Source organism: Anopheles cruzii, chromosome 3, assembly GCF_943734635.1.
Source record: "Anopheles cruzii chromosome 3, idAnoCruzAS_RS32_06, whole genome shotgun sequence".
Classification (NCBI taxonomy): Eukaryota; Metazoa; Arthropoda; class Insecta; order Diptera; family Culicidae; genus Anopheles; species Anopheles cruzii.
Window position 1 is genome coordinate 9,008,048 of NC_069145.1, and position 69,769 is coordinate 9,077,816.

General features: G+C 51.2%; 4 protein-coding genes across 4 annotated transcripts in view; 3 read left to right on the forward strand and 1 right to left on the reverse strand.

Moving 5' to 3' along the window:
* The first annotated feature begins 16,419 nt into the window (after nt 1–16,419).
* Nucleotides 16,420–28,552, forward strand: LOC128269773 (uncharacterized). Its single transcript, XM_053007177.1, has 8 exons — nt 16,420–18,454; nt 18,536–20,117; nt 20,166–20,919; nt 21,188–21,275; nt 24,140–24,364; nt 24,493–25,037; nt 25,450–25,619; nt 25,945–28,552. The coding sequence occupies exons 1-8, from the start codon at nt 16,420–16,422 to the stop codon at nt 28,544–28,546; spliced, it is 8,001 nt and encodes a 2,666-aa protein (XP_052863137.1). The 3' UTR covers nt 28,547–28,552.
* Nucleotides 28,553–31,925: 3,373 nt separating this feature from the next.
* Nucleotides 31,926–34,718, forward strand: LOC128271450 (ATP-binding cassette sub-family B member 10, mitochondrial). The gene is made up of 8 exons (XM_053008986.1): nt 31,926–32,362; nt 32,469–32,675; nt 32,749–33,233; nt 33,308–33,539; nt 33,610–33,796; nt 33,861–33,960; nt 34,029–34,253; nt 34,326–34,718. The coding sequence occupies exons 1-8, from the start codon at nt 31,993–31,995 to the stop codon at nt 34,599–34,601; spliced, it is 2,082 nt and encodes a 693-aa protein (XP_052864946.1). The 5' UTR covers nt 31,926–31,992; the 3' UTR covers nt 34,602–34,718.
* Nucleotides 34,719–35,450: 732 nt separating this feature from the next.
* LOC128272414 (uncharacterized) lies at nt 35,451–38,987 on the reverse strand. Its single transcript, XM_053010217.1, has 5 exons — nt 38,718–38,987; nt 37,688–37,898; nt 37,121–37,309; nt 36,684–37,052; nt 35,451–36,615 (listed from the first exon to the last, which is right to left on the reverse strand). The coding sequence occupies exons 1-5, from the start codon at nt 38,985–38,987 to the stop codon at nt 35,858–35,860; spliced, it is 1,797 nt and encodes a 598-aa protein (XP_052866177.1). The 3' UTR covers nt 35,451–35,857.
* A 21,569-nt stretch (nt 38,988–60,556) lies between these two features.
* Nucleotides 60,557–69,769, forward strand: part of LOC128275581 (potassium voltage-gated channel protein eag) — an 18,649-nt gene continuing 9,436 nt past the window's right edge. Inside the window, exons 1-6 of the mRNA XM_053014133.1 lie at nt 60,557–60,635; nt 63,098–63,218; nt 63,485–63,597; nt 64,032–64,163; nt 64,656–64,661; nt 69,224–69,330. Coding sequence (XP_052870093.1) covers nt 60,557–60,635; nt 63,098–63,218; nt 63,485–63,597; nt 64,032–64,163; nt 64,656–64,661; nt 69,224–69,330 — 558 coding nt within the window. The remainder of the gene's footprint in view (nt 60,636–63,097; nt 63,219–63,484; nt 63,598–64,031; nt 64,164–64,655; nt 64,662–69,223; nt 69,331–69,769) is intronic.

Genomic DNA, 69,769 nt, shown 5'->3' on the forward strand with positions numbered 1-69,769 from the left:
ATGATTCGAAGTACCAGGAGAGGCCCTGATTTGCAAAGCCTATCATAATGAAGCTTTACTTTAAAACTAACGAAATGATTTAATCGCGACGAAAGAAAGTAGCGTCCCGATCGAACGTAAGTCTAGGTAGATTTTCATTACAGCTCCTTTCAGGTTGGCTAAAAGTATTTCTGTCTTTTCGCTTCGCTTTTCGCGGTTCGCTAGAAGTACAGCACCAGAATCCCAACATTCGCCGGTTGTGTGTACGGCTTATGTACTGACGACGCCGTTTTGCGGTGGGAGAATCTTGCCCCCAAAATGGGGTAGAGGAGACCCAATCCTTCTAAAGCACCGTGTGTTTACGACCCACCAAGGGCGCGCTGATGGGAACCCATTTTATTGAGGAAGGAAACACCGCAACCGTGTCGTCGTAGTCTACCGTCACCAGGAGACGTCGTTTTGCGGCAACGCGAAACACGCGAAGAGTGTCGGGACGGTCGTGTATTTATTTGTTTTAAGTGAATTCCTCGCGGGGTTGCGCCTTCTGTCTTCGACAGACGAGAAGATTCCTTCAGACGAAGTAAATTTCATTTCGGGAAGCGATGGCAAGGTCTAACGACCAACAAGACAGGATTACGTACTCCTCTCCCAGCTCGGGACTCACTCCTTCCAAACCGGAAAACAATAGGAGCAGACAGAACTGGCTGGCTGGCAGGATTAAGCCGTAACCGATGATAGTACATAAATTTTAAATTATCGACACCTGTTGGCAGTTTTCAACGGGGGACGGTGAATGAAATGAAGCGTGGATTTTCTTCGGAATGTTTCTCGAAAGCGGAAGTCCACATTCTCCATCGAACACATGCGACGACGACGACACGGGTTAGTGGAATGGCAAACGATTAGTCTCGTCGGCTCGTGCAAATGAGGTTTTAAGCAGCTTCGGCCGCAGATTGCGTGCGTGAGGGCGGTTTTGTTTGAGGCGGCAGATTCTTGCGCGAATGTGATTTTACTCCTGATTGAGGCTGAAGCGGCGATGCTAATTGGAAATGATGCTAAGCTTTCAATTAACAGCCGTGCCAACGATAAAAATGATGCGGAGGTGTCCTAAACGGCTTAACATTTACTCACTTTGGTTCGATTTTGTTCGCAGATGGTCCCTTCATTTCGTTTTATTACTGGTTCATATCATCCCTTTTGAAGTGTAATCGTTTGGCACATTGTGTAGAATCACTTAAACTTAGCAGATCCCGCAACGTTTATAAAGATGTTCGTGAAGGATTTTAAATACATTCCATTCTTTCACGAGTCATGTTCTGTGGACGAAGCAGAAGAATTCGTGAGCAACGAGCATCAGTCTTTCTCGGCCCACGGCAGCAGCAGCCGAACAGCTTAAGCACGCACAATATTTCATATTTCGCCAATCATTAATCATTCAAATCACCGGTGCCCGTGCGCGAAGCCGCTCGGACCCAAGAAAGTGAATACCGCCGGCCGGGCTGCTCCCAGGACAGTAAAGTTCCCAAGTTTCCCGTCCCATTACACGGTAATTTTTGCGTGCTGGCTTGCCCTGGCGCGAAAGCTCGCGCTCCTTTGTGGGACGTGATGATTTTCAAAAGATCTCCGATCTCCGGACCGACAAAAAGCGCTCAACAAGCGTTTGGCAGCCTCGCTGGTGGGCGCGCCATGGAAAATGGTTTTCCTTTTTCAGAAACAAGCTTCTTCTGTTCTTCGGGTTCAATACCTGTGCCGCGTCCACCCCCAGCATCAATCAGTTCACAGATGATTAATGCTTCAGTGTCTGGCCAGATTTTACACTCCAGATCGGAGAGGGAAAACGGGATGGAAAAATAAAGAAAATCCGATGGCGGTGAGGCTTTTGTGCTGCGAGGGCCCACAGTCGCTCGCAAGACACAGCAAACAAGCAAAGCTTTGGGCATGACGACGGAGCGATTTGGCTCGGACAAAAGGGTTGTTCTTCAGCGGAGTGGAAATCGTAACAGTGGAATTGTTGCCAAATGTTGCTCAAAATACAGGACAATTGTTTTCGGGACATGAATAACGTAACGGAACAAATCTGTTGAATTAGTTAAATGGATGGAAACAAACTATGTGAGAATATTGATAAATTATGCTTCATTACAGTCGATTTTTGGCCACCGATAGCACAACTCTTGTGGGAAAACTATAGTGAGCAGCTCGTGGTATGATTTATCCTCTACTAGACTATCGTGGCCTGGCCGACCAGCGAATGGGGGAACCCTCGGAGAAACCGGTGCGTTAAATAGGATTACTTTGCGCGCCGATGTTTCATCCTCTTCCGTTCCGGCTTAGAAGAATCCTGTTTGATTCTTTAAACAGTGGATCATTGGAAAGTTGGAAAGAGCTCGGCTTCATCTCATCTTCCCGGGGGCCGGCGCGGCTCGTGTAGTTTTCCTTCCAGACCAGAAAGCCGCCCTACCGTGCCGTGGCACCGTCGTCTCAGGTGGGAGGTGAAATTTTCTCCAAGAAGGAAAACCCTCTTCGAATGGAGTCGGAGAGCCCGCTACGGTGAAACGAGTCTGCCCGTTCCTCGAAGAGCCGGTTTCGTTAACGCCCCGCGACACACAGTACCGCGTGGACCGGGGCCGGTGTTTGCTCTGAAGCTTAGCTACGTGGCGTCGTGACGCTGAAGGCACGTTTTTGGCCTTCGAGAGACGGTCCTGTGTGTGTGTGTGTGTTCCGGTAATGGTTCCTTCTGCCGTACTACCAGCAGTTTGTAGTACATTTTTTTCAGCATTATGGCGGATGAAAACCGGACAGAGGAAGCTTCTCGCGGGGTGATGGTGGTCGAACCGTTTTGTTTGTACTTTTAACTACGCCGTTCAATAATCCCGGGCTGTCCTTCTTTGTTCTAAAAGTCTCACTTCGTCGAAAGTAAAATGGGAAGCTATGAACTGTCCTCGTCTCCAGGCCGTGATTGGATTGAGTATTCGAGGATTCGTTTCACAATGGCCTTCATTTATCACCAACAGACCATTACACAACATCACAGCAAAAATGATGGGCACAACCCAAGACTTCTATTGCTCTGGTATTCATGTGGTTCGTATCATTGAATACTATCTTCACCATTTGCGGATGTGCGTTTAAGAACAGAAAACAATGGATTTAATCCGTTACTAACTTGCTCTGAGTGTGACTGGAGTGACGATCGAGAATTAGAGAGTCGACTTTAGTTGCTACTATCATTTAAGAAACTTTGGCATTACACTTCTCTTTTATCTCTTATGGGAAGAACTTTCTTGTAGAAGAAGATCAACAGACCAATCTGCACCGGATGAGACACGTCTACTCCCGACCACGGTCGCTAGCAGATTTTGAGAGAGTTGACTGCGTGTGAGTCCTTATTGCAGTTGTGGCCTGTTTTTTGTATCGGAAGTTCTTGCCTCATTTTCGGTACATAAAAATTCTGATGCATCGCTTGGATCTCTGCAATTTTCAACGAAAGATGTCGTCAACGGAACGGGGAATTTGAGTCTTCTACTACTTTCCTTTTTCCGTTTTTCCGAAGTTTTCTGCATTCTTAGGATGAAAGTTAAGGTTACATTACATGCGACTATCTGTTGTAACTGTTGACCCATTTATTAGCCTCTTCAGTCTGGCGAATAGAACCAGATGTTCGGTTTTGGCCAAGCGCAATGCCGGACGGACGTTCGGTGCAAGACACTGCGGGTTTCCTGTATTTAACGATGTAAACCTAGGCCACTAACGCATTGCATATTCTTTTGTCAAGCTAACAGGCTACTAACGCACTGGGGAAGATCTTCGTTTTTGCTTTCATACGCGTAAAGGAGGACCATCTTTGGGCTGCCACCTTTTAGCATACAAGCAAAACAAAAGAAAGAAAAACAACGCAAAGAAAGCTGTCGGCCGCCGGCGGTCGGTCGGTCGGTCGGTCGGGGTCCCTAAATCGACCATGAATTACCTGTTTATTTTCCATCTTTATTAAAAAGTTTCCAGTCTTTCGCTTCCGTTGTTTGCCACCGCACTCCCCACCACCGGGCGCGTAAAGGTCGTTATCCCTGTGTCACTCAACAAGATGCTAATGGACAAGAGGTGTCCCCGCTCCAGCGGCTTCTCTCAGACTACGCCTCCCATCAGTTTGCTTGGGTCGTGTTGCTTCCGGAATTGGGAAGTTGGGCACTTTTCCGGGGTGTTTTTTTCGCTTTCGCTCCAGGACCCTCCGATACCTGTTGAATTAACAAATTGAAAAATGTTATCAAATATTTGGCCAACCGTTCGGCGCGGCGCGCGCGGTGCCGAAATCACATTAAAACCCACCGTGACGTGCCGATGGCGACGGGTGCAGGCAGCAGCAAAGCTCATCCCCGATGGAGTGTGAAAATGACTGAAAAACTCTCCACCGGCAGAGGGGCAGCAGGATGGTTCTCGGTTCACCCGAACTTTTCCGAGGCCAGCCCAGCCAGTAGCCACCACACGCCGAACAATGAACTGTTGGGCGCGCCGATCGATGGAAGAAACGATGGAAATCAATCAATTTAATGGCATTTCGAACATTATCGTGTGCGGCGACGGTGGTGGCCGGGCCCGGCCCATGAAATCCCCCCGGAGCGGGGATGACTCCGGAAGCTGTGGGTGGTGCTGCTGTGGCTCGGTGGCCGGGGCTTGTTATTCCATTGCGGGACAATTGGACTCCGTCTGCCGTGCGGGGCTCGTGTGTTTGTCTATCACTTTGTTCTTGATATATTTTTCAGCCTCTCTTGTCTTGCGCGAACGACTTTTTCGTTTTTGGCTTGGAATGTAATTCTTTTTCACCGAAGAAACAAACCAGGGCAAGGAAGTCCTTCCTTCCTTCCGGAACCGAAAAGTCAGCGGAACGGAACAGATAAAGTATCCCCCCACAATGCACAACACTGCCCAATGTGTTGCGAGACTTATCTTTGATTCCTTTGGTACGGCCGCTCACTTTCTTGATCGCACTTTTCCCCGACTGGTTCGTAGAATCCGACGGTGGAAAGCCATTTTCGTCGAGGGATGTAAATTCCGTGAGAAGAATTTCCTCCCCCTTCTCAACGACTGGCTGCGCGCCGCGAATAATTTTTTCCGGAAGGCCGGGGCCAGGACCTCCCCTGAGCCGGGTCGGATCGGTGGGCTGCTGGCTGTCTCGTTATTGACGGCGGTTCCTCGCGCTGCTGCTGCTGATTTTATTTGTTAAACAATCTATTTCAATTTATACCATTCCCCGTTGGAGTGCGCATGAGGCCAAGGGCTGGCCACGGGGCTGAGGGCTACACTTCTTCCGGAACGCGGAATGGAAATGTTGACAGGTTTACTTCTCCGATTTCGATCGGTAGGGGTCATAAATATTGCTTGCGCTCGGTATCGTGCTTTCGCAAATCGGAAACAAAAAACCGTATGCTTAAGTGATTCAAGCGAATTATAACGCGGCATCCAGCCACAGCAGTCTCGAGATCGGTGCAGGATTTGGACAGTGCACTTTGGATCTCGATTTGGGGGCAGTTTTTCGCTGCTAAGATTTGCAAATAATTTTGAAATGATTTGAAATTCGAAGACTATTTTGAGAACTTTGTACCTTTTGTCACTAGAAGCCGGGATGTCTGGAGACTTAGGCAGATTGTGCCGAGCAGACACTTCTACGAAAGCTGCTTTTTTACTGAACACGGATGTGAAATTAGTCGCATAGAAAGTTATGTTGACTAGAAAACCAATGAAACCATTAGTTACACGCTCATGGAACGCAAGGAAATCAACCCACGTTGGAAGCGACTCAGAGACGATGAGAAAATGTCTCAATATGAGGATATTCAACGCTAAGAGACCACATGATCAAACTACTTCAATGCCTGGATCGACGTTTAATGCTGGAATGGTCCAGCGGGAACTGTACTGAACGCGATCATTTGGGTGAAGCAATCAAGAAGAGACAAACAGCATTTAACTGTAAAAAAAAGCGTTGTGTTTCATCATGATAAGGCAAGATCTTACATATCTTTGAGGGCTCTTCGTAATTCAAAGAACTTGGCTGATAAGATTAACTGCATCCACCATATCCATCTGGACTGTCTAACCGGCACTAGCTAAGATTTTTAGCAAAACTTTCTTAACGGAAAAACCTAACTGACCGTACAGCTGTTACCCGTTTTAAAGCTTAAATTTTATTCACAAAACGTTCGGATACTCAATGGTACTTCGTTTTAAAATTTCTAAGCCCTCGGCCAGAATTCAATTTGGTACTTCTAATGATTATGGTGTCCATATAAATATTATTAATCGCTTGTGTCGCATCATCGCCGATGGCAAACATTAATTAATCCCTGAAACAGCCAATATAAACTTACTGTCTAGTTGACTGGAAACACGGATATTATCGGCACCCAGCGTGGCAGCGTGTCTGGCAGAACTGTAGTATCGTGAACCGGGCAAATGTATAAATCACCCTGCTCTGCCTGCCCCTTCATATCGTCTCGTAACCATTCTTGGAAAGTCGCAGGCGTAAAACACATTTTATCTCGACACAGCATCACACGGCCGGAGAAAAGTGTCTGTCAGCCGCTTCACCTTGCCGTGTGCTGGTGTTTGTCAAAGGACGAGTTAGTTAAGACGGTCGCAGACCTTTTACTCTATCGCATCCGACGAGACGCGAGGCCCACCGACTAATCGAAGACCGTCACCAACCAAAGGACCCGAAAACCGGGCCCCGAAAGTGTTACCTCCTCGTACGAGCATCATCATTCGCACTCCACAACGCTCGTTCCAACGGCGGGTGTCTGCCTCTGCGAGGACCCTCGGTCGCCACAGCTCGGTCGGGCGTTGTTCTGTTCGGGGTGCTGTGAAATTGCCTTGTCCTGGAGGCGCCTCCATTAAGAGAACCACCACCTTGCTGCACCACCCTTTTGGTTGCCGAATAATTTCAACTCAAAACCGCCACAGGCTTGGAAAGGTGTTCATTGTAACATGCGCGCCCGGGGCTACAGCTTGTGCCGGAAGTTACAGCGCATTAAAAACCTCCCAAATACCTCCTTCAACTTCTTCGAGGGAAGAAAGCGAGCGCTGGCTGCCATCGTTAATGGTAATGACCCGATAAAGACTCAGTACCACACCCCGTAAGCGACCGGAAAGCAGTTATGGTTTAGCCGCCTATTGATTGAATTCGGGAGATACTAACTTTTTCACCGAACCGGCCCCACTGGGCGGGAACATTGGAACCGCAGCAACCTCATAAGCCGCTCAAATGAGAAGAATACGGATACCAGAGGTCTTTCCAGGGGTGCTCAGGGACCCGAAAAGGATGGTCCTGGGGCCGGATTTCAACCTCCCATAGTTTGGTGAGTATTTCATGTTAAGAGCATTCCGACGCCGCTCGAAAGGACATTACGTGCGCCGCGCCATAGTTTGGGCGACGGAGTTAGAGTTTGTGAATATGATTTGGACAGGGAGCTGACCTTTACCACGCGCTGTGCAACAGCGTCATTGGGCGGAAACCGGAACAGGGGACACTTCTACAGCCAGTTCCAACTATCAAAAGCTGACGGTTGAGACCAGTGGCTGAACCGGAGGGACACATAAATCACAGCTCGGGTCGGCCCACGTTTCCGTCGACCAAGTGTGGGGTCCTTGCAGGCATAGGGTATCCACTGTGTGTGTGTGTGTGGTCATACCACCCGGGGACATGTTGCGCTCCAATCTGCCGTGCTGCACAAATTTGACCACGAATTTGCTCGAGTTGGTGAATTTCCTGCTGCCAAAAATAAAGTGCAAAAAGTGTGGTCACAACACAGTGTGTGTCCTAGGGCGGCTGCCGACCAACGCGATCCATTTAAAAGAGGGAATAGAAATAAATTTGCCAATCCCACCACCCCCATTCGAAAAAATGGTGTGCGGGTGTGGAAAAGTTTTTCCCGTGCGGTTGGAAATAATCATAAAACTAATTTCTGTCCTTTTTGTTTGAAACATAATGGAACGAAGCGTTTGGAACGGAGTTTTCGGGCCCCCGCTGCCGGTACCCTCCCCCGGAATCGAAGATCGGCACTCGAACGCTTTCATTTCTGTAAATTACGACTTTTACGAAACATTCCATCTGATAGCCCCAAACCGGTGTGTGTGGCTGGTGGTCCCGGCGAACCTCGATCCGTGCGATTTTCCGGCCCAAGTTGCGTTATGAATATATGGGTTTCGTTATTACCGCAAAGCTTCCAACGAAATGAGGATTTCTGTGGACGATAAAAAATTGAATTCATCGGGGGACGAAAGGCAGAAAAGAAGCCGGGGAAAAGAAATATGGTTTTCCACATTCAGTGACCGACAAACGATGCATCCGTATTTTGAAAAGGGTGGTCTCTTTGGGGGCGAGCACAATGTTCAAAAACTTTCCGAAGCAAAACAGAAACACTTGATGACGGTTAACAATATGGTTTTATTTTCCGACGAACTCCCTGGAACGGATTCAAGGAATGTCGCAATTCACTTATAATCTGTGCACAAGTTTAGCTTATACGCTGCACATTTTAGTTATAATATACGCAGAGGTTACTATGATTTGATGTTGTCACGCACGCACTAAGGCATGAGTTTTCAAAAACGAAAAGTCCGCCATTCCTTTTCGGCTTTTGTTTTCCAATATTGTTTATTATTTGTGATGCAGACTATTGCTATAGGAAATAGGAAAAACGTACCTTTAAAAGTATGTTATTAACTAATAGATATGGCTACATTATATATTTAAAAAAAATGAAATCTCATATTTGAAAAGAGTTTAATGTGTGTTTGCCGCGCTATGGGTTTAAAATATTTCAAACATTATAATATGAAACAGTTTAAACCTTACTGGATATTCTTATTAAAAACTACTTTAGAGTCTTATTTTTTTTTGTATTGTCAATAATGTAAACCACACTTTGTTTGGTGTCGAGTAATCACCCAAAGCCCCCCGATAAGGTTCACAACTTGTTACAATCAGCGAACCGTGGGGCGGCCGCCCTGGCGTCATCGAACGTCGCAGAAAGCCCGGGAAACCCATAAATCATATCTCTATTTGGCGTCGGGTTTTCCACGATGCGTGGGGTGATGCGGACAGGCTCTTTAGAAGACGGTGGGTGGCCATGAAATGTGCGTTCCGTAGTACCGCACGGCCATCGTCGTCGTCGTCGGCCTATTTCATCCCTCATTTGACGGGGCCATCCGGGTGAAGAGCTTGTCTGGGATGGCGCTTCAGTCCCGCACACATATTATTCGTGTTCCGGTTCCGGCAGCCTATCCGTGTGTGTGTGGTTGTGTCCGTAGCGGGTAGTTTCCAAAATCGATCGACCTTCGAGGCGAAACCAAATTCGCGACCAACCGAGCCCCGCTGCGTTGCGGTGCTGAATTCGAACTCAGAAAAGTCATTCACCGGCTGGTCGGCCGGTCGCGTCGCTGATAGAAGGGTTGTCGTTGTGCTGTCATAATCGGGGAAAATTGTGGAAAACAAGAGGGAAAGTCCTATCGACCGTAGCGCACTGACACATACGCAGCGCAGGCGGCAATAGGGGGCGGCGAGTAGACAGCGACGAGAGCGACATGATCCGAATCGCTCGTCCTCGACCTTGGGCTGGCTGGCATGCTGCTTGTCCCCCCGTCCCAGCATCCGTTCATGCGTACGAAGCGTTCACCAGCGCGCGTCTAGCCATCGGTCGGTCTGAGAGGGGGTGAATGTCCTGACAGTGAGTTGCGCCCTCGCTCGCCGCTCACAACAACGCCCCTTATCAACGTCGTCCTTCTTGGCCATCAAACGTGATGGTAGCGTAACGTAGGTTAGGTTGCGTCTCGTGATTCGGGACCGAAGCCGAGTCGGCGTGGAGCAATGGAGAACGACACACGAGGGTGAAACGTTGCCGTCCGCCGCCGTCCGCCGGGTTTAAAGGGGATTCTCCGTTCGGATTGCCGACCTTCAATTGGGGGGGCCGCAACCTTCGTTTGCAGAAGACGGCAGTGCGTCCTGCGCGCAACTGTGACAAGAGCGCACAACATCCTGCCAAAGGACGACTCCTCGGGTGTGAGCGACCATTTTGAGCTCCCTGTTTGCGTCAAACCTAATAGACTTTATTCTTTCGGCCAACGAAATGATAAACTGGTACGAGATAGCTGGGAGAGAGGTGGTACATGTCGATATCGTTTTATGGTGCAGTTCATTTATGTTACAAATTTGCTGTGAATCCACAGAAATATGCGGATGATGCGGTTGCCATGGCAACCACATCTCGCATCGCATCTCGAAGGGCCAAGTGGGCCCACCCAACAGGACCTGCTGTGATGAAAATACAATTATTCGCTCTCTGTACAATTCGCGAAACTTTCATCCGTCGCTGGGTCGTGATGAAGCTTTTCGACCTTTCCTTGTGGTTGGCATTTCCCGGAACTCGGAACAGAACAGTGCAATGCTAGATTTCAAAAGAGAATGGCTTCCTGGATTCCAGTAACTTATCCCTGACGCCGTTGTGCGTATTGTTGCGAAGTTTTACGCCAACTTCGCAACTACAACGCAACAGTAATCAGGTTCGTTCTTTGATGTGGGTCTCCGCTTGGTCAGTCCTGGCGCGACCGTAGGTCATGCGTCTGCTGCGCTGCATCTAGTAATCGGTTTCCATCGGCGAGAGAAGTTCAAATGCGGTAATGTGCATTAACTTGAGTAATAGTAATACATAAATAATAAGCACTTGGGCTACTTTATTGCTAAACCGAACATTATTGCCCATCGAAAGTGGAGAGCAATCCGTAGTAAGCGCATTTCGATCAGGTCCTGTAATATGGGCACCACTAAGGCAGCAGGAAATCTTTATTGTAATTACGGAAAAAGGGCCCCGGTTTTTGCTGGCACTCAATTGATTGTTGTCCAGCCAGAGCAAACGACCAACCGAGAATATTCTTTCGCCGCCGGGCAGAAGAAAGTCTGATCGCCGCCGCCGCCGCCACCTCCTCCTCGGCTTGCCTACTACGGCTGTCATGTACTTCCAAAGCAAACATGACCGTGGGGCCATGGTCTGACTTCACAAAGTTACGCCACGGGCGCAAAACACAGGCCAAACATTCTCTCCGAGCTCGGGCCGTCGACGACGGCGAGACCTTAAATATGTTCAAAAAAATGTAGAATAAAATAAATGAACAACCCGACCCACCCTGTGTGGTGTGTCCGTGCGTTCGTTTGGGTTCTTTACCTCCCCGGAGACCGTCATGGACCAATTTTCATCCCGTGAAAGGGAAGCACATAAAAAAAGAGTGGTAAGTCAAAGGGGTACATACGCACACACTTAAGCCATCCAAACATTCACGCCGACCCGGGCCCCCGGGGGTAAAGTAAACTTTCTGTGGCAACCTTTTCCGGAATAAAGAAGCCATCGTGTTTCTGTCGGTGCCAAATAGGAACAGGGTAGAGAAGCTGGTGAGCTGCTCACTTTTTCGTTCGTGGTGTGTCCTACTGTGAGGAGGTGATGGTGTCCTGTGCCCGGCTCCGTGGCCTTGCCCGTACGCTTTTGCTCATTAACTGTGAAACGCGTTGGGTTAATTTAATGTAATGAAATTTAAATTCAACGACCGTTCCTGGACACAAAAAAACCAAATAAATATTGTGCTTCTCTCCACTACCGCGGGGACCGTCGCGTTTCGTTGTTCGAATAAATCTTCCGTAAGGCGCGCAGTTTCTCTCTCCTTTCCGGGGCGAAAAGGTTGGTTTGGTGTGGTCACTTTGGCCAGGAAAACTAATATACCACACCCGCGGGCGCCGCACATACTCTGCTCTACCGTCGTCGTGTTGTGGCACTTGCCAGCCAGCCAGCCAGCACTGTTTGGAAAATGTCGGAAAAGTTTTCCAACCCAAGCGCGCGCACGCCGTGTGTACACTCGAGTGTCTGGTTTGGTCGGGTGGTCAGTTTGCAGTAGGGAAAATGTAAAAAAAACCGGTATACTACCGGCGGACAAGTGAGCCAAGAACTTCGATTCATTTCTTTACGCTCTCAGCCCCTGGTGAAACCCCAAACGCAAATAATCCAATATTTGCCGACATCGGCCCTTGGTTTGGCTGCTGCCTGCTGGCTTCTGTAACCACCCTTGGGTGCCTTGTCCCTTCCGGTGGGCAACAGTGTTTCCGTTGTTGCTTGATTAGCAGCGAGAACGGGAGACGATTAACCGGAAGTGGCCCTCCGCACAGCTGCTTGACTGCATTTTGTACCTCCCCGAATGTAGTGGATACCGTTCCTGGCTGCGGCCGGATGGTTTCTCGTTACACACCAAGAACAACGATGCCTTCTCCTTCTGTTCCTCAAAAACAGGATCGTCACAGTAGAGTGCTCTGGTGTCGCAAATTGGTGGAGGACTATACGATGGCTGGGAGGGAAAACTATCGGTGATCGGTTGAGGTTTGATTTTTTGTTGAGCAAACACATTCAAACACAAACATACGCGCGCTCTCTCCCAGTGCTCCCAGCTATCGAACGAAACTACGGTTTAGCAGCTTCCGGTGACACATTACGCAAACTGCTGCTGCTCCATCTCCCCCGATATGCCATGTTGATGGCCATCGATAGCGTCGTGCATCAAGTGGGAAATCTTCGATAAACTCCTTTCTGCTCCCTGTGACTCTCTTTCCCAACGGTCAGTTTTGGGCAAACAGTTCCTAAAATTGGCCATGTTTTACGCCTGTAAAGGAAACGGCACCCGGGATGGAAATTGCCACTTGCCATAAACAATGACGGTAGTGACTTTAAAGTTCTTTGTTCTTCGAAACAAACCCGAAGAGGGGCAATTGTCTGCCGGGCAAAGTAGGCGTTTGATGGAACGTAATTTGGGTACCTTTGGGGATATAGTATTGTTGCCATCACCAGACAGGTTGTTGCTTCTCATTTGTCACTCGTGGGCTCATAAGGATCAGACTACTTGGACCGTCCGTTCCAACTCGTTTCAAGAATGACATTTGGGAATATTTTGATTTTTAGACAGGATCCCCAATTAGTGCGACGCGTAAGCCTCGCGAACCGTTCTATGACGAACGCGCTTTTTGGCCATTATGCTCAAAGCGGAGCTGGCGGAGTGTGTGTACGCGTGCATGTGGTGTATGAGTAATGTTGAATGACGTAGTAAGGGCGAGTAAAGTTTGAGTGTGGTGCCGATGGTCGAGAAAAGATAGCAGCTGCGCGACCAAAGGCGGAGAGCAAGAGGAACGCTGCAAAATAGTGAGTTGGCCAGAGAAACGGACAACCAAGGCGATGCGGGATGAGATCAGCAAAGGTATGTTCACTTGGGTATCGGGTTGAAAATTCGATTTTCCTTGAAATTTCGCCCGATTGGCCGGCAATGCCCGAATCACGATTGTGATTTACACAGCCAGTGCAAATATGCTGCTTTTCCTTTTGTCCGCGGGCTGAAAGCACCAGGCGCAAAAAGCAGAGCATATAAATGCACGACGCCATTCGCGCAACGCAAGAGAGCGAGCAACGACGAGTTGAAAATAGCAGCATAAAGCATGCGGATATGCGCAGTGCGTGCCTGCCTTCGTGCGTGTGTGTGTGTATGTTCGTGAAATGGCGGAGATCGAGAACATGAGAGCGCGAGCGAGTGATAAGCGGTCCGCCGTGTGACGGACGGAATGTGAGAGAACCAACGCAGCAGAGAGCGCGCTCCGTAAGAGCCTTTGTGTGTGCGTGTGTGGTTGTGTAAGCCTGTCGCGCAGGAGGAAAATTCGGCGAAAAGATAGAACGCGGCGGAAACCGTGCCTAGCTTGGAAAAGCGCCATATCGGCTGCGCGGACGCGCAACATGAGCCAGTCAAAATGTCGGACACAAAGAGATCCACCGGGAGAGAGAGCAAAAAAGGGAGAGAGCGAAGCGAAAAAGTGTCGTAGCTGTGTCGATGAACGGGTACGAGTATTGGTGCCACAGAGAAGAGCGAAACGAAGCGAAGAGCGACACTTTTCTTCGGTTGAAATGCACCAACAATAAAACGGAAGACAGAGCCTTACAGCGCCCATTTATTGGAACATAATTATCCCTGCGCACGATTGCGCCTGCAGATTAAGGCTCCAGTTTCGTTTTCTTCCTTATTTTTAGCCACAAAACCACGAACCCTCGCACAAATCACGGGGTGGGAATAGATGTGAAAAAGCTACGAACGGCGCGAGCGAGAGAGAGAAATGTTTCTGGGCGCGCGACACGCTTTGTGTGCGTGACATTGGAAACCGTGAATCGGCGAGAGAGAGAGAGTGAAGGCAAGAAAAGCATACCAACGGTGAGAAGAGAGCAGCTCGCGTTAATGCTTTCGCTGCGTGTGCGTACCGGGAGAGCGAGAGCCGCTTAAGCTCAGTGCGCTGGTGTGCGTGAGTTGCGCGGACCGATCGCAGGTCTTGGGTTTTGTGTAGGGATAGAAGGGCAGATTCGGGGGTTCCGATTCTCTTCTCAGTTCATGCCCAGCACTCAACCGCACCACTACAAAAGTGGGCGCTGCTGTTTCTCTCTCTGCCCGCTCTCCGTTTCGTGTTCGGGATTTTCGTAGGTTGACGCGGGTGTCAGGTTCGCAGTGTCAAAGTTAGGTTCAAAAATCGGTTGGAACATTCATAAAATATTTTGACGTTTCGTGTTTAGGGGTTAACAATGAACAAAAGTTAAGATAGAATATACTTCTTTTATTAGAGAGTTAGTTTAGTATATAAAAGAGACAAATGTTAGGCTATTACAGCTCAAAGTATCTATAATTGTAAGAAAAACAAAAATGCCCAGCGCCGCGCAACATAAGTGGGGCCGTGTGTGAGTGGCTCGTTTCGCGATTTATGTTTTTATCTCATTCAGCACACCACCAGTGCTCCCAGCAACCCACCGCGGCGGCGGTGGTAGGTTGGAGGAAGTGTTGTGATCCGCTGAGCAAGAAGAGCAAGAAAACACAGCAACATCGCCGCCACGGATGAGAGCGAGTTCATCTCTCGACCGTCGCCTTCACACGACGGACGACGGTTCCGTTTTCCGTTCCATTTCGTTGTGTTTTGGGTTTGCACTGTAAGTGGCGTGTATTTTTTTTGGTTTGTTCCCCATTATCCTATTGGTTTCCTCCATCGTGCTTCGCGCGTTTGTTGTTCGATGCTTTTCGGTCGCCGTTATCAACAACAAATGCTCCTGTCAAAACCGACGTGTCGTTTCGTCGATCGACGAAGGCGCGCCCCAGGCAGGCGGTTGGATGGTGGATTACGTTATCCTTCGAGGACTTCTTTTTTGACAACCGCTCGATCTTTCGACCGTCGCTGCTCTTCGGAGCAGGCATAAGCTCGCCGCTCTCAAACTTCCGAGCGATTTTTTGCCCGTCTCCAGGGTAACACAACATCGTCGCTCCGGCTCGATCCTCTCTGGCGCTCTCTCTTGCTCACTCACTCTGTGCCGCGAGTTGGAAAAGTAGTTTTTGATGCCAAAAGCAGCAGCTTGCTTGTATTTTTGTTGTGTTTGTCAGCGAATTTAGTCTTTTCTGCGCTGTTGCTCCTTACTGCGTGTGCCAGTGCCCGAGAGTGTGTGTGTGTGTTTGAATGTGTATTTCGCGGACACAATCGAACTCGGTGGAAGTGTGTGTGTGTGCGTATACAATGAGATGTTAGTATGCACGCTGGGAGCTTATCCGCAAATTTTGCCACTTTTTGCCAATGATACACTTCGTGACGTCCGTGCTTAGGGATGTTTTCGTAATAGGGGCCCGGGTTTTTTTCCTGTTCGATGGGCGCGTTAGGATATTCCGTGCAAACCCGGGGGAGAATGATTGCAGTTTTGACGTCATCAGCGCCGACTCGTCGACGGAATGCATCGTCGCTTTTTAGGGTGCAACAGGCTCTCAGCGAATGGCAACCGAAAGAAGACGAAACGAATGAGAGCGATCGCTAGCAAAACTTCTAGCACCCCGCGGAGTGTTGGGAATATATGGAAGCATCGTTTGAGAGTGTGTGAAGGAAAGAAAAAATAATGAAATAACCGTTCCATTAACATGAAAACATATTCGCTCATCGCAGCACCACTCACTCACTGGCGGCAGTTTTCCTTCGAACCGAGCAGGGAAATGCAATGAGTGCCAACTTTTCCATCGAAGTAACCATCTTTGTTGGTGGTAAAAGCGCATAAATGTGGGTTGGTGTGCATAACTTCACCGATCGTGGGAAAAACCGTTGTTTTCAAAGTTGCCAACATCAAATATGCTCTCACATTACACGTTGCTAGGTAGCCGCGATTGACGTTAAGGTTAATTGTATTTTCCCTTTTTTTGCAGATTTAACCAATAGCTCCGTTTGGCTATCAGTACGCGGCGGAGGAGCGGCTGCCACTAGCAGCAGCACCGGGCTTTGAGGGGCGCAAAAAAGTGAGGTGGTCGTCTCTCGCTCTCACTTGGCCTCCCGCCCGCCCTTTTCATCCGCGAGCCGCCCAGCCTACGATGGCAACGAGAGAGAAGAAGGCCCGATCCGTGACAGCCGATTCTCCGACACCATCCCTCGGCAGTGCGCACGGTGGCAGCGGTAGCTATCTAAACAGTGGCGGCAGCACCACCACCCTTGTGACCGGTTCTACTACCACTGCGACGACGGGCAACGCACTGACGTTGACGACGGTCGGTGGTAGCGGTGGCGGTGGTAGCGTATCCGCTCCAACAACACCGACGTCCACCCGGAAACGACTGGCCAGCACGGGCAATGCAAGCAACAACAGCACCGGCGGCGGCGGTAACAGTGGCCTGGGCAGTAGTGCCAGTAGCGCCAGCGTTGGCAGCATATCGAGCACCCGTGGATCCTTGAGCAGGCTAAAGTCGAAGCAGCTGCTGCAAACGGCCGCCGGTGCCAGTGACGAGACGGTGCACGAGGACACACCAACGACCGGTGACGGCGGCGGTTCACTGTTGGCCGTCGTTTCCACGACACCACGGACGACGCGTGGTGGAACGTTGCGTGAGGAATCCTCGCCATCGTCCGGCGATGTGAGTTCCACGTCCGTCGGCCCGACGTCCTCGTTGGAGCGTGGCGAGGATCGAACCCAGGCCGCGGCGGCGGCGGGATCATCGTCGGCAGGCGGTGGTGGATCGTTGCTGAAGGATCAAACCAAATCTCCCGCCATCGGTGCGCGGCGTGCTGCGGCGGCGATCGCCGCCAAGAAGTTTACCGGCGGGGCATCGCCGGCCGCCGCGATCGGTGGCGCCACATCAACTACCTCCACGCGGGCCACCACCGATCGGAAGCATCGTCGGGGGCTTGCGCTGAAGCGCACCACGCTGCTGAAGCGCAAGGGAAAGAAAATCATCGTTAAGCCGGTGCTCGGCCGGAAGGGTGGTGTCGCACGCCGGGCACTGGTTGCCGCGGTGGCCACGAAAGTAACGGCGGGGCCAAGCGCTATGCGGGGCGCGACGGGGGTCAAAAAGGACCCCGCGCCATCGACGGTGCGATCAGAGGAAGCACTAACCGAGCAGCGTACGGCGACACCGAGCTTGCGGAATGGTAAACCACGCAACTCGGACAGCCCGGTGCCGAAGCGGAAAGCGGCCACTGGGGGGAAGCCGGAACCGCAGGTCCACAAATCTCCCGATAGTTCGTCCGGTGCCGTGACAGCAACACGCGCCGGCGACACGATCCGACAAGCCGAGCCGATGGCGGAGGACGGCGGCGACCATGACGGCGATGACGCAACGGCGGCATCCGCGGTGGTGGTAGCACCCAGCCTAGACATCAAGCGTGAGCTGATCGATGCGGACACGAAAACCAAGTCGTTCGTGTTGGACAAAATGTCGGAGACGTTCAACGAGCGGAAGGGCGTCGTATCGCCGGTCGTGAGCGAGAAAGGTGGGAACACGCTGCTGCGGCGCAGCATGCGCCAGCGGAAGAGTACGGCACGGGACAAGGAAGACTTTGTCAGCCCACGGCAGAAACCACCGGGGGCCGCCACGATCGTGATCAAAGTCGAACCGACCGAACGGTGCGATTCGGCGATGGGCGAACCACTGGAAGCGGTGGCGGACAGACAGTCACCGGTGGCGGTACCGGCTGTGGCACCGGCGGATCGACCACTGACGATTGATACGACCGATGAGCGGCGAGTAGTAGCACCGAAGGACGGCGCGGTCGCGGACGACTCAGTCACATCCACCCCGTGTGGTGGTGAGGATGTACCGCCGGAAGCTACAGCCACCGTGGCCAGCGGTACCACCGTGGTGGAGCTTGTGGAAGAAAAGGACACGTCGTCGCTCAGCCCGGAGCTGGTCAGTGAGGGCGTGTCGGAGCTGAGCGTGAAGGAGTGCTACGGGGAGCCTGCCTTTCTCGAGAACAATCTCGGTATCGAGAAGGACCCGAAGCTGGGCGAGATCGTGCAGGAACGCTTCTGGTACGACAAGGTTAGTGGGGACGAAGTTAGTAGTGGTGGTGCTTGCGAGGAGGGAGCCGAGGTGGAGGAGGAAGTGGACGCAAAACGAGAGCAGGAGCTACCCAGTGTTGTTGTTGCTAGTGGTGGTGGTGGTGGTGACGATGATGATGATGAAGATGATGATCTTGACACTGAACTGCCGGCAGTGGATCGTAAAGATCCGGAGAAGGAGACAGAGGAACGAGAGCAGGGCAAGGAGAAGGCACATGAGGAGCAGGAGGAGGGAAGTGAGGAGAAAGAGGACAAAATGATCGTCGATCTAGCGCCGGAAGATCTAGACGAGCACGACGATGTTGTCGAAGTGCAGGTGGCGGCCCATGATGATGATCCCATGATCATCGATGACGATCAACCGATCGCCGTAGTAGTAGTCGAGGAGCACAGCAACGGAGGTGATGATCAAGAGGTGGTGGTGACGAAAAACAGTGACGTGATGGAGCAGGATCACGATCTCGATGCTGGTGGTGTTAGTGAACCGAATGAAGATCAGCCGCAGCCCGACGAGGCAGCGATGGATCCGATCCCGAATGGCCCAGCAGTGACCGTGCAGCGCTCATCATCCCCCTCAGTGGCCGAGGAAGAGGACGTGGCCATTGTGGATGTACCGTCACCGGTGATGGTGGCGTCATCAAAGACTGAAACGGTGGAGGATGTTGCTGCTTCACCGTCGGCCCCGGCACGGGTGGCTGATACCACCACCACCACCACCCCGCCGGTGGTCGTTATTGACGACGGTGAGGACGACGACGACGATGTGACGGACAAGTCCGATCAGGAAGCTGGCGGTAGCGGCGATACGAAGACTGAAAACGTTTCAAAAACGGCAACTCAACCCGGCAGTTCCGGCGATAAACATCACCGCGGTGGTTCACAGTCCCCGAGGGCGAACGGTGACAGTAGTGGAAGCGAAAAATCGTGCTCCAGCAGCAGCGGCCATCAAACAGGAGCTGCGGCGGCAGCGTCGGCAGCCCGTACAGGCGGCGCGAAAGCAAGCGCGACCCCAGGAGCCGCCGCCCCACCGAAGGCAAAGGCCGGAGGCACCCCGCAAGGGTCGCACGGGAACGGCAAGGGCGCGAAGGGGGGTCGCACCGCCAAGGAGAAGCCGAAGGAGGACGAAAGAACGCGCGAAGAAAAGCTGCGCCAGGAGAAGCTGCGCGTCGAGGAGAAGGTGCGCGAGGAGAAGCGGCGGGCCGAGCGGTTGGAAGCGGAGAAGCGTTTGCTTCTGCACGAACGGAAACCGGTGGAAAATGGAGCGCTGGTGGTGGAAGACGGGCGAGCATCGAACGCTGGTAGCCATCCATCGAGCCCGATAAGTGGCGATGGCGAAGGCGAACGGAAACCAGAAGGCGACAGTCCGACTCCGGTGCCCGCCGCTGCTACGCTTATCTCGCTCGGGGCGCTCAATTTACCGGCCATCACGATTGTCAAGAAGGACAACAACGAAGCCACCCCGACAACCGTCAAGGACGAAGATAAGGAGCCAGCGGCGACCCAAAAGCCAAAGGCGGCCGCAAAGCTGGAAATAGTGCCGCTCAAGAAGGAGTCGTCGGCGTCGCCGTCGCCACCGCCAACCATTGGTCCGGCGGCGAAGGATGAGAAACCGACCAAGCCGGACACCACCAAGGGGTCCGGCGATTCCGTCGAGTCACCGTTGCAGATCATTTCCAAGAGTGAAGCGGCCGCCGCTGCCGTAACCGTGACGAAGACGCTCAACGGGAGCGGCAACAAGTTGTCGCTTTCGTTGTCGTCGTCGTCGAGTATAATCAAAATCGAAAGCAGCAGCGGTGGCGGCGCGTCGGATGAAGACCCGAAGGAGCTTCTGACCGGCGGCAGCAGCAGCCGCAAACGCACCCCGGAAGTGGTGGCCCAGCTGCCGGCGGAACCGGCGGCCACATCTCCGTCGGCCGCCGGACTCCTAGAGGAATCCGATGACGTGGCGAAACAGAAGGAATCCCACCTGAAGCACCTTGGCCTGCTAACGATTCGGGCGGCGTGCGAAGAAAAACAACGGCGAGCGGAACAGAAACCTGCGGCTCCGGCGCCTGTGTCCACCTCACCGTCGGCGGCCGATATGATGCGCGACGATGGCCACACGGTGGCCGGCAGGGACGGATGGCTGGCGGCGGCCATCAGCCAATCTGCGGCCGGCAGCGGCAGTGGTGGCGGCGGTCGAAGTGGCAATAAATCAACGCGCAGCTCGAAGGATGAGTACACGGTTTCGATGAAAACCGTACTGATGAAGGGCGGCTCCGGTGGGGCGCGCGGTAGCGAGAAGCGCAAACAGCAACGGATGCCCCTGAAGATGACGTTTCAGAAGGGAAAGGGCAAAGGCAGCGGAGGCGGTGGCAGCGGTGCCACCCGACGCAACTCATCCCACGGTGGCGGCAGCGGCAGCAACAGCAGCGGATTCTCCGGCACTGCGAACCACCACGTTAGCAACGGTGGTTCCGGTTCTGCCAGCGGCTACGTCACCGACGGTGGTCCGAACAACGGCGGCGGACAAGACTTCTACACGATCCACAGTAACGAGGTGAGCTTAACCGAGGACACTCTACCCGAACCGGGCTCTTGCGCGTTTTTGGGGTTTTTCACCGCACCTTCAGTTCCTTCTTTTTAAGTTTCTTATGTTTTGTGTTCCCTCCTCTCTGACCTCTCTCTCTCCTTCTTCGGCACGATCTTCGATCGATCCACTGACTTATTTGCAATTTGCGACAACCGGCCAGAGTAGCCGCGCGTGGGAACACGAACCTGTTGCTTGGGAGATTGATTCTAGCTTTTTTTTAACTTTTCCTTTGCAGGCTGACCACCACTCGTCCAATTCCTCCGATGGACACACTCACCGCGGAGAGGGTGGAAGGAAAAGTCACAGTCGATCACACACCACCGGTAAGTGGTAGACGTAAGGAAATCGTCGCTTAACATGATTCTTCGCTATCCAGAAGGACACAATCCACTTGCTCTTGAGAGAAAGAGAGTATGGTCCGAAGAAAGTGTGTTTCATTTGGCCACCAATGTTTCCGGCAAACGGAACATCCAATCCAATGTCACATGACGGCGGGGGTTTGTTATTACAATTGTAATATGTTGACCCGGTCCGACTGGTCCTACACATTCGGTACAGGAAGTCTGTGGGAGCCGAACGGAACATACAAAAACAACCCGTAGCGGCCGGTGGAAAGTGTTTGGATAGGATTGTATGAGTCCCCTCGTTCCATCGGCGTCCCCCGAATTTGGTGTGTCTAGTTCTTTCGAATTGCCCTGGGCCCCCTATGTTACATCGTTGGATTGCTCGAACGGAACAAAAGCAAGATTATGCACCTTTGTGTGTGGGGTTGTTTGATTGTTTTTCGACGACGGAATCTGCACCATCTGACGGATTATGATGCTACCTGTCGCTGGGTCTGTGTGTCGAGGGTGACACTTTTTAATTGCACACGGATCATACTTACGTTTACCCCTAATGCCGGGGTTTCTCTGGGGTAGTATTTCTCTAACGAGAAAGAAAATAGATTTGCATAAAATGGTAATCTTTTCAAAGTTCACACATGAGAAGTTGATTAGAGAGCGACTAATTTGAAGTCAATTGTTTTTTGTAACGGACTGTAGTCGTCGTGGAATGATGTCTCAACAGAAGCAATCTAGTAATCCTGTTGGTGGCTGATGAGAAATGATTTAGTTACATCGTACCTAAAATTCGGTACTGTCTTGAATTGCTGACAGTTATTCGTGAACTTCAATCGTTGTGGAGTACAGTTGTTGTACGGCTAATAATTGAGCGCTTTGAACCCTGTTCATTCCAATACATTCCAAGTTACTTATATTTCCGGGCGCAAGATTGAAAATTTGCAGCGATGGAGACGCATGGTGTTTCACTTTGCCAATCGGCTCAACTGGCTTTGTACCGTCAGGGTAACAAAAAGTTTGATTCATTCTACAGTGAAAGGAAGATTAATAAAAGGAGTGCTTCTTTACCTTACTCTAGTAATGGATTTTGTTTCCCACATTTTCAGTAGATGCATAAATCGTCAAAAACTGAATTTATCCATAAAGATATTCACGCACCACGCACAGGAGTTAATAGCCTCGATCCATGGCTTACTCGAGGTGAAGAGCGCGATTCATTCGTCACCGTCCCATAAGAACGCTCGTAAAATCCCTGCTTCGAGATACTTTATTGAACATCATCTCCCCAAGGCATGCTGCGCCGCGAGCCTCTTGCCCGAACCTCCCGAAGCATAACACGCGTAAATAGAGAGATTTAAATGTTGTCAATGATTGTCTCGCTCCAGCTCCAGAGGGTCCCTTATTATGCCATTCGCAGTAGCGATAATAATTAAAATTGTTGTCGTAAAAACGTTGCGCCCGCGAATGCTGTGTAATGTAATTAAAACATCGCTTAACGGTCCCGCCGTGACTACACCGCGCTCGCGCCCCCTGGAATGGGAAAAAATGTCCCTTCCCTTTTTGCTCTTGTGCTTATCCTTGTGCCCAAGAGAATCAGAATCCCATCAGAGGAACCGGTCGTGGTGGGCTTCTGCAGCAGCGAAAGAAGATGATGAATATTGACGCGCCGGCATCGTTTGCAGGAAGCAAGTGACACCGAACGAAGGACCATGGCGAAGGCGAATGAATAAAAGGACAGTCGCGCGCCGCCCGCGAGAAGATGCTTTGCTGCTGCACCCCCTCCAAGAAAAACAGACAGTGTCCTCGTTGTCGTCCCGTGAGCCGGGTTGATTATTTTAGCAAATGAAACTTCCAAACTGCCAACGAAGCGGAGAGGGTGGGCCGGGTCAGATTATTGGCACACGACGGGGAGAAACAATGGTCAAAAATATGCTTGTCAACATTCGATGGCGTGCTTTTATTGTCCGTTGCGCCCGTTGCCTGGGTTCCCATTTGGTCGGATTTGTAAGTTATCTTTCGTAGGGCGGCCGAAAATGAAACGAAACTCCCCTGAGAGATATTTGAACGCGTTCCGTTGGCCGGAAGACCGTAAGCTGGCTAGCCGCAGCCATTGTTTCCTATCAAAATATTGAATTTATGGCGTATTAAAAGTTGACCTTTTCTTCGATTTCTGATCACGCTTCCTGGTCCTCTGTCTCGCTGAAAATCGGTACAATTGGCTCGATTTCTGTCGATGGCAAAAGAAGGAAATCAAACCATGAGGAGAGTTTAGCTGCCAGGGGTGGCCATCGTCATCTTCATCACGCGAGGCATAATGAGTGGACCGGCCACTCGGGGGAGAGATGAAGTTAATTTCCGACGCAGGGAGGTGAATTCTAATGAGGGTATAACGTTCCTGCCTTTTTTCCTGCTCGTGGGGAGCAGCGTGGGTTGAAAGCAAATGTTGACCGACAGCGAATGGGGCCGGCCCGTTGGCCCCTTTGTGGATCGACCCTTCGGTGGGGTGCGGCCCCAACACCTCCTCATCATCCCGAGGGGGACAGAAAGAGAAGGCGCATCGAATATGGGCCCTCTCACCCGGCTCGCTGTTCTGGGTGATGATTTGTTGATTATTCCGTTACGCTGATGACACCTTTTTAACACTTACCGGAAGCGCTTGAACGGCGGACGGAAGCGCAGCGATGGAACTGCGGTAAATTGGTTGAGTAAAATTTGGAAGGAAATTAGTACCCTGCTACTTGTTACAAACCAAGCGACCGGCAGCTCCATATTGTTAGGCGTAAATTAATTTTTAATCGCTTCGAATAGTTCGATCTGATTTTTTCAATTTACGTCGTCTCTTACAGATGGTGTTGGTCCAGCGGACGCTGTTAGTGGAGAGCCCTCGTCGTCGAAGGAGGCAATACAGACGTCGTTGGTTATCCCGGAGAAGGCTTCATCGTTCAACGTGCACCCGGAACGCCTATGCCAGGATCAGTGCTTTTACTGTGGTGGCAAGTTCGGTCTGTTCGATACGCCCTGTCACATTGCTGCCCTTAAGTCGACCGAGCGACAGCAGAAGATTTTACTTGGTACGTGTGTCTTTACAGTTGCATATTACAGCTTCAACTATTGTAGGCGCAAATGTTTATTCATATTCGCTTCCACATCATTATTAATTACACTTATTGTCTGTTCTTTTCCGGTCACCTTTCCGTAGTTGAATCCAAAATCTCGCTCGACAGCTGCCTGTGCGATGCGTGCTTCCGGCACGTGGACCGCAAAGCGAATTGCCCATCGCAAAAGAAAAAGGTTACTACTGCCACCGCCGCCACCACGCCTGCGTCATCGTCCTCGACTAGTGGCGCTACTGGCCCCGCCTCTCAGACGACCGTCTCTCCGATTGTGATCAAAGTGACCACCAACAAGGACGGTTCGACGAGCATCGCCGGCCAACAGCAGCAGCAGCAGCAGCAACACCCGCCACACTCGGTGATCGATGATGGCAGCGGTGGTAAGGTGCGCGAAAACTGCGCCGTCCGGCAGTGTACCGCAAACACCGTGCAGTCCCTGCGCCGGAAGTGGGTGCTGAAGATGAAGCGCAAAATTTGCAAACACCTGGACATTAATCTCGAGCAGGCGACCAAAGCGACCGCCGAAAGTATCTTCATCTGTAACAAGCACTACGAGCAGATCGGCCACCTGATGATATGCGCCATGTGTACGAAACCGCTCCAGCGGAACCACGTGTACCATGTGTATAATGTAAGTTGTCGGCAGGAGCCAGCATCCCTTCCATACTCCCCAATCCGCCCATTCCCGGAATACGAGTGACAACCCCACATCTTGGCGCAGCACCCCAAAGACACGGCGTGTAGATGGGTTTTCCCGGGCCGGAAATAAATGACTATAAATTTTTGGCCAAGCTCCTTGGTTTGGGGAGCTCGTAGAACTTGTCGTTGGCCATTCGGTCTCCGGCAGTAAAGACATCATTCGATGTGTCGGGTTTCTTGGGACGCGATGTTACTTTCTTCCTCCGTGCTGGTGGTTGCCGGTGTCAGTGTGCGGTTTCTTCGTCAACGCTTCCCGTTTCCTACCCAAAAATCTCCAATCGCTTCTGGGGCGTTCCAACCGGTTTAACCGTTCTTTTTACCACACCTTCCTCTTTTCTCGACAGAATATTTCACAATTAGAGCGCCTGATCCAGGAGCAGGGCATACCGGGCCTGAGGCTGAGCAGTTCGGAGCTGGTCGTGTGTAAATTATGTAAATATTATGCTAATCTATTGCTTAAGCCACCGGATGCCAAATCCCAAAAGGCTCAATTTATTAAGAGCTACAATCGAAGGTAAGTGTCAGTTGAACCGGGAACAGCGACGGCGGGTGTTGGCGACGGGCCGGTCATTAGTTAGTTATTTCCGGTCGGTTCTGTGAGACTCCGGGAATAGTTTCATTCAAACCCCGTTCGAGTAATTTACAGTGCCGAATTGGGACGGGTCGGTGTTTCGTTTCGGGTAGTCTTTGGAAACAATGGCCGCAATTCTTCCACAAACTCTCCCAGAACGACGAAAGTAACTGAATGACCGGGCGTCTCCATTGCCAAATCAGTTTCTTGTTGGACCACTCCCCACTAACAGCACACACAAACACCGTTTTGGACCGTTCCTTTACAGATTGTACAATACACGGAACCGGAACAGCGAGTCACAGGAGGAGGAAGTCGAGATGGTGCAACACGTTGATCCATCGTTTGCGCTGATGAACGCGTCTGCGTGTGCCGCCGCCCGGCAACCGGCGACCGTGGACATTGTTATTTCGGACGGTGACGACGAGGAGGCGGAAGACGAAGAAGAGGACGTCCGGGAGTGCCCTTCGCAGCCGGTGGTGGACCACCAAACGTTCCAATCAGTGTCCGATCTGTTCTCAATAGGCGACAGTTCCGTGTCGTTGCAGCGGCGTGTGAACTCGAGAAAATCGCCGGATGTGAGCATCGTCGAGAACAATGGGGCAACACAAATGGGCGACCTGGGCGAGATCACCATCACACCGACGACGAAAAGTTTGTCCTCTGCCACCGGCTGCATCAACCAGCACCAGGCGCCGCCGTCGGCACCACGGGATGACGACAATATCGACATGACGAAGGTGCTGAAATCGAATCCAAACATTTCGATGCGTGAACTGTTCCCGGGCGAGGAGGAGCTGGGCATTCACGTGAACATTCCGTTCAGCTCGTCGTCGACACGCACACCGGAGGGTTGGACCAAGGCCACGGCCACCATCCAGTACGACGATAGTACGCGAGCGTTGTGGGAGGAGCTGCAGGAACCGTACGGCAATCAGTCGAGCTTCCTGCGCCATCTGATACTGCTCGAGCGCTACTTCCGCAACGGGGAGCTGGTCCTGTCGCCGCAGGCCAAAACCAGCGCCACGAGCTACGCGGAAGCGATGCAGAACCGGTTACGCTCGTACGACAACAAACCGACTCCATCGTCACCGCCGGCACTCGCTTCACTGACCCCTTCGACATCCGTCGTTCTGCCGGTTCAGCTCGACAAGGCTACCAACATTATGCAACAGTTTAGCAACGCAACCATCACCATTGTGCCGGCATCCCGTGTACGGCCGAAGGCGACAGCAACGAGTGCGGCCGGTGGCCCCAGTGTGGTGGATGGTTCGTCAACGGCGGCACCGATTAGTTTGCTGAAATCGAACAACCTTCACCTGAGCAGTGGCGGCAGCAGCAGCGACCACCATACGGCCGCAAGTAGTTTAAAGCGTAAACTTTCGAACGAAAGCAAGTCGCTTGCGCCGCCACCGTCCCTTGCAGCGGTGGTGACCCCCATGCCTGTTGCGAAGGTGGCCAAACTAGACGATCCCTCGAAGCTTTCTCCTTCGTCCATGCCACCGGAGCTGATTAGCATCAATCGCAAGCCGAACGTTACGATCACCACCATTCCGGTGGCTCGTTTTGCGCCACTTCCACCGCAACAGCAATCGCTTCTGCAACCAACATCATCGCAGTCACTGTTGCAACAGCAACCAGCACAGCCGCAGGCACTGGTGCCTGCGGTGAGCCATATCGCTTCAAAGCAATCGCCACCCGTCGCGGGCACCGCAGATGGGTCGAGTGCCGCTGCGAAGGAAATCATTCAAATGCCGGACCAGCTAACGGAAGCGGAGCGCCGCAAATCGTCACCGCCGTGGCGCCCGACGCTTCTCCCGATCGCACCGGGCGTAACGGAGAGCCTGAAAGCGGGCCCGCAGTACAAGACGGCCGACGGTCGGTTGCTCCCGAAGCTGGTGCAGGTAATGTCGGGCGGCAAGCCGTACCACATTTCGATCAACGACTACAACCGAATGTGCATCCTGCGACGGGAGAAGCTTTTTCAGCAGCAGCAAAACTTGCTACTGTCGGGCAACAAGCGCCCAGGGCTGCAGCAGCCACAGCCGCAGCCCACAACGAAACACGCTTCGTCATCCATTTCACCTTCGGCGCTTCCTAGCCTGCGTTTAAGTACGACCATTTCGGACGGGACAGCGACCACGGTTAGCCAACCGGTGGCCACGGCGAAAATGGTGCAGATTCCGAATCAAATTTTCGAGCAAAATTCACTGATCCCAATCATCGGCACGACGAGCGCCGGGGGGACCACCAAGCTCGGTACGACGGCCGGGTCACACAAAAGCAGCAGCCTTACGGTAACCATGACTACTACTACTTCAGCCAGCAACAATAACAATATTAACAGCCTTACGAAAATGAACAGCGCCGCACCGAAACCGCTGTCACTGCCCAACAGTACCACCGTGTACCCGATGACAATTACGGCCAACACGATCACGCTTCCGTCGGCCGCGTACTCGGCGGCCTCCGGTGTGGCCACCTCCTCACCCGTCTCCAATAGTTCCGTCACGTCGTCGTTAATGCTGACCTCGACACCGTCACCGTCGCTTATGAGCAGCGGCAGCAGCAACGTACAGCTCACGCTAAACTCCGGAACGGCGGCACCGGTGGCGACCAGCAATAATCCGATTGAGCAGCTACTGAAAAGTGGCAACCTGGTGTCGCAGGCTCAACTGCATGCGTTCGTGGCGGCCGCCGCAGCCGCCGGGATGGCAGGGACGACCGGGTTGGGCAGCAGCAGCACCACGATCGATAATTCGGCCGCTCAGCTGCTTTCGAAGATACCAAAATCATTAACTGTGATACCACAACAGAAACAAAGATCAATGTCCCGCGTTTCCTCGAACGAGGACCAAAACAGTGCCTAAAGAGAAAACAAGTGGCAGGGAAAAAGGCGGGCGAGTCCCGTCGGTCGGTCGGTCAGTCGGTTGGGGCGTGCACTACGAATGGGGTGTGTACAGACAGTTCTCATACGCGCGCTTCCCCCACAACGGAACTTGGTGGGGCGAAAAAATGCTGAACGACGAGAAGGAGTACTGATTGTATTATAGTAAGTTTAATTGAACATTTTTCTTTTAGAAACAAAAATAGAAAAACGAAAAGAGAAAAAGCATAACAAGGCGGCGAGTCATGTTTACCCCCCAGCGCGTGTTAGGGTCTAACAAAAGAGTTAGTTCCCTGAGCATCGTAATACACCACAACAAAACGACGGTATCTTTATACTGGCCTACCTGATAATAGGTTACGAAAAAGGAACACAAAACAGACCACGGAATGGTCAGGATGTGAAATTAGAAATCAGAAACTATTCACGGAAGTTGAAGTGCGGTTAAGGAATAATTCAATCTACATGTTCCTACTTTTGTTTAATTGCTCTTTTTCCCACTCATTTTCTTTCTTTTCTAAAATATCTTCTTAAAGTTTTCCTCTAGTCATTGCGTTTGGACGCAAGTTGCCCGCACCGTTTCTCAAATGCACACGCCAATTGATATACATCTTTCACTGGTTCACGGATAGGTTTGCTTTGGGACTATGAAGATTGATCGGATGGCCCCCTTATCTCCTTGTTTATGCCACCAGTAAACCCGGGGCGTAATGTGGCTCGCGGAATGAGCATTGTAATATATTACCGAAGAAAACGGAAGAGTGCAGTGAGCAGTGAGAGGATAGGTTGGCGCGAAAACTACACATATCGTTCAATGAGACTTCTCGAAGGCCCACTAATTCACACATTCCACTCCACGAATGGACGCCGATATCCAGCGGAATCGCGTTCGGGGTTTAAATTGGACCTCAACCAAGCCTCCTTCCGCGTCACTGCAGTAAACTGCTACTTGGTTCATAATGTGTTTATTGTGTTGACAAACATTTGACTGGTTTGGTTGAACTCTGGAATACAGTCATTGGAAGAAAGGATAAGAGTAAGGTGTTTTGTATCGCGCGCGCTATGTGTGCATGGCAGAAAGTGACAAGGCGAGTCCCACCCGCTGTAGAAGATCTTAACTGACTCACTAAATAAACCAGGCAACGCGTGTGTACAGTTCGTTCGTTACATTTAATTTATTACTATTTAGTGATCACAGCGTTAAGTTAGGTGTACAGTACAGCACATTGGTATAAAGAACCACCACATCTTTATTCAATAACAGAATAGCAATCGTAATAGATAAGCAATTCCTTTTACTACACCATCATCCACACTCGTCGAACATTCGAAGCGATAACACACGCCCTGCGTGACTGAAGTTTAGAGTTTGGGAATGGCATTAGAAATGCGTAAGAATTGTACGAGGAACGGGCACCTACAACCTCGTTGCACAGTAAGGCACCGAACCCTTTTGCGTCATATTTCAATCCGTAAACTAAGGCCTCTCCCTGCTCAACTCGCATTGAACCATCGCAGGACATGCACGTTTGCGTTTGTATAATTGTATACCAATCAACACACTTTCATCGGCTTAAGTTACAATGTTAGATCGTTAATTTTTGTCCCTATCGCTACCGATTGAGCAATAAGTTTCCGAACAATTATACGATAAGAGTAACTACAGAGTTTGCTTACTTACGAGGGGTCCACCCCACATGGTGGAATGTTGAAAGTGTTTGCGCTTCGAATCAAATCTGTAAGGACTTTTTCTCTCCAATTGCGGCAAAAGACGACCAATCGCAATCGTACCGAATAGTTTAACAGTGTTCAAATTAAACAACCAAACTTAGGCGCATCGCTAGAGGATCGACGGTCGCTAGTAATTGTTTATCTGGATTGAGTTGTGTTATGATGATAGTACTGCTGCTCTTATTCAAACCGGTCGTTGCGTTTCTCATACTCAGTAGCTAGCCACTAGCAATGGACAGTTTAGTCAGCGAACTAGAATCAGAACCAATTCCGTCGCCTACGGAACTACAGCTCTACTGCTTTGTGAGGCCATCGGTGGCGCGGGATACGAACTCTATGGCTCGGAACGGCTAAAGCTACCTAGAAAAAGAAGAAACAACAGGGGTTAAAACTAATTCATCGGCATGGAAACAAAAGAAGAAAAACATGGGAGAAAACATATTTTTACTATGACCTGTATAATCATATTATATACATATATACATATACAACGCAGAATAAGATTTATGAAGGCAAGGAACTATAAGGCGAACCACAACATGTGGGGTGTATTGTGGCAAGTGGTGCATGCCGTGATTACGATGGACAAATGTTGTAGCATCGACGAACGTAAACCCATTTGAAAGGAATAAAATTACCGTAAGAAAAGTACAAAAGTGAGTACAACACGTAAGCATATATATTTCACTTTGTTGCGACACGTGCCTGGAAGAACCTTTTATTTAAAAGCGGTCAGCTTCCGCCTAAAATTTCCGAAAACATAAGCGGCTGAAGGCGTTTCTTTAAAAGCTGTAGGCATGTTTAGCTTGTCGTTTGAAATTCTCCCAAAATCCTCCTTTGCTATGAAGACATTTTCATTCGTTGATGCAAATAAAATATGGCCGACATCATAATAACATTTTATGGCAGTTAGATTTCATTCGTAAAGTTCCCGCGAAACCTAATATCAATTTCCTCTTAACTGTCAGAGTTTGCGCCATTTATTTAAATTAACTCCCACAAAACATCCGGCGGCCGTCGTCCATCGACGGAAACATCCTTCTTGCCGGAGGTAAACATGTGCAAAAAACCGTTTCGAAGACATCGTCATCTGCTGAAAACTTTTCGCTACCACCAAGCATCGTTAGCAACATCTGGCCGTGGTCCATTCGTCGTGAAAGGCGTGTGGTTTCACAGCTAATCTTTCACCGGATCGAAGGAGGGAACTCCGATCGGATGGCTGGCGTCGGTCGTAAGTTTTGTATCGATTTAGCTAATTTGATTATGAAGCAATCTATCTCCATCCATCATGGAAATGCATGATTATAATGTATTTTGGGTGAGTTTTTCCGATTTGCAATCGAATAAATATTTTTCCATTTCAATAAAATCAGTGCATGAGCATCCCGTTTTTTATGTTCTATTTTCGCCACACTTTTGCATAAGTTTTCCCTTTTCCTTGAGCCCATCATTTGCCTTCTCTCGTTTTGCTCCTTCCGAATAGTTGGTGCTACAAAAAGAAGCTGGTGCTGTCGTGCCGTCGCATCAGCTGTTTTGACAGTTGACAGTGTTGCCAAGCAAAGTTTCGTCGATGCAATGTTTACGCTGGATTGCCATTCGACAGCAGTCAGTCGTTTGCGAAACATTCTGAAAACAGCTGATTGTGAGCGATGCTCGTGATCGTGTTGGCCGGTGGTGTGCGATAACAGTGAAAGCAAGATGTTTATAAACCTTCTCAAACGGAGTGAAATTAGAACACTATCCTATCGTTCGGTGCGTCAACTGTCTTGCCTTAGCAATGGTTTCAGGTGCTACGGAGAATGTTTGGCACCGCACGACTCACGACGATCGGCGCTTGGAGAGGAAAGATTTCGTAATCGACAGCTGATACCCAGCGATCGACCAGCACTTCGCCAGTTCTCGAGCAGCAGCAATGAAAGTAAAACTGCAGCTGAGTTGACCCGAGCACCGCCCAACACGAAGGAGGAGGAGGACAGTGTTGCGAAACAGTCCAAGAAGCTGCAGTTACGATCGTCGGACGTGAAACGTTTGCTGGGCTTTGCGAAATCGGAGCAATGGCACATCGCAGGCTAGTGAAGAAGATCGCAGACCCCCGGGAGGGTGCGATAAGAGCCTTACGGTCTGCCGAATTCCGAAACTAATGTTGTCCTATGTTTTTATTCGCTCACCCGCAGGAGGCATCGGTTGCTTGATAATTTCGTCCGCAATCACCATGTCCGTCCCGTTCGCGATGGGCAAAATTCTGGACGTGATCTTTGCCGGGTCTACCGAAACGGGCATAGCGAAGGAACAGCTCGATAAGCTGTGTCTGGTGTTGGGCGGAGTGTTTCTTCTCGGCGGACTGGCCAACTTTGCGCGCGTCTATTTGTTTAGCAATGCTTGTAGGTTTACCTTCCGCATTGGACCGTCCTCCTCGGAATGTTGGTGCTTACCTTGGTGTCCCCGTTTTTTCAGCGCTGCGAATAACGAACGCCATCCGTGCGAAGGTGTACAGCTCGATGTTGAACCAGGAGTCCGGTTGGTTCGATCGGAAAGGCACCGGGGAACTGGTCAATCGGTTATCCGCGGACACCTATATGGTGGGCAATTCGCTCAGCATGAACCTGTCCGATGGGTTGCGCTCGACCGCGATGATATTGGCCGGGTCGGGCATGATGGTCTACACGTCGCCCCATCTTGCCCTGGTTGGCACGTGCATCGTCCCGGTGGTGGCCGGCGGAGCAGTCGTTTACGGAAGGTACGTCCGTAACATAACCCGCGAGCTCACGGACAAGTACGCCGAGATTATGAAGGTTGGTGAAGAGCGGCTGGGAAACGTGAAAACGGTGAAGATGTTCTGCAAGGAGCGCTTCGAGAAGCAACTGTTTTCCGAGCAGCTGATGGACGCTCTCAACATTGGCTATCGGGAAACTCGGGCTCGGGCAACATTTTATGGAATGGTAATGTCTCAAACCGCTGTTTGTGCTAGGTCTAAATTCCACATTCCTAATGTTTACCTTCGCTTTCACCATAGACGGGTCTTTCGGGAAATATCATCATCCTTTCGGTGCTCTACTATGGCGGTACGATGGTGAACAATGCAGAAATGACAATTGGGGCCCTTACTTCGTTCATCCTGTACGCCGGCTACACTGCCATCTCGATTGGTGGTCTCAGCAATTTCTACACGGAACTCAACAAAGGCGTGGGGTCGGCGAGCCGGCTCTGGGAGATCATCGATCGTAAATACACGATCCCGATCGAGGGTAAGGAGGAGCTGTTAATTGCAAGTACCTGATTTTATCACATGGTGCTAAAACTTTGTTTCCTTTGAAGGAGGAACCAAACTACTTAACCCACCGGCCGGCGAAATACGGTTTAACGATGTCGTATTTCGGTATCCTTCCCGACCGGATGCTGCCATTTTGAGTGGAGCCAATCTGACGATTGAACCTGGCACCACGACGGCCGTTGTAGGCCGCAGTGGCTCGGGAAAGTCGACTATCGCATCTCTAGTGCTACGGTAATCAGGGAACAAAAGTAATGTTGCGAACTGTACGCTTCACGGAACACGATATCGATTGCAGGTTGTACGATCCGGTGCAGGGCTCCGTACTGCTGGATGGAACCGATTTGCGCGAACTGAATCCAACATCGCTGCGGCGGTACATTGCCGCTGTTAATCAAGTAAGCGCCATCATGCTCATTGCTATCGCACGAAAACGGTTAATTTGGATTTTTTTTTTGTGTCGTAGGAACCGATCCTATTTAGTGGCACCGTACGGGAAAACATTCTGTACGGACTAAACATGGGCGAAAAGATCTCCGAAAGTCAGTTCGAGCGTGTGGTACGTGAGGCGCACGTGGACGAATTTGTGCGTGGATTCCCGGACGGACTGAACACGCTCGTTGGACAGCGTGGTGTAATGCTTAGCGGTGGCCAGAAGCAACGGGTGGCCATCGCGCGGGCGATCATAAGAGTAAGCTAAAGCACGACCGACCTACGGCAGGTTTGGTTCGGCTCATCTATTCTGTTTCCTTCTTCCTGTTAGAATCCGAAAATTCTTATTCTCGATGAGGCCACAAGCGCATTGGATGCGGTGTCGGAAGAGCTGATACAAAATGCCCTGGAGAGGTTAACGAAGAACCGTACCGTGTTGACGATAGCGCACCGGCTAAGCACGATTCGGAATGCGACCAACATAGCGGTGCTGCAGGACGGTCGGATCGTGGAGCAGGGTAATTACGATCAGCTGATGGCCACCGAAGGTGGCGTGTTCCGGGAGTTGGTACAACGGCAAACGTTTAGCTCCACTGCCGTCAGCTGAAGCGCAATATTAGTATTTATTTAGTGCGATTGGGTTATTATGTCAAAGGATGTGTTAATATCGATTCCTATTTTGTTTCCTGCAAAGCCGAGAGAAATACAAAAGTTTTTTAGTGAATGAATGGTCCTTTTTTCTTATTATCCGGCAACTCTAACAGTTTATGTTACGTCTAAAGACACCACGAGCGATCACGAAAAACGCCTGTTTCTAAGTCACAGAACAGATGGAGCAGAAATTCCACACGTAGTAAAGCTTTCGAAAGTTGTGCGGATCTGCGTTTTCCTCCTAATCGCGGAAGCAAATTGAAGCTGTTTTTGCCTAACGATCGTAACAGGGTCGCAGACTCATGAAGATCGCATCCAAGCACTCTTCCCTATAACGATCTCGCCTGAGTGTTGTGCGTGATCAACTCTACGAGTAAAACGCTTTTGCATTACTTTGATGATCGTTATCGGAATTTGGCGGACAAGATAAATTCATTTCCGAACTAAATAGTATTAGAAATTCATTTAAATTGCATTACCGGCCATCCGGCCATCGGAAACCGTTCTGAGCCGCGTTGCGCAATCGCATCAGCGACTTCAAACTGCTCTTCACTAACGATTGTAACAGGGTCGCAGGCTAACGAAAGGGTGCAGATCCGGGGATTTGAATAGAGCAAGAATTTCTGTTCTCTTCTTTCCAACGAGCCTAAGCCTTGGGCCGAGCCGAGCCGTGCCTAAGCGTGCATTAGTAATTATAGCGCTGAGCTGTTATTGCGTTGTCATAATTAATGCTTAACGATGACGATAAATGCAAAATTCATCAAACGAAATGTACACGAAGAAAAATCTTTTATTTTATCCAGTTTTGTCTTTTGTTTCCTATCCCAAGATTCCCAGCTAACTTTTACTAAAATAAATTTTACCCTTCTCCTTGGTAAGTTGGTAAAATGATTGTGTTTAATTTGACTATACACACTGGCTAGCTAGTTGATGGACGTGGGAAAGATCAAGAGGAATCAAGATCAAGAAACAACCAAGATTGTAAAACTTAAAAAAGATAAACAAACAGTAAATGCCTTAAAAGTGTACAACACATTCGCCAGCGTACGCGCCGTTTTGTGTGCAGTCTCTATTGCAGGGCAAGAAATTATTTAGAACAAAACTCCGAACCCTTCCTAGCAATCCGTGATGAGATTTTTTTTTCGTTCCGAATCGTTCAGCAGTAATATCTTTCGCTGGCATCCATGACCCGAGGAGCGGCCGGTTCCGGTTTTATGAGCAGTACTGTTCCTTGAGCGTCCGCCGTAAGATTTTGCCCGACGCATTCTTCGGAATACTGTCCAGGAAAGTGACGCCACCCTCGAGTCGCTTGTACGAGGCCACCTTGCCCGCGATATACTGTTTGAGGTTGTCCTCGCTCACTCGGGCGTCCTTTTTAAGCACCACGAAGGCTCGTGGTACCTCACCCGAAATGGGATGCGGTGTACCGACGACGGCCGCATCGGCCACGTGATCGTGCGCCCGTAGCAGTTCCTCCAGCTCGGCCGGCGGAACCTGGAAGCCCTTCACCTTGATTAGCTCCTTCAACCGATCAGTGATATAGAACTGTAGATTGTCGTCGTAGTGAGCGATATCGCCCGTACGTAGCCAGCCTCCTTCGATGAGCATTTCCTCGGTGGCCTGGCGGTTATTGTGGTAACCCTTCATCAGATGTGGACCACGGACGAGCAGTTCACCGGACTGGTTCGGTCCGAGTGCCGTATTGGTAGCGTCGTTCAGGGCAACGATCTTGGCCTGTGTCCGCGGGCACGGTGAACCGACGGACGCGTAGTTCCGGGCGCCCAGCGCACCCATCAGTGCCACCGGAGAAGTTTCCGTGAGACCGTAGCCCTGGATGAACTCGGCCTGCGGTGCCCGAGCTGTGAAGCGTTCTGCATCCGGTGCACCCATCGGGGCCGCCCCAGAAAACACGTTCCGTATCGACTCGGTGTGCCGCGGTTTGACGCCATCGTGATGGCCCAGGAAGATAACTGGAACGAAATAACGGAATAGTATTTTTTTGCGTTCAGGCAAAAGAGACTCGCGCGGCGAGACTTACTTATCGGTGGAACCAGGTGTAGCACTGTGCCCTTGTGATCGGCCAGCGCATTGAGGAACGTGTCGGGACGGAAGTTGGGCAAAGTGACCAGCTTGCAGCCCGAGCGAAGCTTCGAGAGCATCGTCACCGTCAGTCCGTAGATGTGGAAGAACGGCAGAACGCATGGCAGCACATCCTGATACGTGTCGGTCGTGGGCAGAATGACCGTACTGGCGCCCGCCTTAACGCCGAGCATTTCACAGTTCGCCACGATGTTGACGTGCGTCAGTTCGACGCCCTTCGGCATGCCTGTGGTTCCGGACGAGTACGGCAGGAAGACGATATCCTCCGGCGTACGGTCATGCTGGCGAAGCTCGCTATAGTGGATGCCTAAAACGGTAAGAAACGAAATCCGTTAGGTTGTGAGGTCAACTTTAGTCTTTGGGCAGCGCCGTTACCATTCGGGCTGGATAGCTCGGCAAAGTCGATCGTTCCGGCGGGAAGACTCTCGTCGTTGGACGTACGGATGCAGGCGATGCGGATGTCGCGCTTCGCCAGCTGCACGGACTCTCTTAATACTGCAATGTTGGAGGCCAAACCGACCAGAAATTTTGTATCACTGTCCACCAGCTGCCGAGATATTTCCTCTGCAAAGTGACAAACCGGCAAAAGGGGTAAATCGAATTACTTCTTCGACCGAGGTTTATCTTTATCAGCCAATGACTCCAAGTTGGCCGCTGCTGATCGGTGGCGGTAGGATTTTGGTCGTGTCGCAATATCAATGAATTGGCATGAAAACAACGTGCCCGATAGCCGTTTTGTTGGGTCATTCGGTGATAATCGATCGGTCCGCTACTTCCTTAACTTCCTTCCTTGTTGACCGATACGCAGAATTAGCGATTGATAAAAGACGGCGCTCGTGACTAACCGCAGACGCCAGCATGTAATCCGGATGACCATGGTCTCACCATTCGGACCTAAGGGGGACGTACAAAGCCAATGGTATCATCGTCCTGTGCACTTACCGGCGGTGTAGATGGGATTGATTGTCGTGACCACGAGTCCGGCTTCGATGGCACCGAGCGTCACCAGCGGAAACTCTGGAATGTTGCTAAGACAAACGGCAATTGTATCGCCGGATTTGAGGTTAAGCTTTCGCTGCAGTCGTATCGCGAGTGCCGCGCAATGGTCGCGCAGCGTGCCGAAGGTGTAGCTGCGTCCGGTTAGGCCACAAACCTGATCCAAAGTACACGAAACGAACGATCATCAGAAAGATGGGTGCTAGTAACATTGACGCCGGTGACCAGTGAAGTGTGTTGTAAAGCAAAACATGTTCTCGATTACACGTTTCGTTGCTGTGGCGTGCTTGCGTGTACGTTCGTTCCGGATGACGTACTTCCCGGGGGCCCGGCGGCACGTGGATAGCACGTCCGATCTTGCACACTTGCTTGTTGTACTTTAAACTTTGTTTCCAACAAAAGGTAAGCGAAAAGTTGTTTATCAAATTGAATGCTAATTGGCCGTAAGTCGTAAGTCATCAATTTAAAGGACCCCTCCTTATTAGTGTGTGTCTCAATTGAAACCGAATCACTGATCTCGGTCGATGATGGCCAAGAAGAGTCTCGTAGCCAATCAGTTGGCCACAACTTTAACCTTCTCGAATGACTCTAACCAGCCCGAACCGCTTCAAACTTGATAACGGGGCAAAAGATACTTGGAATAAAGAACCGGGAGCAAGCTGTGGTACGAAAATGGCGCGCACTTCCATCAACCAACAGCCTCGGAGGCCTGTGCGGCAGAAGATTTCGGCGTTATCAATCACCTTCTTTGACGCGGGCCACCGGCGAGATTGCGGGGAACTGAGAGTGTCTCTTGATAAGCGGGATGGCACCGGGGTCTGGCCGTGCCGTGCGCCATATCATGGCCGTTGACCGGGAAGCGAATAATAAATAGCCCATAAAACAATTGTTTCACGCCAACAATCGCGGGATGCGATAGCGGGAAGGACTTTGAACCTGCGGCAGCCAGAGCATATCGGGCCGCCTTGATACTTACCGCGGCCGTCTTGTTGGTCCACCGGCTGAAGTTGTCCCACAGGTACTGGTCGAGCGTCTGGTGCGGAATCGGCAGGTTGTTGTCGTACAGTGAGTTCTGCTCGAACCCGTTCTCGGGCGGAAAGATGGTTTCTTCGATGAACTTGGCCTGCCGTTGGGTGCTCAGCAGACGGGCAGCCCGCAGGTTCCGCCAGTAGCGCTGAAGGCCACCACTCTGCGAACTCTTGTAGCCCTGCTGAGCCAACCGTGCCAGCGGTAGTCCTCGGATCATTTTTTCGAACCGAATTGGGAGAATACAGTGTGCGCGCAGCGAAGCGTTGAGGTGTCTTCGGTTGACTTCGGTGGTCGGTTTTGTACTGAAAGGTCCTTGAGGTCAGCTTCGGTGGGTTGCACTCCTGAGTAGATATGTGATCTGCAGAGGAAATTGGAAAACCATTGTTCGAGTGAGGCCAACACACTTGGACTGAATAATAAACAATATTGCCTGAATGTTTAATATCGAAGATGCTTTAAGCTGCCCGTTAAGAGCCATCGGATACGACGCAACAGCGCCGCTGCATCGGAGCTGGCACAAAGGCAAATAATCATATGCTTGCGTTTCCATTTTCACAATCAGCCCTCTCGTCAGTTCCCGTTTAATGGTCCCCACGTGACCGTGCGTGTTCCGTTGCAACAGATAGGTAGCTGGCAGATGCTTGGAAGCCCCCTGTCAAGGGATCAAATCACCGTCGGTTCGGTTCGGGTGCGAAAGCCTTCAGGGGGCTGGGGCTGTTCCCGAGGGGGTGCCTGCTAAATTTAGTAACACACCCGGAGCGTGTTTACGAACAAACATTTTAAATTATTCAGTCCCAGCAACGACCACAAAATCCTGAAGAGGCAGGAACAAGCAGGTAAACAATCAGGCACCGGGACCCGAGCACCCCGAAAAACCAGGTCAAGAAGTCCGGCTGCTGCTGGCCACCCGTGCCCGGGAGATAGAAAAATCGGGATCGGTTCGGAGTAGCAGCAGAAGCTGTTTGAAGTGTTTCACTTTTCGATGAGCCAAAGGATCCCCCGGCCGCCGGGAAGAAGGCTCCCGATTGCCATTCCGATGCAGCTATGCAGCGGTTTGGCATTGAACGTCGTCGGCCGGTTATTGAAAACATCGCCCCCCGCGTGCCTGCAATCTCCTGTATGAATTGTTTACAAAATACCGTTCACCTTGACCGGCCTTGCAAGGTGGCCCGGGTATATTGAAGAAGGCCGCAGTGGGGCCGAAGATCGCCACCATTTGCTACATAGTGCACGCGGAAAACGGAATTGAAATTTTGAAAAATGAAACAAAAAAGGGAGCAGGGAAAAATGGAGGCTCGTCCCGTTGATTGCGCTGGCGGGGAAATGAATGTTTGAATTTTTAAAACCAACTCTTTCCCGTTTCGGCCCCGGAGCCAGGTCCAGAGTTTTATGTTTCGCCACGCCAATCTCATTTACGCTGATGATGTTTACGCCGTTTCTGAAGCTGACGCGCGAGGTGCCAGGTGTCGGCTGGGTGTTTAAGGTAAACAATCGGTGTGGACACACAACTGCACCGGTACCACGCGGTAATGTTGTGGCGAAAAGGGCAGCATAAAAATGGACCAACGGGACGGGGGTCCTGTTTGGGCAATAAGTGTTTGTGCGCCGCGGGGCACTTTTTGGACGCACCGTGCCATCATCCGGAAACGATACTGTTAAAGAGTGCTGAAACCTTAAAGGATAAAAAAAAATGGGAACCCACTAAAAGAAGGCGCGAAAGGCTCGCAAACTAATACAAAAAGGCCATCCACGCCATCAGTGAAGCTACTGGCTGGCTGGCTGGCTGGAGGGCATGTTTAAGGGCTCATCGCCCGTCAAGAGGCCACTTTCTTCGTTCAAGGCGTTCATCGGAGAGGTCGGGGTACCCTTTCGCCCCCGTAAAGCGACGCCAAGCAACAGGCGTGCTGGGCCATAATATCCCACTTGGTGAGTGATTTTCACGGCACTTGCGCTTTGCGTACGCTTTGTGCGATATTTTCTTTTCTCACTTCCGGCCAAAGGCGAAAACGAAAACATCCCTAATTACCCTACATCCAATTACGACGTCGACGGAGGGCCCGGGTTGGGTTCTCTCGGCTCTCTTTCGCGAGGTGGTTTCGTGATCCTGGTCGTGTTGCTGTTGAGAGTAGTCCGTCCTCCGTGTTGTTTTCTTAACATAAATTTCAATAAAAAAGCCGGAACATGCTTTTCCAGTGGCGGCGGAGCGGCACGTGCTTAATCGAGTTGCTTCGACTGCCAGACGATGAGTGCCGGACGATGCGAGTCGGAAGCTTAAACGGGTGCGCGTTTCGTTGCACCTTTAGTGGCCGGGGCATTCTAGTGCCGGGCCTAGTGCCACGGCGTTTCACGAAGGCTTCTAACGAGCCGCCATTACGCGACTAATGATACCGACGACGATGACGGTAATGGTGGTGGCCCACTTACGACGACGCCGAACCGCCATGAGGGAGCAAGAAAGAATTCACACGAATTTAAAGAGACACATTACACAAACAGTAATCAGCAGTTACGCGAAACGTGACTGACGAATTTTGGTTTATGGTCAACCTGGGCCCACATTCTTTTAACGGATTTGCGAAGGAACCAGATCAACCACCAGTCATATCCTGGAGTCCCCCGACCGGGTTTGATTCATAACACTTCTTGGTTGGAAAATCATCGTAAATTCGACCATCGCACGCTTATCAACACTTATCGCGCGTGTTTCGTCTACCGATCCGCCTATAGGCTATTCGTTTCGGCCATCAAGTAAGATAAGCGCCCGGCCCAGACGGGGTTGAGCATGTGTGGGGACCGGGCAATAGCAGGTAATTGTAAGGCTTGTCGCCGCAGCGAAGAGGCGTAGTGTGTTTTTGGAAGCCAGCATCGGAGAGTTCGCAAAGCTGGTCATGCTCTTATCATGGTGCTTCTTGCCCGCCAATGCCGTAACACTCTTATCGAAGGAAAGACCAATGTCGTTGTTTTGCTTGGGCTTTTTCCATCCTAATTCCTGGTGATTTCTGATGCCCCAATGATAGCCTCGCGGCCCGTAAGTCAATTGCTAATTTACCAACAGGGATTGAAACCAGAAAACCTGGGTCAAGCACGGGGAGCACTGATAGTGGAAGCGTTAACAATCGGGTTAGCCCAGCCATCTTTTTGCTCAACTCAATCGCAATCCTCAATCCAAACACTGATACACTACTAATCTCATCATTGAGACTCATCTGAAACAAATCGCCTCCATCCGCGAACGACTAAAACATTAGGCGATCGGCGAATCGGAATCGAAGATCGCTCTAATTGATCCCATCCCAACGCAGATGTTTACAGTTGAACGTTGTGTCAATGTTGGAGCGGGATCTGGGGACGAATTGGAAGCTTTCCGCTGTTCGATATGACACAGATTCGCGTGCCGCGTGCCACGCAAACAAGCAAAGGGAGCCCTGAACGCGACAGAGAGAGGAGTCAGAGCAGGATGCAAGCGTTGGGCCGAATCTGGGGGAGAAAAAATCAAGCGTCGAAGATGTCGGACGCGTTCGCGAGAGGGACTTTCAAGTGAGCGGTACAAAGTCCAACGGCCGCCGGTTTGTTGCTGTTGCAGTTTTTGCTTTTGCTTCTTGGTCCCCACACGTTCCGTAAGTTGTGTGTCCTGTGTTTATTATTGCTCCGCATGCGATCGTCACCATCGGGTCCAACGGTTGCGGAATGTTGTGGTTCCCTTTTCTTTTTTTATGGGGTTTATTCGCGCAACCCATATCGCGTGCGCATGCCACAGCACCATTGGCCCCGTTTATCGCAATTGTTCGGCCACAACATGCAAACGGCATAAGCTCCCAGTTGCACCACTTCAATTAACAATCGTCTCGCGGTGACCTCGCAAGGAATCGTAGAACCATTCGCCAGGAGCAGCTTTCTAAAATGGTTCAATTTTGGTATTTTTTACCCGTTTACATTTACATTTACCCGTTCGTGTGCCGTTACGGCCGGTTCGGGGCCCAGATATCAAGTTTGCTTGGTTAGGAAGCGCGAAGCCCCAATGACGCGATCGTCTGCTTATGGCTTCTCCCCTTTGGTGGTCAAAATTATGGCTGAGCCTCTACCAACCGGTCACTGACCTCCGACGTGGCGTGTAGCCAGATTTCTCACTTCCGCTTTCACCGCCGATTAATCCGTTCATCATATTCACGATCGTGATCGTGTTTCTGAAACGAGAACGAGCGCCATAAATTGCCGCACAACCAACCGCGAACAATTCGGGACTGGGGAAGATAAATTTAGCACCGGATCTATCCGGTGGTGCACGGGCCGGAACGATGAAGCAAGCCGTTCCCCATCGGTCACGGTCTGTTTTTTTTGTGGCGCGCACGAGAACACGACAGTCCTATCACGAGAGTGATAGCGTGTGGATAGACACTTGAGCACACACACGCACAGGGCCAGGCAATACCAAAATTCGATGACCTTGTGCCATGGTCCTTATTTTCGTTTCGATTCGTGCTTAGTGCCAGCAGAGCGTTTAGAGAAGCGCCTATGCAGTTTGCCGTTGGTGTAGGTCATGGAGTGCGAAGATCGAGAAGATCAAAAACCGGGCAAACGATGAACGTGGTGCAAAACCAGATTAATCATACATTTGGACGCCTTTGCTTAGCGCGCATCCTTCACTTGAAACGCTTCACTTCTGTTTCACACATTCGCGATCGCGATTGCGCTTCGTGGTGTTTGTTCCTGCGGGGCTCACAAAATGGATTGGAAAACGTGCGCCAAAGGGACACACGTTAGCGGGCATTAATCATCATTAATTCCGTGGATCACCACATGAGACGATGGGAAACAAACCTTCGGAGGCACGTTTCTCGACACACAGTAGTACGGACGGACACAAACAGGGAATCACACAGCACAGCAAGGGTTAACGGGGGAGACGCGACAGCAGCACGGAACCGAGAGACCGCTTTGGAAGCGATCAGTTGAAGGGTTGTCGGCGGACTGAAGCGGTGCGTAAAAATAATGAACGACCGACCCGCTAAGTCGCTCGCGCTCACACGCGGCCGCTAAAACCAATACAGTCAAACGGGGGGCTGCTCCGGAGATGCTCCACAGCTCCACATGTATTATGATGCTCCACAGATCGCGTCATAGTCGGACGGCCGTGGCGTCAAGCAGAGCTACGGGAGCGTTTAGAAGGGTAGAAAAAAAAGGTGACAGTTTGTTGTCGATCGCTAAACCGTAGCGCCGGTTCTATTTTGCAAACCACTATGGGGAATTTGTATGGGACATTGATGGTTTTAGGGAGAATCTACACTTGGTTTGATCAAATTGAACATTTTAACTCTAACACACGTGTTCAGGAATACTATATTGGCCTTTTTAAGGTTTTTTAAAGGTACGCCCAAGTTATGCAATCTGCATGACACCTGCAATTACAACAACCTTAGTTATAACTTTTTAATGGATTGTCATCTCCCAATATCCAAATTCTGATAAAAATGTTATCACTCACGCGTGAGGGCATACAAAGGAATATAAATGAGTAGATTTCTTCACCCAAACTCACATCGATATTGTCGAGGAAGCTTTTCCTCTACGTTTTCGATATGTTCAATGTCAGAACTGTCGTCGTTTACTTTGATAAAATCACTTATGTTCAACTCGCAGTTACACAATGAGAGTCCTTTTTTTGCAACACTACCAAAGCTGATAAACAGCATTTTTTTGTAGGCGGACTACACTAATTTCCCACAGAAAAACACAAGAAATGCGAAATGCGCGTACTTTTCAAATGACACATAATACAGGTACTTTATAATAATATAGGTTATCGCTTGAAAACCATGCAAACGATCGCTTTGAAGTAGTCAATAAAAGTGGGTTTTAAAGAGTATGTTTTATTACTCTTTTGTCTTTGACAGATGAATTCTCGAAATCTACGCAACGCAGAAGGCTCAAAATTCGGACTGGTCATAGATAACTTATCTATTTTAGGAAAATATAACTAAAATCCACACTTTGTAAAGTTGGTTTATGACCGCCCTGTTTCCCATAGTGCCTCACCGGCTGACGAACGCGATGGGACGCTGCTCAGGCGTGCAATGCCCGTAGCCTACATTGAGGGGCAAACTTGTTGATAAAATTCTCCTTGACCGCGCTTTTTGGCGCGGAAAACTTAATTTATCACTCGACACAGACATTCTCCCTCTCGAATGTCCCGTGCAAATGTAGGATAACGCAATTCACTAACCTGTGCTGTGTGTTGTAGTGGCAGAGTAGGTAGATTACGATTTGATTTGTGCGGTTCCGGGTGGTCGAAACGCCCGAATTATGTTTTCACTTTCCTAATGTTTGATGACACACCCGACGACGTTTGCGAAGACACTACAAAACTGCGACGCTGGTGCTGGTGGGGTAAAAGTAGCAAAATAGTGTTTGCTTGGCAAATGATGAACACACCGTCGTTTCGTTGCTTGTTGACAAACAGAGCTGTGCTGGGCGACTCTTGCGTTGCTTTTCTTTTGCCGAGCGCAGTTACGATACCCCGAGAGCCTGAGCTGAGAGACGGCTTTCCTGTGTTTCCTGTGTGTTCTGAAATCAGACACCTCCGGGAGCACGCGGGCATGCGTACTGCACGCACCGTAGGCGCCCCTGCCCATACCCTAGTGCCCCTCCTTAGTCCAAACGCTTTACTACAGGAGATTGCGGAAGCCCCTTTTTACAACAATTGGCGGCAAGGTAGCATGAGGTGCGTCGTCAGGAGCTTCGGCGCAAGTTTACTATCGACACACACAGCGGTTTAAGGAAAAGGATCCGTGGAAACCCCGACAGAAGGTTGCAGAAAGGGTTTTAAATAATTGATCGCACCACGCGCTACGTAACGGGGGGCGATTCGCTTCGTTCAATTGATTATGGAGTAGATAATCCATCATACTGCTGCTCACAAACGTTGGCTACTGTGTGGCACTTGGATTCTTAAAATTGTTAGTGGCCAGAAATGTACACGGCTAGGCCACGGCCACCACTTTGCCGGTGGCCGTAAAGCGGAGTACGGGGAACCACCGTGTGTGTCACCCTGTGCTGGATCCTGTGCCGGGGCCTGCCATCTGCTGCGAGTTAACTGCGAGCGAGCGGAGAGTGCGACAAGTTCTCCTTCAAACGGGACCGAAACCGAAGGCTGCGAGTGCGCCTGCCCAGTGATACGAAGGCGATCCACGACACGGCGGTAGAAAGCTTTAGCCTTTCCTTACACCGTACGCACACCTGACCACCCGCCTTCCCTGGTGGGTGTCCTGCACGGAGCGGAAGGGTGCCGGTTCGTGCTTCGGTCGTGGCGCCCGAGACCGTTACAAACGGAAGTCAGTCTACGTTGAGGGCGCAGCAAAGCAGGCTGCGAAAGCTAGGTTCGACCGCACTGGTCGCGCACTGGTCAAAGTCGAGCGAGGTCGTAAAAATGTGGTTTTTGATGTGTCCTCGTGTGTCCCCGCTGCCACAGTGCAGTGGCTAGTTTTCCCTACCGTGTGCTCAACCGTGCAGTGTCCCAGGACGAACGGTCCAGGCAGTCGTCGGACTCTGGTATCGAATCACAATCGCTAGGTGAATAGCCATTCTTCTCGCATTCCCGTAGCTGTTGCGGGTGTACTGTTGCTCCTTGGTGCGCCATCCTCCTGCTGGCCACTCCGGTCGGCCATTGAGCGTGACAAATGGCGTGTAAAGTGTTGGCTTTAACAATCCTTGCGGCAAGCGGTTCTGGCGAACGCTCAAGACTCTGGCGGCGAGTGTTACGGAACGGAACGAGAATGGCCACTCCGTGTGTAGTTGGCGAGCGGAATTCAGTGGCCTACGATGGGTGAAAAATAATTTAGCAAAATAGCTGTGGTCACATAACAAAGGCCGAATGGTAGTGGTGGTGGTGCTAATAGCTTCTGCACGACACCACGGAGTTCCCCTGGTGGGCGCAGGGAGGCAGGCTCCCGAAGCTGGCTGCGTGCGTACTGCTCCATCCGGCGGTTCCCACCTCCAGTCCAGCCGTGCGTGTGTTAGTGTTAGTGTCCTCGGTTCTCCCCGTACTACGCTGGCCGCTGGCTGGCTGGCGGCGGAAACAGCGAAAACTACACGGCAGTATCCTTCCGTTACATCGACCCGCGCACGTTAGACACCCGCGGCCTGTAACGGTCACCCGACGGTGCGGTCTTATGTGTTCTGTGAGGTAGTGTAAGCTTTATCGGGCAGCAGAGGGAACACCCGGGCTCCGAAAGCGTACGGTGGAATGGAACGCTGGCCGAGCCGAGTCTGGCCTTAAATTAGTGTGCCAATTCATCATTAAAACCATCTGCTTCTCTTTGTTCCCGCGCATGCATCTGACGTTTTGGTGCAGGAGCAGTGAGCGTGTTGCATCGGAGCAGGCCGTGGACGTGGAGTGCCGCCATTAGTGGCAGAGTGTAGTAGCGTGCTGCTCCATTATCCAAGGCGATCCCGGGCATAAGTAGACATCAAAGTGGGCAGTGGTAGTGCAGTGGAAGTTTAGCTTTGCGGCTAATTTCGTTCCGACGCTGAAGGATATGCAAAAAAAGCGAACGAAAGCAATGAAGGCGCACACGATGTTTCGTGCCGGAGTGATGGAGCCGCCGTATAAAAGTTCTGACACGTTAGCCGTCCATCCGATCCGCGGTGCCGTGCTTGTACCTGTCCTACAAGAAGCTGCTCCCAGCGAAACGCGTGGCTTCGCGCAGAACGCCTTCTCTTGGGAAGGTGGAACGCCGATAGGTTCACGCGGTGCGTGCGTGACTCGCTGGCGTGTTTTGGAGCTCCAATGGTCGTGTAGTGTGCGTGTGTGTGTGTGCACGTAAACCTGCGTCAGTGCCGGAGTGTGTGTAGCAAAAAAAGAGAAAGCCGTAATCAGATTATAAGCAGCTTGGGAACGTCTGAATTTTAATGCGGTTATAAAACGAGCCCGAGCCCGGCGAAGCGAGAGCGGCCCGTACATGTATGGGAATGCTTGGATTATGAATCCCGGGCGTAACTACCTCCCCCTTAGTGTTTTAGGAGTAGTATTTCTATAAACTTTATCCTTAAAATGTTTCAGCACATCCGTGAAGTGGCGCGCGCTAGTTTCCCGACTGACTGCAAGGAAACTAGAATCTTTAGAGTATCTAAAATACTTGGTTCGGGAACGCACAAAACCCAACGAAGATTTGCCGACCCCATGGACCTAGTTTTGAACCCTCGACCTCCATGCTGATTGATACGAAACCGAGCGTAACCGGCACTGGAGTAGCACCGTTTCCAAAAACTTAGCTTCATAATCGTCAGCATTTGTGGGGTTCCAAAGCGGGGCACACGAGGCGCATCCGTCACTGTGACAAAATAAAACTTTCATCTACCATCCTGGGGTTCTGTCTACGGGGACGGCTATCAATTATGAACTCGACCACGCGGTCACGTGGGGACCATCGCGTCAACGGAGTTGCCGAAAGGATCCTTGCTCTATGCGGGCCACCACCTCCATTTCTGGGTCAACGAATTTTTGTGTCGGCACCGTTTCGGGTCCCACCGGTGTGCTTCTGTGCACTGCGGGCGGACAGCATAAGCGCTAGCTAGTGCTAGCGGTACTGCAGATACTGAATGTTGCATTGGCCTGGAGTACAGAGCTCGGAGGTCGTTTGACACTTTCGGTCATTCCAATCGCTTGCCACGGCTATGAACGCGGGTTCTGTGATTGCTTCTCGCCGTCACGGTGTAATCCGAGACAAAAAAAACCCATGAGCAGGAGGAGTTGCCGAGACCGTCTATCCGTCCGTAGTTTGCCGAAGTTACCAGAGTAAGCTGCAACGTTATAAATACCGCAAAAAGGGATCATTTCGAAAGCTCCCGCGTAATGGACGATGTCGTTAGTTGTGCCCAACGCACGCTTCGGACTTGATTGGGGTTTTCCCCGGTAATGGTTGTAATTACCGTACCCAAAAATGGTACCCAACAACATAACGCAATATCGCCCCGCCGTGTAGCGCTCCGATAAGTGGCTCACCTCTGGCCCGGGTCGCTCTCTGTTACCCCAAGGTAGCTGCTAGTGCCAGCAGCCGATCAGGACTTATGTTGAGGAGAGCAACTTGAAAGAGGCAGGCCACAAAGATGTTCGCAGGCGTTTGCCTAACGGCACAGCCCACGCCGTGCGTCCTGGACGTATGAGATACAGGTTTGATTGCCCCGAAGGAAGCCTCGTTTCGGCCACTTTTCTGCCGCTACTCCGGTCTACTACTTTGGCCGACGTGGGCCAAAAAAGGCGATGTTGGCCCGGCTTGGGAAACGTACTTTATGGAAGCCCATCGTTTTTGTTCGTTTTCGCGCCAGACAGAAAGAAACATTAGTTCTGGGAGGGAAGGTTTTTCGATCAAGCCCCGAGACATCATTCGCCTCGAGTGGCCTGCGGGGCCATTGTCGCTCGGTTCCGAGGGTGGAGCAATGTCTGTTTCGAACAGGGTTCCATTCCATTCTTGTGAAGCATCTATCCCGCCCAGAGAGACCCTTCTTTCGGGTTAGAATTGAGGTTTTTGAAATTGATTTTCATCAGACCACTCGTGTGGTGGCGTGGCGCCGTTGAAATTAATTTGCGTTGTTCCATTAATGTCTAGAGAGCGAGAGAGAGAGAGAGAAAGAGAAAGAGATGGGAGCAGCTCGGAACCACAATGGAAACTTTCGACATTTAACCAAAGTTACAAATGAGATTCGGTCCGAGTTGCGGATTCCCTCCGCCATTACAGTGGAACTGTCTCGCGTCGAGATCGCGTTCACGAATTGTTATTACGTTTGCCAAAAACTTCACATAATCAATCCTAATATTTGGTGTCGACTCAAGAGAGGGAGTTGGGTCGTTCCCAAAGAGGGCGCTCTCAAGCGTTTGTTTATTTGCAATCCGTTACATGCTGGCCAACGCTTCAAAAAGGCCGTCCTAAGATGGTGACCAACGAAGAGTACTCTGAAGGGGGCTCCAGTATTCGGTTACGCCCGGACTGTAACGCGCTGTACTTCGCGCTGCTCGAGTGACCTCAACCTCTGCTCCGGAACCGGAAGCCAGGAAGCTATAACCGACGTGTAGGGGCGCCCAACGAGAGCGCACTCGAACTAATTTACAAGATACGAAGAAAAGTTAACTAATCTTATTTATTGCCTTCGCCCCCGGCGCAGTGGGCGGAAAGTGGGCGAGCAAACACTTGAGCTAACGGGATTCGCTTTATGGTGGCCGCTGTCTTGGCGTTTCAAGTGGCATCTCCGTGCGGTAGCGGTGGTGGTTCGCAACCTTGAAAACAGGTCGGAACAATGGCAAGACCCAACGATAATGAGAAATACGGTCACGCGGGAGCCAGCGAGCGAAAGGATTGTGGCCACAGTCACGGGCAAAGGACGAAACTCCCCCGGGGGGGTTTGCCCGGGCGGGATGAACGTCAAGATGCGATATGGTTTGGAGGGACGATTGGAGAAAATAAATCAAGCAAGTGTCACGAAAAGACCCGTCCCGAAACCGTTCGGCTTGAGCCGGAAACGGGAATCGTTAGGCGCTCGTCATCCGGTTGTTTGCACACTATTGCCGCCGATGGTTGTGGGCCCGTCTCTGTTTGCGGTTTGATTGCGATCCGAATCGGTCTCCGTTTTTCCTTTTTCTGGTGCGCGTTCCTAGATGTCACCGGAGCGCGTCAGAAATGAGGATTTCTAGCGAAGCCGCCATGGGCTCCGCGACCGTTGAAGGACATTACTAGCTTTTTTAAAGGTGCTGTTGGCCCGCCTTTATGAGCTTAAAAGATTATGAGCTACACAAGTTGGCCCGCCGGCCCGGTGCCAGGGCCTACTTTTTTCCCGCTCTTCACTTTGCGCTGTTCAGTGGCCATTCGCGTCGCCCTTCGGAGGAAGGCTTACGCAAATAGGATCTAAAAAGCCATCTTTGTAGGCTATTAATGTCTCCGTTTTTTATTTGTAGAAAGAAACAAAACCCGGCACGCGATCCCAGCTGATCGGCCTCCGACCGGACCGTGCTCCGGCCGGAACATTTTTGTCCATTTTGCCCGGGTTTTTTTTGCTGCCGTTGTTGTGCTGGTCACTGTGTGTTGCAGCGACCAACGACTTATGTTTGCCGTTGGCAGTGGGCCAGCCAGTCCGCGTCCGCGTCCGCGGTGCATATGGTTGAAAGTGATACGTGGGACACGAGCAGCACACCCGCAGCCAGAAGAGTCCTGCCTGCCCTGGGTTGGTCATTAATTCTAGAAATGTCGCACACCGCGGCGTACGGTGGCTCTGTTGGGCACTGGGGCACTGCTCTCGTCCAGCACCGTTCGCCATTCTGTGTGACAAGATGATAAATGTTGGAGTGTGATATAAGAAGCGCCCGCAACTGGTCCGGCAGCAGCGAGTCAGTTGAAAAATTGTCACAAACGTGAAAATAACACAAAGCACTAGCCGGAGCCGGTCGGAGCGCTTTATGAGAAAGCTTTCTAGGACCCATAAACTGAAGCTCCGTTCCCACAGTGGTTCCGTTCCATTTGTATGAACTGTTGTGTGCGCGTCGCCGACGTCATGCCTCCGGAATGCTCACGGGAACTTTGTTTTGTGCTCTGCCGTTTCCCACAAAAGTTTTCCCCGGAAAAAAAAGAACCCGCTATACACCGGGGACATTGGTTGATATCTTTCTTTTTCAACATTCTGTCACTCTGACTAAAGTGTGTCTAAAAGTTGGTGGCCATTATTTTACCCAAAATTGGCCGAACCGAACCCGAAGTAAGCTTGATCGAAGGCCGAGACAAACCGGCTGGCGAGCGTATTGGTTCCGTGGCCATGATTAAATGGTTCAGCTTCAGTGACGTGTGTGACGTTCGCCAACAGAAACGATGCCAATCGGTGAGCCCGGTAGAGGCCGTCCGTTCAAGACAAGAAGGACCTGCTGCCGTGCGTGCTGCCGGCATGGCCAGTTCGATCGTTCGTGGAGACACTCCACACGGGGGCGAAGAAGCGGATTGCGTGCCAATCCGAACGAATTGGTTCCGAACGTGTAGCCACACTAAGGCCACACAGCATCCGCACCCTGGATGACGGAAGGATGCCGCAGCAAACAAGAAGGAAACCTTCCTTAAGCTCTGTGGAATTTTCCGCTTTTCCTCCATTTTTTTTGCTGTTGCCGGGACTGGTCGGCAATCGATATGCGACAACAGAGTGTAGCGCCACGCGTTCCAGTTTGTTTAGTGGCGTGAAATGTGTATGGTTTGACCGTGTTTTTTTGTTCAGACTAAGGTGAGGCAACACCTGGCCACACCGAACGTTCTGACCAATCCGTAGTCCGCGGGAAGGTGGTCCCACCACTGTCCGTGCCGTTCACTCCGGTACCTGAACAACTTTTCGGGCTTTCGACCCACCCGTGGAGTGGCGACGGGTCGAAGAATTAGAAATTCCCACTGACGTCAGCCCGGCCAAAGCCAAAGCCGGCGTTGTGATGCTCGGACGATGTAACACATGTTGGAGAGGACGTGGCAAACCCATTTCTCGGACTCGAAAGTGGTATCGATACAAAAACGGGGTTGGCGCACGGTGTTTTTTGTTTCTAGAATTTTTAAAGAAAGCGCCAGGAAGTGGACCTTTGTTCCGGTAGTTTTACAAACTTTCGTGCGATTTTATTCCAGCTTCTTGATGGCTCGTCGTGGATGTAACACACCGGTCGACAAATGCCGGGACCGAACTTGTGAAATCTTGCTGGATCTATGCTTCCAAGAGACCCCCAATCCCAGAGGAGTACCTTTATCAAGGACCTGTTCCAAAGTAGCGACACCTCGGCTGTTGGATGACCACAGTATCCATTGAGGGGTCGGAGTCCCCACATTCCATTGAATATTACGGACAATATCTTCATGCTGGTCCCGGGACTTATTACACGATGTGTTACGTAACGAACGTGACCATCCGAGCACAGCGTTATTTGACCAGGACCTGGCGCGTCCTGGATTCCAGAGATCCATGCAAGCCATTCTTCATACCGTGTCTCGTCGTACGGAAGATGGAACACGGTTTTTGATTCGCGTAATGGGCATTTGGAGCATTCTTTCCCAGGCATTGTTGCTCTGTTCGGTATGCGAGTTACGGCAGTATGGGATTGCAATTTATGTCATGCCCAAGGCAGGGAAGTTGTTGTCGAATGTTTCCTCGAATCCTCTCAACTGGACGACCGGAATACAACGGGATTGCAATCATGGCGTCGGTCCGAGCCGAGAGGTCGTTGGTTTAACACGTGATGCGAGTATTCGGCCAGTCGGTGCTGTAGTGGCGTCCTTATCATTGCCGGTCCTTCATTCCCGGCACTCCGTGAGCCGACACTCCCCATCAGACCGGCGGCCGGCACGAAACCCGGCACACCGTCACCACAACTCATAATAAAATGGCTGCCGTTCGTGACAATGTCGAATAAGACACCGACACCGAGGAGCAGAGCCAGAGCCTCCACGAAACTTTTGCGGCAAAAAGAGAGAAACCGAAACCAAAATGAGTGTCATTCAAATCGCTGGAACAAACGAAAGAGGACGAAACCCCGCACACCCCGCAAAAGTGCTTCAGTTGATGAGTTCTGGTTGGCGCGGGCTGTAAATTTAAGCCGAACCGGACGGGTGCGTCCCCGGGGCCGTCGCGTGACCGCCTTTTTGCTGGCGGGCGTTATTTTTTAGTGGCTCCGTCTTCAAAGTTTATCCTGCCGTGGCACACCGAGCGGCACCAGCGGCGGGTGGCTGGTCTGGCCACAATCGAAATGTTTCCAAAATGTTGTGTCTTTGGTTGGTTGCACAAACACGGAGATACACGGAGTCGCTCTCGGTGACTGTAAAAACCCAAGTAAATACCCGACCCGAGCCGTGGAGAGCGTCCGAGCTTCCGACACGTTCGCACAGAGGGCCCTCTGTTCGGTTCGTTCAGGTTCGCTCTTTTGTAAGACACCCCACAAAACGGTATGCCGGGAGTGCCGTAAAACAACCGCCACGAAGCCTCGCTGTGCGTGAGCCAGGCAATAAAGGATACTCCGCTCGGCCATTCTCCGATAGTTATTAGTAACCGAAAATGTATGTTACCGACGCGGCGGATCCACAGGGTTTTCGGCGAACATGTCCTGGCGGTCAATAGGTAGTTGCGCTGAATGTTTTAATCTAATTTAGATTATTTTGAGTTTATTGAACCATTCGAATTCAAATAAGCATCGATGCACTGAGGGTAGAATTATGTAGATTTGGTTAAGATGTCTTCAGCTGCAAAGCCAAAGGTTGCTGGGTAATTTCGGTAAAGTATTCAAACAGAATATTCTTCCGCTGCCTAGCTTAACAGCTTAGCAAACCATTTGGTAGTCAGCAGATAAGCAGTAACCACCTTAATTCTCTACAACACTATCAGCGTTTCCGGAAGTGCCGGGTGCCGGATTCCACCGCCCGTGGCCACCTTTGAAGATACCAAAAATGACAACCAAATGCGGGGGAATATAGCCAGGCGCCGTTCGCTTAGCAGCGCAGCGGGTTTAAAGTGGGCGCGAAGTTCTAACACTAAAAGTTCTGTCCCAAGCTGCCACGATGTCGGCTCGAGAGATTGCGTTCGTTTCAGCGATGAAAAAACGACGGAAATTAACTAAAGAAAGTAGCTTCCTGTGGGGATGTACACATTTTTGGACGCCACCCGTCGCCGGCCCCCGTCAGCCACCAGGCTGCTCCATCGGCCGACCACTTTTGCGCCAGCAAAACGCCAACGGTAGACAAAGTAATGATATTTCGCGCACATGCGGACTGTTGGCTGTGGCATTCGCGTGGAGAGCGGCACGCTCAGGGGAGATATTTGCCTCATATTCCCGAGTTCCGGGGTTTTTGGCGCACGGTGGTGGCGGTGGGTGGTGTTAACATTAATTTCCTGATGCCAAAAGGCGATAAATCTTATGAGGCGATGAGACCGGGGTGTCTATAGCCGGTGGTGGCCCGAGGGCATTTCCGCGGGTCCCAAGACCAAGACGAACAATTGGCGGAACCACCATTATTTATTCATTTATTTCTTCACGAGCCAGAGAGAGAGAGAGAGAGAGAGAGAGAGAGAGAGAGAGAGAGAGAGAGCCCGCCGGCTTTGGTTTGGAGAAATAATGGGATACACCGACGGGAATATTCCGTGGGTATCGTAAAAGGATCCCAAATTGGCGGCCTGGTGCTGCTGCTGCTGCGTGTGGAGGCCACGTGGACGTGGCCTATGGAAGATGGCGGATGAACGAAATTAATTACTGTGGGTACGATGAAAAATCTCACTTCAAGTTTGCTCTTAAGGTGGAACGACAGAGAGAAAAAGAAAGAGAGCGAGAGAGAGACAGGAACGTGGTGAGGCCGAGCGAAAAGTGAAGCTTTTGCACACTTTTCATTACATAATTATGCCACTAGTGTCCGCACGAGGATATCGCTCAAATTGGATTATGGATGTTCGGTCCGGGTTCGAGCCGGGATGCCCCTGAAGGGCACCGCGGGTCGGTTGATTGACCATGGACCGCCCAAGGCTTCAGTGTGCCGTCAGCCAAAGTGCACGAAAAATGTAATCAATAACAAATTAGCTAATGCGCATTGGTGAGGTTCGTATTTTGTCATTGTCTTTGAGGAAAATGTCCTCAAACCAGTCACGATTAGTTACTAAGTTCGGGCAGTTTCTGGTCACAAATTTTCAGCGATCGTTGCACTCCAAGATACGATTCATACGCGCACCATACAAGGTACATTTGCTTCTCGAGTGTAATCAACGGATATTAAAAGCAAACAGACCACCTTCTTCTTCCTCGCCCGGTGACACGTCGCGATGGGAATGCATCCTGGCCCCGGCGCAAAAAAGGATCGGCTTATGAGGGTTTTCTGCTGCTTTCCTTCCATTTTTTTCTCGCCTGCCAATCCGCTTCGGCTCAGCATAATACATGTTAATGTTTGCCCGTTTATGCACACCAAACGAACTAAAAGGTCATTGCCTGATGTTGGGGTTTTTCCATCGGTACGGGCACGAGGGGACCTGCTTCCGGCGCTCCCTCCCGGGTGGTGCCGGGCCACCCATCTACCCTGCTCTAAATACAATCAAGATAATCTGAATATCGATTTTGAGCATCCCATCCCCCCCGGGGGGAATGGGCCGTTGGACCCCAACGTGTAGCGCCATTACGAGGCCTTTCTGGGCGGTGACGAGCGGTTTCTTCTCACCAATGGACGCTTTTCTACATATTTCCGTCGCCAACGGTCGTGGTCGTCGTTGTCGTCGGTGGTAGCTCGGTTTACGGTTTGTTTGGAAGCGGATCCGTTGCCTCGCCGTCGGGAGCTGCAGAATCCGGCACAAGCGTCAGGCAAATTGATGGAGAATGAAATCATCCCACGACGTGACGACGCGGCGAGCTGGGCTGAGAATGTATGAAATAATCATGAGCTTCGGCGACCGCTCTGTGTGTGTGTGGGAGACGAAGATCTTGCTGCTGACGCTGCTCCCTGACCCCGGGCGTCTGCTGATGGCGCCTATGACAAGTGTGGACGATCTCGCTAGGATTTAGCGTCATCACGAGCGTCGCCGTAAAGGTTGGCCCCATCATCATGGAGCAGCCCGGAGCAGTCCGGGGTCGCCCCCGCGTGTGTGTCATACGCCGCCCCTGATCGATCTAATGAATGCGCCTGAAAGTAGGCAAATAGCCATACCGGGGACACCGGAGTAGTAAAAGGGGCGCATCAATTCCTTTGTCGAGACGATCGGTGGTGTGTGTGTGTGGGGGGCTTACTAGAAGCTCTTGGACCGGCTGGCGCGACCGAAACGGCTTCCGACAGCGGCTTTGCCTTCGTTTCGGTTTTTGCAATAATTTCCATCGATCCACCGCGATCCGTACGACGATTGGGCCACGTGGAGCCAATCGCGCGGTCTTCGAATGGGGCGAAGACATAATTTTATTGCGGCGGCATTGGAACGGAATGGAGTGACTCTACCCGGAGGGTAATTAGGTCTGACGCCGGAATGGCTCACTGACAGGCCGCATTTGGATGAGCTCAGCAATGCAATCGGATAAGTGCAATGGACAATATTTCACTAAATGATTCAATTTGCAACAATGCAAGGATTCTGTTTTTCTATCCATGGCTTCTTTTTGTCGTAGCTGCAATCGAGCAGCGGTCATTGAAAGTTTACGAACATTTACTGGTTGCTTGTTGCCACTCAATTGAAGAAGGCCTTGAATGCAAATGATTTGGATTTACATGAATAAATTTCATGTTTTCTATTGTAGCTAAATTATGTTGTGTAATACAAAACGTAGAATAACCATTGGGATAGTGAGCCGGTAAATGTTTACGATATCATAAATACAAGGTACTGACCATCGTGTCGATTTTCTAGACTTCTAATAGGTCTGAGTAAGGCATCGGATAAAAAGGCTCCTGTAATGATGTCTAATAATTCTTCACTGGAAGCTGCGATGTGGATTTTCTATCTCGGACCCCGAAAGCATTCGAAAAAGGTCGATTCCCCCTTAATACAATAAGAAATGGTGTGGCCGATGGTTAAAAAGGCATCAACGGGTAATCGCCACCCGTTTCCACAACGTTAACACCGCACCGCCATTCTCGAGACCCACTAATTGAGTCGTGCGTATCGAACGAGGCCCACAACAAGGCCCACAACCGGCGCAGGTTCCGGCAGATCCCGGCGCGTAATGCAAGATGAATCATTCGCCATCTATCTTAATTTCTTTCGAGCTGCCACCGTCGTCTAATGGCCCTTAGGCGGACGTGAACGCGCGGAGGATGGGCTTTCTTTATCCCGGTTTTGGCATCGAGCACACGCCGTAAGCCGTATCAGGGTGGCCATTACGGGTCTCCGACTGCTCCGGTGCCTCCGATGCCTGCTGGCACTGGCACTGGTTGCAATACCTGTGCAACACCACTAAAACTTCAATTAAGGCGGACTGAGTCGGTGCCGTTGTTTCACTTTCCTCGCGTTCTTCGCGGCCGGACCGGGGAAAAAACACGAAACGCCCGTCGAATCGCTCATCAACCCGGCGATACCAGGAAGTCCGTGGTCCAGCGCTGACCGTGAGCGGTAGCGCATTTGCATAAATAAGCCTCAAGGAGAAATTTATGGGTGCGAGAAGGATTTATGGCCACAAGCGGGACAAGGTTCTCACAACACACACACACGGAACGGAACGGAAACCCAGTTCGCCTCAGGTGTGCTGAAGGTACATTTCGCAGGAGCAGGAGGAGGAGGTTCCTAATGCAGTTAATGGCGGCCACCGCGGGTGTGGTGGGTTTGATTTTCAAATGACCGTGGCCGTCGGCACAAAGGTCGTTCCGTGGCGCAGTTTTCCTGGCTCACCGGCGGCTCCCAAGGCCGGCAACCTACATTAGTAATGGGCCATGGGGTGGAGTCGAACATACGAAAAAGTGGGACATACCGCGGGGGTCATAGGGTGACGCGCGAATGTCAAGTGACCTCAATCAATCACACATTGAACCGAGAGGGTTTCGCGTCTCGTTCGGTGCCCTCGCTGAACGCACTCACTCACTCAACATAGCCAACTCCAGGGTCCAGGAGAACCCTTTTTGATGTTTGTTCAAACTTTGGTGAAAAGTTCGCCGGGCCCGGCGCACATGAGGGTACAAACGCGTGCGATGCTAAAGTTCGGTCGTTTGGTGGTCCGACCAACACCCACGTAAGCCTCTTATGCCGATGTGGATTGCCTTTTACAGGACCCGGCCCAGGATCCCGAAAAAGCCGGGCCGGCCGGAATTGAAATGAAAGGTTTTCTAATTAGGTTTCGCGTACCAGGCTTACCGTATACTGGTCCCGCTCGTTGCCGACCAAGTCTGGTGCCGAGGTGTGAACCACTTTTCAAACCGTTGCTTTCGGAACCGTTCCGTCAGCAAGTGTGGTGTTTTTTTTTCTAGCGTCAACCACCTTAACTGCGTGTTGAACGGTGGCCGGAGCCACGGAACCGAGCCCCGGGTATGCTGTGGTATCCTTTATGGTGTGCACAAATGGAACGCTTCCCTTACATTACGGTTGAGGTAGTTTTCGAGCCGAAGGCTAAAGGAATGCTTACGGTGGGAGTAATTTAACGTTCGTGGAAAGTGTGGAAAATGGACGGTAAAAGTTGGCACGCTCTAAAATTTAAGAAATCGATTGACCGTAGACTTCATTGGATAGGTCAGAATCTATGAAGAAGCTCCATCTTGGATCTTGAAAAATCACGTGAAAACTCAGTTTCCCACGAGAACCCCTTCTGGGAATGTCTAAAGCAACTTTATAAATTTAAGGCTGTAAATACGACCGGACTCGTTCTTGGAAGTAGATCGGACAATAAGCTCCTCAAATAATAATTTCAAACGGGGGTTTTGGTCTCCTCTGACCTGTAATAAATTGACCACGTAATTTAATATTAAATTTTCAATTCTAAATATGCATTAACCTTCATCAAAAGAGTCAATCACGCTGAGGGTTCACATCTAGATCATTCTTGCGGAAGACATCAGTTCGCATCCCGACAGTGCCAGGTCCTTCGTTAATCTCATCCTTTCAATTTATAAGAAGGTTTCGTATAAGTAAGCTTCGACTTGATTGAATCGACCGGAATAAGGCCCATTTCCAGTGAAGGTTGTTAACAGTGATGAGCGGGGCAAAATCGTGGACGCAAAAATCATTCAACGTGTTTGGAAAAGATTGTGATTTAAGGAAAATGTGCCGAATATTAATCGGGGATTTGGGAACATTGGATGTTCCTGGATGATCGGAATTGTGTTCAAAACGTTTAGTTGACTCGTGTAAATGGAAGAACTTTTCGAACGAATTCTTCATCCTACTTCACATAAAATCAAACCAAATAAGTGATGTTAAATAATACAATAAAACGGTGTGCTCTTTTTGCAGAAATATTAGCCCACTCAAAAGTCGTACAGTTGGTGAAAATTCAGCTCGCAAAGTGACGCATCGAATTCGAAGGCCATTCGTTCGCGAGGGTTGCAAGCAGAGAAAACAGGGAATAAAATCCCGTGTGCGGTGTCCGTTCGTGCTGTGGCGTTTGTTCGGTGCGCGGCATTTGTGTGTGTGTATGTGTGGTGAAAATTCGTGTGAAAAATGGCCCCGTTACGGTGGTGTTGAAATATTAATAGAGAAGAAAATTGTCCACCCCGCGGACGGGTGGGCAGGCTGGTGAACGAATGGCAGAAACGATTGCACTTCGACACTCCGGTTGCGGGCTTGCTGTGCCGTAACTCGCCGTCGTGTGCTTCGAAGCGAAACCCGCGCCGGGATATGCACGTGTACGTGAACTGCCCCACCGCCAACCGATCCGCCGTTGCCGCCGCCGTCGCCGAACCGAGCCGATCCCCGTCGAGCCATCGTCGGCCCATTAACTCCCGCGCCAACGGTGGGAAGTGATCGCGGGGCGTGCCGTGCCGGGTGCGGGGTGGCCGTGTGCGTAGCCGAGTGCACCGTGCAGTAGCTGCACACACACACAGGAGTGCTGTATTCGCTTTAAGCTAAAGTCAAAACAAAACAGGAGGCAAAAAGGAACCTCACCAACGACCCGCCGGCCCGGCCATCTTAGGGCCCGCGGAGGGGCAGTATGAAGTAGCCGGGCGGCATCACACACAGCCACGTTACGGGCTGGTGCTGTTGTCCGGTTGGTCTGGTGGTGGCTGCGTCTGACCAGAATCGATAGTGGTGGTGGTGGTGTGTAGAGCCGTGCCGGACGTCCGGCGGAGTGGGCGGCTTATCGGCATCGGCGAGGCGAGGACCTTACTGCGGCGGCGCCCGTGAAGCCTCACCATGCCCGGAGGACGGCGGGGCCTAGTGGCTCCCCAGAACACGTTTCTGGAGAACATTATCCGGCGATCGAACTCGCAGCGTAAGTATCACTGCGCCACTGATTTGATTGCCAGCTCCACTGCCCGGGGAGGCGCACCCCGGAGGCAGTCGGAGGCGGCAGCATCGGTCAATATGCTCGTCCTAAATAAATGGCCACTGTTTGCCGGGCAGACCTCGCAGGAGGTCCGCAGGAGCGTTTACTCTGCCCGCTTTCTGCGCGCGTCAGCTTTTCTTTCTGTCCAGGTCAAACAAGTTGTAAACCCGTCCCGCGTGTCCCGAGTTGACGCGTCCTTGGCTGGGAAGGCGGGATTGAAGTTGCATGTTCCACCCCAAACGCATTCGATCATTAGACCGATTGACGGAACTCGGACGGACGGCCTGACCCGGCTCGGTGGTGTGTTTGGTTTGTTTGTTTAGGTGACGGATCTCCACTGCTTGGAAGCCCGAGGGGGGCAGCCCGGCAACTGCTGAGTTTGGTCAATTTGCTCGTGGTCCTGGCGTGGCGAGGCGAGGTCCTGGTCCGTCCTTCCGGATGACTTGCTGGCAAGCGGTGGTGCATAAACCACCATTTGGGCGCGCTCGTATAATTTAGAACCACCCGGCGCAAACAGTACCGGGAGGAGCGTAACGGAGTTTTGCAAACAATGGTAATGGTTTGAAAACTTTAACGCTCACCGCCGAGGCCGTTAAAGGCCTCCGGCTTGGATGGAGCGGGTTTTGCCCATTAAAAACGCAACTTGGTACTTGGCCGGCCCGTAGCCTGGAAGTATCCCAATCATTGTTTTGACAGATGTCCCGAGCGGCATAATCGTACCTGATTTTATAGGAACAGCTTAGTAATTATGTAAAACCTGTCAAAACAGGTCTCCTCCTTCGATAGGAGTCAGCATAAACGGACGGACAAACTGCTGTCAAAGTAGCCGTTGCTCGCCGATTGCTCGGATGGGCGTGGATCGATGAAGTTCAGTTCGGTCGTTTGGTTTGAAAAAATGGGGCACTGCATTAGGTCCCCCTGGCCAAGGAATAGGTTTTTTTGCGTATTTCCATATCGCTACGGGCGGCCGTGCAGAGAGTAGGGAATCGATATAAAAGTGACAGCGGACAATTATTTTGTCATGTTTATTGCATACTTGCAGGCGTTCTGTGAAAACTCGCCAGAGCGAAAGTTGTAAACGCCAAATGTATGCAATCCGCATTCCACTCGAGTCGGAAAACCCCGTTTTCGCGAGAAAGGTCCGCTGCGTCGCGGAATGCTTGTATCCGGGTCGACGTTCTTGATATGTCCTCCTGTTACGATTTTTTTGTTTTTTTACGCACCATTTGAGACTCGTTTCGGCCTCAAAGCGTCGCGGTGAGAAGTTGAGTTCGCTGCCGAAGCTATGCCAACAATTAACCGACCGGAGAGTGTTGCCGAACAAAACACTGAACATTTAGAATTTGAAACTCGTCATGGTGGCGTGAGGGGGTGCACATTTGCCAACGCTTCAACGCGCACAGGATGGGCCTCGGAGCGAAATTCATAACGTGACCGGAGACGAATAATTTCCCTACTCTCCGTGTGATGGTCACGGCCCGTCACCAGCTCTGTATTCACAACTTCGTGAACAATGTGTTTTTACGGTGGCGAAAAAAAAAACGCGTTGGCGTTTGTTTACTTTCGCCCGCTTCTTGGAGTTTTACTTTTGCCACCACCACCCGGGGAGGAATGCGAACGAAGAGAAATGAGGCATACCCATCATCGCAGCGCAAACATCGCCACTCCGGGCACCCACGGTACATCCGGGGTGAAGGGCCCTTGGGCGGTGAATATTTTGCATAAATCAATCAACATCCCGAAGCCGAGAATGTGGGCGCTCTTGGCAGTTGATTTCCGATGGCAGCCGGTAGCGATAAGGAATTTGGCCCTACACAATCGCATCCCTCACTCGAGTGCGTTCTCCGGTGCGATGGTCGCCATTTTCGGAGTCTCTTGCCGGCCCCCCCGGAGCTGAGTTGGAGATTTGAGTGGGAGAAAACATTTTGACAATCAAATTGTGATCGCCGACTGACCTTCGCGGAAATGGAGCCAATCAACCGTCGCCAGCTTGTCGGGGCAGCCGATGTAACACACAGAGGGGGAGCTACCATCAAGAAGCACAGGCATTTGAAAACAGAAGCACTACGAGCGGCATCGATGCGTTAGTGGCCATCAAATCGTGCACAAAAAAGGAGGCTGTAAAGTTCCGAGCTTTATTAAGAAAATGCGTTTTATTAAGGTGCTAAATTGGCTTTATTCGTCAACATAATCACCGGCAAGAGCCACAATCATTTCGGGGTCGCCCTAATATGTCAATTTTGTGGAACGATTTATCTTTTGCCTCAAAATAGGCCTCAGTTTCAGTGACAACCGAGCTTCATTCGATATAAATTTCTTGCCGGTGAGCTTTTTTTGAGGTCTGTCAACAGCCATTCCGTTGAGTAATGTCCCACTAATGCCATTTTTCTCTCTCTTTCTCGTTGCAGCGGACAGTTCGTTTCTGTTGGCTAACGCTCAAATTGTTGATTTCCCGATCGTGTACTGCAATGAGGCCTTCTGTAAAATTAGTGGCTACAACCGTGCGGAAGTTATGCAAAAGTCCTGCAGGTAAGCTACCCGATGGCCGGCTAATGCCCTGATCCACCTCATTAAAAGCGCCGACAGCCGGGCTGCCACAGCCACTAATGCCAGGCCCAGGTGGACACGTGGAGACCAGTGGGGTCCTGACTTAACCTACCGCCCGGTGATACTTTGTTGATGCGTGCTGCGCGATTCAGCCGATGGTCGGTCGGTTAGCGAACGAAATCCGCTTTACTTTCGCGCGTAACCTCGACTTTCGTTTGTTCGTTGTTTTTTTTTCTTCATCCCATTAGGTGTGGCTTCATGTACGGCGAGCTGACGGAGAAGGAGACCGTGGCCCGGGTCGAGTACGCACTGGAGCACCAGCAGCACGACCAGTTCGAGGTGTTGCTCTACAAGAAGAACAGTACGTATCTCCGGCCGAGCACGGTGCCAGTTACCGTCCTGAGTGGCTCGATGGACGAGCTAACGACTTCCGTGCGAATATGCGAATGTGTGTGTGTACGCTATTACTTGGCGCGCTCCTTGGCGGTCGGTAGTTGATCCAATTAAGAAGTTTTTGATCGATACCAGGACGGGGCGCGCGCTCATTGGCAATGATTAATGAGCCACCCCCGGCCCCGGATGGTGGACGTCAAGAATTCTTGGAGCGCAGGCAGGTGTCGTGGCCAAAAGCTGCCACAACACAACCGAGTCGAGAGTGTTGTTCGTGGTCGTGTTCGACCAGCTGCGTAGAGCGAGCTCCTCCTGTCACCAGCGACCATTAACATGGCCGCACACGCTTAATGTGATCCGTTTTCCACGACCACTCACAAAAACTTTGGTCCATTCCTTTGACAGAGACACCACTATGGCTGCTGCTGCAGGTCGCACCCATCCGCAACGAGCGCGATCTGGTGGTGCTGTTTTTGCTGACGTTTCGGGACATAACCGCCCTGAAGCAGCCGATCGACAGCGAAGACACGAAAGGAGGTAAGTCCGCTGGGTGGGTCTGCGTTCGAGTGTCCCGGTCTCGGAACCGGCACGAACTCAGGGTGTAGCAACAGTTCCGACCCGACCACTCCTTCCGGTCACTATTGGCCTGCCTGGCGGTACTCCGATTCCGTCAGGTCTGGAACCGAATCCCGCACGCCGATGACGCCACCGGAAACGAAGGAACTCCACCAAATTACCGCCCGGTTCGATTGGTAGGAAAATGGATCAAAACCGAGTAGCGGGGAGACTCCCCCTTTGGGGGGGTTCGGTCGTCGGGAGTCCGTTCCGTCTAAATTGTTCTCCTCAACAACTCTCCAACTCTTTCCTGTCCCTCTAATGCTCTCATTTCGGTTCGCGTGGTTTACTACTATTTTTAACGGGGTTTTCTCTACCGATTTCCTTTTCCCCGGGGGCGCGAACCCGCGAACTTTCGTCTTCTTCGCTGCTTGGCTTCGGTTTTTCTGTCCGATTCTTTCGCTATTCAAGCAGTTCTTGGTAAGTGTTGAGTTTTTGGTTCGTCGTTTCGTTTCTTTCCTTTCCTCTGGATATCACTTTCTTTCTATCACTTTTTCACTATTTTTCTCTTTTAACCTAGCGAGTTGTTAGTTCGATTCGACACAACTGTTGTGCCTATCATTTACGCTGTCACGCGGTTGCTCTCTCGGGTTGCTCCCATTCCGCAGTCATTAGATCATTCGGTTTTCTCCCCCGTGCTTTTGTTTTCGCTTTCCGTAGAACGTAGCCGCTACCGATTGTCCTTTCCGTTCCACAACTTTGTATGTTTTCCTGTTGGATTTTAACCGGCTTAACCAGTAGGTCGTAGGTCCTGTACATTTTGTGTTGTTTACCGCCAACCGCTAATTGCGTTCGCCATATAAATTATTTAAATTAAATCAATTCCGTCCGTTGTCCATTCGCTGGGGCCACCATAAATATAGTAGTCAAACTCGTCGACCTTTGGACATCGCTAGCGACCAACTAGTGCGCACGCACCGCACGAACTGTGCGGCAGAAAGTTTCCTGCTCGCCTAGAGCACGACACCAGCCCGGGGACGGGGACCAAATTAGTTTGCGTGGAATAAATTAAATCCGCCCAAACGCGCCCAGTCGCGGTGTGTCCTTTTGCCGGTTTGAAACAAAGTTTTCTGTTCACCAGAGTACTGTTCCTTCGCCGACTGACGGCAGCTTCCCGGTTTGTCCTTTTCGCGCCCGCGCTCTCGACGAAACTTTGCTCCGCGGCCCGCTGATTTATGGCCGCGCCGCGGAGTGAAAAGCTGAAAAGTGTACCGCGGAGTCCCGAACAGGAAAAGCCGAACCGAATTTACTCGCAAACAGTCAATCAAAGTTGGCGGCCGACTTTGTAAGCGAGCGACCTTCGGGCGCGACCATCTGTATATCAATTTTTCGTCGTAAAACAATCAGGACATTAAATGTCCCCACCCCCCCGCGGTGTTTGTAAATAATGCCACCGTAATCGGATGGCCTCGGAAGAATCGAAAACGGTGACTTATGTGCGGTTCGTGCCGCGTAGGACTTACAATGTTGCCAATAAACAACTGTCGGCGCACTGTCTTAGCAACGTTCGAGGCACCAGGAGCGTACGTTTCCGGCAGTCCTGGCATTTTCACACCAAATTTACGGGCCGTGTTGTGGTGCGTGAACCATTCGGGTTCAATCATTGCTGGCCGACGTGTGACTGTAAATTTCGATGCCAGAGCAACAAGTACCTCGTCCCTCCCGGAATGGGAACTCGTCGCACGTATTGGCAATAAGTCAATGGCCGATGGGTGGCTGTAATTTCCCTTCCTTGGGTGGGGTGCAAAATGTTTTGGGAAAATTAAATTGGACTACCACGTGGCTCACACAGCGCCGGAATGGCACGCGCTATCCGGAGTCTGGCATTTAAAATGCAGTGTGTGTTTGCTGGATGGATGTCACACATTTCATTGTCCGATTGGCACGTCACCAGAAAGATACGAGACAGAGAGGAGATGGGGATGAGGATGAAGCACAAGCGGCATTTAAGCGTAGCCAGACTGTTTAAATCCGACGATGATCCAATTATTATTTTGAACAGTTAGGATGAGGACACAAAGATGAGGACTATTCGTATCATCGACGTAGGAACGTGTTTTGGGTCATAAAACTGGACCTGTGGATAAAAAATTAACTTGCTTGGCATTGCCTCATTTGAAGGAAAGGTTGTTGATGGAAGACCTGCCGTAATTCCGGCACGCCCAGTGGATTAAGTATGTTCCGTTAGTAAGGCTAAGACCCAAACAAAGATTCGTGTCTTATCGACTCACATTACCTATTTATAACGATTCGTCAAGCATCGTTTTACACACCGTGATGTTTCTAAGTTCTAAACTAGCTAGAAAACATTGGAATGCTAGTCTTTATTACAGCCACAGAGTAGCATGATAGAGTAAAGAGCAAGATTTCGTATCCAAAAACTATCATGCCCCACTGAGGATGATCCATGAAACATCAAACATCAAAGGAAGCACACGATTCCGAGATCTGACCAAAAATGGCGACTATGTGCTGAAGCATTGAAGCCGCTTGATTTAGCATCATGTGGCTTCGCTGCGTTGAAAGGACTCTTTTTCGGGAACGTTACCAAATCGTTTGAAGTATTTGAATCATCGATGAACTTACCGATCGAACCCGTAAATGGTGTCATCCCAATCCACGGAGTGCTGCAGCTCAACAAATCAACTGAACGATATCGAGCCCTAAAAGCTTAATAGCCAGTTGTGGAACTGCGGTTCGAATTGGTTTCCTTGGAGCGCAAGCCGACGACCTTTCAGCTAATCCTGCAGAACAGCAAATCAAATCAAACGTGAAGTGTAAAAAATTAAATTATTAACGCCTCCGGTTCGGAAAGCTTTCCATCCCGCGGGTGGGATGGAACCGAGGGCCCATTGAGGCTTCAAATTTTCAACCACGGGCCCGTCGAGCCAACCGCCCTTTAATGGTCCGACCATTGGGTTGCTGGGAAGCTGTTGCATTTCAAGGAGCGATCCTTTTCCCGTGCGGGATCAACCGGGGAGCCTTTTCAATGCCAATACGTCGTCGGCGAGAGCGATTCAGCTCCATCGCCCCTCCAGGGACCAGGGACCGAAAAGGGAAAAAGGAAAAAAAAATGGTTCGAACCCAGGCCACGAAGCCGCAGGCCACGAACGAAGAGTGATGGGCGCTCACATAGAAACGTAAATTCCTTAAATTCCCCCAGCGGCGCACAAAATGGCGAATGGCGTTCCGGTGGGGGGTGGCGCACCCGCACCCACTGCCGTTGCCGATTTCTTTGTTAATCAAATTTGAATAAGCAATTCTCGATTTCGAGGTTCGAGCTTGTCAATCGAGCGAGCGAACGAGCGAGCGGCGCGTCCCTCGGCTGGCAGGCTTTGGCAGGTTTGATTGCCACGATCAACAGGAAATTGTAACCTATCCCCGGTCGGCCCTGGGTCGGGGTCGGTGTCGAGTGGCAACTGAGCCGGAGTGGCGAAAACCGGAGCAGGAAATAGCAAACCAATTGTTGATGGCACATAATGGCGTCCCCCCGCCGTGCGCCGAGCATCACCCCGTGTTTTCGTATCGACCGAGGCCAAAAGGACAACGTATGGGGCCTGCCGTCTGTCCGTCGGCTGACAGCTGGTTTCGCAAACAAACGTCAACATCTTCGACCACGGGAACTCTGCGGGTTGGGCGCTAGTTGGACCGTTATGGAATTATTGAAAGGCACCCGGGAGGGAGGACCTTTGAACCCGTGAGACCCTGGTGAGGATCCTGGATTGCTCCTGCTGGCCAAAATTCTGGAACGTGGGATTGATTTGAGCGAATGCCTCGGGTTGCGTTCCACACACACACACGTCCTCTCGATGGTCGATTTCCGGAGGTAACGTTCTGGGCTTCTGGAAACTGGGTTTCCGATGAATTCCCGGCGTGCCGTGGCAAGATGAGGCGTAAATTTTTAATGGTAGCGCCCAGATGATGAGGAGCTTCCAGCGCGCGTATGACCTTTCATGAGCGGCCTCGTCCTGCGAGGCTAGCGCTCCGGCGGCCAGGCGGCCCGATTATATTTGAATACAATTACTGGATTACAAGATTACTTCTTCGAGTGTGCGAAGCGCATGCAGACCCGCGACGGTCTCACAAATCGCGACGGTTACGAATTCTATTTCAACGATGGCGCCGTGAAGTGGAACAGCGGTCTTACGGTGCCGGATGCCGGCCGGATGGTGCCAATTGAATTTTGGTCGAAAATTGGAACTTATTACACATACGCGCGCGGACGAGTGTCGAAAGGATTACACCAATTTCGCTTCGCTAATGAACTCCGCCGGAGAAGAATGGCTCCGCTCGGCTCTGAGACTTAAGCTTTCCTTCGCAGAAGCAGCAGCAGGTCGTTTGAGGGTGCATGATTTCGTGGAGCATACACGGAGGATTAGAGTTCCTGTGAAGGAGACCCCACCCTGTCGGTGTTTGATCGCTGCTTGTTCTTAGCCCTGCTCGCTTTAATGCTCGATCGCCATCGCTTCACCCATCGCAGCTCGCTGGCGAACGCCGAAACGCCGATCCACTGTTCTAGCCGGTAAACGTTGGCCCAAAACTGGCCTCAAATCCGGCCAACCAGTCGCTCGAAGCAAAACGCCCAAAAGTGGCCGGATAGAACAGAGCATCGGACATCGGAGCACTTCCAGAAAAATTGCCCCCCTGAAATTGGTCCATGGCACATCGCGACTTGTACATAGAAGCTAGCGACCCAGCGAGCGACACCTAGTCGACACCCATCATCATCAGCGCCGCTTCTTTGTATCTAGCTCGAGATTTAAATTAAATTTGGCCAACTGTTGGCGGAGCGTTGGCGGAGAGCTGCCTGACGTCGCGCAGCGTTTCAATGGCCAAGATGGCAGTGATTAATGGCGGCACTCTTTCTGCCTGTTTTCTCTCTCTGTCTCTCACTCGCTCTCGATTCCCCATTCAATCTTACGTTCCCTGATGGCCAACAAAACTCACCACGGTACGTCACGGCAACACCACCGCAACCGCAGGACTCTCGAAGTTCGCCAAGTTGGCCCGCTCCGTGACCAGAAGCCGTCAATTCAGTGCACACTTGCCTACGCTAAAGGATCCTACCAAGCAATCAAATCTAGCTCATGTAAGTACACGGTGACGTCCCGGTCCCCGGGTCCGGGTCCGGGTAGTTTATCAAGCCGCACCTCGACACCTTTGGCCCTGCGATGCGCCTGCGTCCACCTGCGGAGCCGCGCCGGAAAAGGGCCCTCGGGACCGGCCGGCCGGCCGGCTGGTCGGAATGCTGCGTCCACCGGGAGCACGCGAGCGCGAGCGCCATCACTTATTCAGATGTTTGTTATCACGGTGTTTGCTTTATAGAACAATTTTAATTTTAAATCATGCGTCTCCCGCCGCAGCAGCCCATTGCGCGTTCCGCTGCGGACGGGGACGCCTGGTTGTTGACGCCATCGGGTGGTTTGGGCGTTGTTAACGATTTTTTCGGGCAACTCCGCCCGCAACGAGCAGCGCGGAGGAGCCCTCTAGACGTGTGGTGGTGGACCAGCTTCTCATACCTTTGGCTT

What these genes read in the sequence shown, in the direction of transcription:
- LOC128269773 (XM_053007177.1), top strand. Translation starts at nt 16,420, where the DNA reads ATGGCAACGAGAGAGAAGAAGGCCCGATCCGTGACAGCCGATTCTCCG. An exon ending in ACGAGAGCAGGAGCTACCCA is followed by an intron (nt 18,455 to 18,535) that starts GTGTTGTTGTTG and finishes AACTGCCGGCAG; the next exon opens with TGGATCGTAAAGATCCGGAG. An exon ending in ACAGCAGAAGATTTTACTTG is followed by an intron (nt 24,365 to 24,492) that starts GTACGTGTGTCT and finishes ACCTTTCCGTAG; the next exon opens with TTGAATCCAAAATCTCGCTC.
- LOC128271450 (XM_053008986.1), top strand. Translation starts at nt 31,993, where the DNA reads ATGTTTATAAACCTTCTCAAACGGAGTGAAATTAGAACACTATCCTAT. An exon ending in CTATTTGTTTAGCAATGCTT is followed by an intron (nt 32,676 to 32,748) that starts GTAGGTTTACCT and finishes CCGTTTTTTCAG; the next exon opens with CGCTGCGAATAACGAACGCC. An exon ending in TCGCGCGGGCGATCATAAGA is followed by an intron (nt 34,254 to 34,325) that starts GTAAGCTAAAGC and finishes TCTTCCTGTTAG; the next exon opens with AATCCGAAAATTCTTATTCT.
- LOC128272414 (XM_053010217.1), bottom strand. Translation starts at nt 38,987, where the DNA reads ATGATCCGAGGACTACCGCTGGCACGGTTGGCTCAGCAGGGCTACAAG. An exon ending in GGACCAACAAGACGGCCGCG is followed by an intron (nt 37,899 to 38,717) that starts GTAAGTATCAAG and finishes ACTTTGGATCAG; the next exon opens with GTTTGTGGCCTAACCGGACG. An exon ending in CGAGCTATCCAGCCCGAATG is followed by an intron (nt 37,053 to 37,120) that starts GTAACGGCGCTG and finishes TTACCGTTTTAG; the next exon opens with GCATCCACTATAGCGAGCTT.